The sequence below is a fragment of the Trachemys scripta genome, chromosome 5 (assembly GCF_013100865.1).
Source record: "Trachemys scripta elegans isolate TJP31775 chromosome 5, CAS_Tse_1.0, whole genome shotgun sequence".
Taxonomy (NCBI): Eukaryota; Metazoa; Chordata; order Testudines; family Emydidae; genus Trachemys; species Trachemys scripta.
Window position 1 is genome coordinate 26,132,660 of NC_048302.1, and position 72,089 is coordinate 26,204,748.

General features: G+C 42.5%; 1 protein-coding gene and 1 pseudogene across 2 annotated transcripts; both read right to left on the reverse strand.

The window, feature by feature from the left end:
- Positions 1-9,035: 9,035 nt before the first annotated feature.
- Positions 9,036-9,708, reverse strand: LOC117877847 (annotated as a pseudogene).
- Positions 9,709-15,940: 6,232 nt separating this feature from the next.
- Positions 15,941-58,934, reverse strand: EIF4E (eukaryotic translation initiation factor 4E). Of its 2 annotated transcripts, none has more exons than XM_034771833.1 (7): positions 58,829-58,934; positions 45,004-45,110; positions 38,342-38,437; positions 31,753-31,816; positions 29,731-29,844; positions 23,589-23,728; positions 15,941-17,201 (listed from the first exon to the last, which is right to left on the reverse strand). In XM_034771833.1, exons 1-7 carry the CDS (start codon positions 58,844-58,846, stop codon positions 17,087-17,089), a joined length of 654 nt encoding a protein of 217 aa, XP_034627724.1. In that variant the 5' UTR covers positions 58,847-58,934; the 3' UTR covers positions 15,941-17,086. The 2 variants fall into 2 exon arrangements, with proteins under 2 accessions (XP_034627724.1, XP_034627723.1); XM_034771832.1 differs by lacking the exon at positions 58,829-58,934 and adding an exon at positions 58,344-58,456.
- Between the last annotated feature and the right edge of the window lie 13,155 nt (positions 58,935-72,089).

The window sequence follows — 72,089 nt, forward strand, 5'->3', positions numbered from 1 at the left end:
TTAGAAGCGAAGGGAGGGAGGGGGGAGGAGCCAGGACACAGCGTGCAAAGTAAAGGGGGAGAAGGTGGGGGGGAGAAGAGGCGGGTCAAGGGTGGAGGTTTAGGGGAAGGGGTGGAGTGGGTGGGCTGAGGGTTTAGCCCCCCCGCCCCTGGTGCTTGCAGAGTAGGGGAAGCTGCCCTGGAACCTAACCCCCCCCCATTTACATTAATTCTTATGGGGAAATTGGATTCGCTTAAGATGGTTTCACTTAAAGTAGCATTTTTCAGGAACATAACTATAACGTTAAGTGAGGAGTTACTGTATTTTAAAATAATTGACTATGCACATAGTCCCATTGAGATGAGTTAGACTACCTTCAGAGCAAGGTACTACTCAATGTGAATAAGAGTGGCAGAATTTGGACTCTAATGAGAAGCCAATTTGGACACCACTAGCTATTAATATAACCCTACTACTTTAACTTCTAAGGTCTAGAAACCTTCAGAACTTGGAGAGTTCTAACAGAGTTGAGACCTAGGAATTAGAATTCTGCACAGATGGTATCATTAGGAAATAAAATATTTTCATAAATTAAATTTGGTAAATAGTTTTACATTATTATGAACTAACAAGGCTGCAGGATTGAAACAAGAAAGAAAGAAATATGAGGGAAATTAAACATGAGAGCAGTTTAAACCTTGGAGATTAGTTAGTTATCTTCATATAGGTATGGTAAGAACATTCAGTAAAACTGATGGTATCAAATGATACTTGTATAGCTGTAATCAGCAGCATCTGTCCTGTGCATCATCTCTCTGTTTGAGCAATTCCCTTGCTTTAAAACCACTTACAGAATTTCTACTGCAGTAGCAAGTGCCAGATGGATGCAATATTATTAGCAAAGCAGATTAGCGTGGGGGAGAGAAGTTAACACTACAGATATGTATAGAAAGTGTTAAATGATATAGGAGCTGTTCTCTCCCCATTGCATCTTGTATAATAGACTAGGGTTATCACGTTTTGAGTGTCCAAAAAGAGGACACTCCACGGGGCCCCGGCCCCGCCCCAACTCCACCCCTTCCCCTGCTTCCCGCGAACATTTGATTCGCGGGAAGCCTGAAGCAGGCAGCAGGTAAGCTGGGGGTGGGGTGGGGTGGGGGTAGGAGGCGCAGCCCAATCTGGCACCCCCGGCCCCGCGCCGCCGGCCCTCGGCCCCGCACCCCCGGCCCCACATGTCCCTATTTTCCTGGACATGTTCGGCTTTTTGGGATTTCCCCCTGGACGGGGATTTGAGGCCCAAAAAGCCGGACATGTCCGGGAAAATCCGGACGTATGGTAACACTATAATAGACCAAACATGCAGACCAAACTAGTTTTTCTGTCAAAGAGCCAATAATTGCATGCATCTTTGCAGATGGAACTGGCCTGTAAAATTACATGAGTTTCTTTAAAATCCCTTTTGCAACTACCTTAAAATGTAGCATAATCTCATGCATACAATAGCACTCAGAAGTGTGCAATCTTTTGAAATAAGATTTCATAATCAGCTACCTCATCTTATCAGGTGGGTATTCAAACTGCATAATTGCATTAGCAGTAGACAAGCCCTAACAAGGCAGAGTTATGAAAAAAAAATTGAAAGGGAGGATGAGTTAAAGGATTTGCAATTCACGGCTCCACTCTTGCAAGCCCTCTTCACATTGAGCTTACTAGGAGTTTGATGCAGGGAGGGCTTGCAGAATAAGGGACAATTAGAAGGCCATTCTTTCAGAACCAAATCCAAAATCTTTCAATAGAATATTGCTTTCCCGTCTATTCTTCCTAAGACCACTCTCCCTCCTCCCATCTCCAATAAATTGTCAACTAAGCCCCATGTGGAATGAAAAGTGAAAAGAAAAATAGGGAATGAAAATATTGACAAGAAGGCATATCAATTACTTTCATCAACAAATAGAGTTAGTTTACTCCAAGCCTGTAAGGCAGGGGTCCCCAAGGCGGTGCCCGCGGGTGCCATGGCGTCTAAGTGCGCCTGCGTACTGGCTGGCGGATGAATATCCGCCAAAATGCTACTGAGAAACAGCGTCATCCAGAGGCGTCGCCGCCGAAATGCCGCCGATTTTCAGTGGTGATGCCTCTGGATGACGCTGCTTGTCGGCGGCGACGCCTATTGACATTGCCACTTGTCAGTGGCATTTCGGCGGATGCTCGTCCGCTGCCACGGTCCTCCATGGCGCCAGACGAAAAAGGTTGGGGACCACTGCTATAAGGACATGCAGGTGTTTCCGGAAGAGGCTTTAATAACGTTAAGCATTGGTTATAATGTCTTCTCAAAGGACTTCAGAAATTCCCCACTATTTACTATCTGAATCATAACTAGCACTGAAAATGTGAATTACTGACCTTCCGGATGAACAGTGGTGCAATGTCACCAGTAAACAAGCCAAGCTAAAGAAACCAGATTTGGCCACAATGGGGAAATGTTTCAACATTTTTCATTCAGGTTTAATTTAACTTTAAAATTTTTAAATGTAGGTCTTAGGGAAAGGATAGAAATCAGGGTTTTCAGGTTTAACCCTAAAACCAGATCCCTTAGTTTCAGAACTAGTCCTCCACATAAAGTATGTAAGGTTATAGCACCTAGAGCTGTGAAGAACATTTACGTACTTTAATATATTTAAAAGTGTCCATTTACTAACCAGAGAAAAAACAACTACTTAGTATTGCAATTCAAGAAAATCATGTGTCATTATGTTCACAGCAAGTGCAATATTATCTGGGCTCCTTATAAATATGCGAACACAAAAAGATCATGATTTCCTGCAAGAAATACTTATTCCAACGGAAGGAAGCTGAATAAATGGCTCCCCAGGAGCAATTAAATGGTGGAAGTTAATTGCTCTTGAGATTAAAAATCAGAACTGGCCTGAAATTCATCCCTTCACCTGTTTAAGTCAAGCCTTTAAAATTCAGCTGTCCTCTCTCACCCAGGAAGAGGATCCAAGAAAATATAAATCACCCACTTCCATACATGATTCATTCTCCTTTACTCCCATACAGTTGCTTTTCCCTTCCCATTGGATATCTAGTGCCAGCTGCCCGAGTCCACCATCATCACTGCTTAGAGCCTCTCCAAGGAGACCTTAGATCACCTCTGTGTGTGTAATGCAAGTAAGTGCAGCCTCCTGGTGCTCAGTCACGCAAAGCAAATAAAGAAGCTGAGTAGAGAAAAGCAAAGGTAAGCGGAAGTAGACTAAAAACAGTGTCATCGCTTTCGCCACTCACTAAAATAAAATATCCATTTTGAGGTCATAAAATGAACACATCCTCTGTGGAGATAAACAAAACAGTCTATTTCCCTGAGAAAAGTGATGAGTCCTCCATTATGCCCTACAGATAGACTTCTGTTTCTGTGTGACCAGTGGGGGGAAGAAAACCAAAGAGTAGATAGTTCTACACTGAGAACATTTAGATCACGAGGCTCAAGTGCCCTAAGTGATCTCAACTGACATGGCTGTTTAGAGTCTTAGGTAACCAGAACCCAAACCATATAGGCCTTAATAGATCAACATTACTGATCTGAATAGAAGGGCTTTTCAATCTTGCTGGCGAAGGCATAACGAGATCCAATAGATAGAAGATGAAGTTAAGACAAATTTAACCTTGCAATAAAAAGCAGCTTCTAGTAGCGAGGGCAATTAAACATTTAAACAGTTTACCAGGGGAGGTGGTGGACTCACCATCACTTGGCGTCTTTAAAATGAGACTAGACACCTTTCCATCCAGCTTCAAAAAGAAATGCTACAGCCTGGGAGAGCAGAGGTCAGGCTGAATGGTCCTAGTGGTCTCTTCTGGCCCTGGAATCTGTGAAGGAAGTGGGGGATTCATGTGCCACAGGGAGAACGGGATTGCTTGCATTGCCCTCAACATATTAATAAACAACTGCATCTCTGCATTAAGACATTTACGACAAGCATATCTCGTGTTCAGAGCTTTAACTAGTTGCCTGCAGGAGTCAGGAAGAAAACCATCTGCCTCCCCACCCCTTCCAATGCACAATTGGCAAAATATATTGTGGGTTTGTTTTTTTCAACCTTCCTCTGAAGCATCAGATAGTGGCCACAGCTGGAGATGGGACATCAGGAGATGAATATGTGAACAAGTCAGGCATCTAAGAAAGATGTGTACTTCCTCAGATCACTGGTCCACTGTGGACCAGTGATCTGAGGAAGTACACATCTTTCTTAGGGTAGGTCTACCCTACCCACCAGATTGGCGGGCAGCAATCAATCCAGCGGGGATTGATTTATCGCGTCTAGTCTAGACACAATAAATCGACCCCCGAGCACTCTCCCGTCGATTCCTGTACTCCACCGCCGCAAGAGGCAGGGCTGGTGCTACCATTAAGGTGAACTAGGTGGTTGCCTAGGGCGCCAAAAAGTGGTGCCCCCAATTTCTTTTTTTTTTTTTTTTTTTTTTTTTTTACAGCATTCCTCCCCGAGCACGCGGTCACCGCTCCACTTCTCCCACCTCCCAGGCTTGCAGCTCCAATCAGCTTTTTGGCGCCACAAGCCTGGGAGGAGAATTAGAGGGGGGCCACGTGCTCAGGGAGGAGGCAGAGCAGAGGTGAGCTGGGGTGGGAAGCTGCCACACTGCTCCCGGGGGGGGGGGGGGAGCTGCTGCGGGGGCGCGCGCAAGGTGGAAGTTTCGCCTAGGGCGCGAAACTTCCTTGCACTGGCCCTGGTGAGAGGTATAGCCAGAATCGAAGGGGGAGTGGCAGCAGTCGACTCACTGTAGTGAAGACACTGCGGTGAGTAGGTCTAAGTACAATCAACTTCAGCTACATTATTCATGTAGGTGAAGTTGTGTAACTTAGATCGATCTCCAGTGTAGACCAGGCCTAAGATGCCTGACTTGCTCACATACTCCGGGTCAAACTGATGTCCAGATTTGGGATTAGGAAGGAATTTTTCCTTAGATCACACTGGCAGGGACCTTGTTTTTTCTTCATCATCCTCTGCAGTGTAAGGCATGAATTGCCTAGGATTACCTGGACATATTTTACCTAATCAATTCCCAGTCATTGCAATGGCCTGTGGCACCTTGGTCTCCCTGTTCTCTGCCTATGGCAAACAGAGGTTCATAATCTCCTAAGGACTGAAATGCTTTAATCAAATCAGTCATTGGGTTTAACAGAGGGGGTATCTGGATGACATGTAATGGCCTGTGATATACAGCAAGTCAGAATAGGTTATCTAAGGGCAGGACCGGCTCCAGACACCAACTTACCAAGCAGGTGCTTGGGGCGGCCACACCAGAGAGGGGCGGCACATCCGGCTCTTCGGCGGCAATTTGGCAGTGGGTCCCTCACTCCCGCTCGGGGCGAAGGACCTCCTGCCGAAGTGCCACAGATTGTGATCGCGGCTTTTTTGTTTGTTTGGCGAGGGGAGGAGGGGGTAGCTGCATGGGGCGGAAAAAACCCTGGAGCCGGCCCTATCTAAGGGTCCTTCTAGCCTTCAAGGCTATGAAAGTATGCATTGCACTTAACAAGGAAACAGGTGTTGAAGGCCTGGGGTAGTATGCTCCATGCAGCTGGATTCTACACAAACTAATTTCCAAATGGTCTCTTAAAAAAAAAACAAAAAAAAAAAACTACTCCTGCATCATAGAGTCCACTTCAGTAATTAAATTTAAAGGTGTCTCTTACACGCCCCCACCCTCTTTAGCAAGGTCAGATCTGAAGAAAGATTACAGTCATCTGCTAGGTTCTAAAAGGGGTGAGGGAAAGACAGTGCTTTTGGTAACCACTGTCACCTGAGAATCCAGGAACAAATCACAACTCCAAAAGCTCCCCTTCCCCCCCCCCACACACACATACACTGCAAACCTCAAAGGTAACACTGCACTGAAGGCCATGCATCTGCTCTGCATATCTCAGACTCTACAATGTTTTTGAGAAACACCGTAGAAGTTGCTTGTGAACTGGAAGAGTGCTATAATCCTTTGGGGAGGCAAAGCACCAGCTGCATTATAGCAAGCAGTAATACACCCAGCGATCCATCTCAACAATCTCTGTGAAGAGACTGTGGACCCCTTTAATCTTTCTGTGATAGAGACAGAGTCTAGGTGATTTTTGAAATTGCTTGTTCCTATCCACATAGAAGGTCAATGCCGTCATACATCAAACATATGAAGCAAAGTCCCCCACAGCGATTTATGTGGTTTAGGAAAGAATACCAGTAGATGAATAGACTAGTTAAGATGCAAATCTGATAGCACCTTAGGTAAAAAACTTGGGTTCGCGGGCATCGGGAGATCTTGTCCTTGAAAAGCATTGTAAATAGGAGGTCTGCCATCAATGCTCCAATTTCTAATAGTGATAGCTATTAGAAAGGATGCCTTAATAGATCAGTGAAAGAGCAGGTTGCCATAGGTTCAAATGGAGGTGCCATAAGGCATCTAAGTACCAGGTTGAAATGCCAAATTGCAGCAGAATCCTTTATCCCCAAGATAAGATTCCACAGATCCTTAATAAATCTTGAGGGCACAGGGTGTGCAAAACAGAACCCCTCCCCCCCCCAGTAGGGAATGAAAAGCTGATATCACAGGAAGATGAGCCTTAATGGAGCTAAATTAATACACCCCTTTTTTTAATCCAGCAGTTAATCCAAGATGGCTGACAGCAGAAAAGATTCAGGCACAAGGTGCTGCCAGTGACACCAGTGGTTGAACCTCTTCACAATTTCTGAAGGTAAGTAATTCAAATTGACTCTTTTTTACTGTCTAATATTACCTGTGCTCCTGTCGAGTAGGTGGATTCTAATTCTGTGAATGATCCAGGAGCCATGTTTAGAAATGTAGGACGCCTAGGTTGAGGTGAAGCACACCACTTGCATCCTGGGAGAGGAGATGAGGGATAGTTGGAGGCTTGAGCACTGGTTAGGAACACATTACTCTCCTTAATGTCTGGGAAGTGTTATTTATGCTCCTGTAAAAGATGTTCAATAAAGGATGCAAACTTGTAAATCATGTAGTCATACTTGACCATGATCATGTGATAGTTTACAATCTGAAATTGGGAGGGTCACAGATGAGTAGGCCTTCTCTCCTAAAAGATCTAACCTTGTCATAAGGAGCAGACCTGGAGTAATGTTGTCTACCCTGCTCCTTTATGGCATCCACCAACAGGGATGTAGGTTGGGGTGATCATTGCATAAACAGACAAAAAAGATTCGTAACACTTGTTGCCATTTTCACACACATTTGTATGCTAGCTTCTCCAGCAAGAACTCTAACTACACCTTGTTTCTCAAATACATTGGCCTGCCATCTAAAACTATGCTCTCGCTTTGAACCTGATACATGATCAATGCAAGCACAATATTTTGGTCAGATCTGATTTGCTTTTAACTTAATGTAACAGGGTGGGGGAACCCCATCCAGTGAGGAGTGAGTATACCCTGTCCTCCGAGCCATCCTCTACCTCAGGGCAGCGAGGCCAAATGGCTAGAGTCTATATAATTGCCTTCACCTCTGGGAGGATATGGCCTAGTGGTCAGAATCGATACAGATGCCCTGTCCCTCAGGGCTGTGTGGCCCAACAGCCAGAGGCAACAGGACTGCCGTGCCACTTCGAGTCAGCAGAGTTGCCCCTATCCGCAGAGCAGTAAGGTCTTGCAGCCAGAGCCAACGGGGTTGCCCTTATCTCCAGAGCAGTGAGGACTTGCGGCCTGAGCCAATGGACTGTCACCTTGGGTGAGGGATGGCAGCTGCAGTAGGGTACCCAAGCCCATTCTACTCCACCAAGTCCCAGCCCAGAGCTTTAACACCCTATCACTGAGTCAGCAGGGCTCCAACTGAAACACGTCCACTACCCACAGGACCATAGCTAGCTCCCCCCAAGACCACTTCCTACCATGTCTCTCGGAGCAATAGTTGGGGTGTCATCTGGGTCTCGGGGCGTGTGCGGTTCCCGGTGACTCCGATCCCTCTTGGGTGTCTGTAGGTACCTGAGCGTCTGTCTGGGTCTCAGCACCTCTGGCTTCCACAGTCAGGTGTTCCAGCTGCTCCCAGGCTGGGCCAGTGAGGTGCATCCTTCCTCCTTGGCGGTCAACTTGGACTGAGTTGGGCTGCTCCTTTTTATACTAGTGCTACACTTGCAGCGTGTCCTGTAGGGGTGTGGCTTCTTCAGCCCACAACAAGGAGTTAACCTTTCCCCATCCAGTGTGGGGTGAGTGCACCTGGTTACACTCCATCAATAAGTACGCTCAAAACTAGTTCATTAAATTAGGAAATTATTGCTTACAGAGCTTTTTTGATTCAAGGGGGGGGGGGAAGTCTCTTCACTCCACACCTGACATCAAAGCAGCAAAGTCCCTAACTATTTTGTGTGGCTGAGAAAAATAGGCAATATTTTATGGATAGTGCTTGTTAGTGTACTTTCATTAATTACTCAAAGTTACACATTCAGAGGACAGTAATGTAATCAAACTATGTTTTGTCTCTGAAATATTCAGGTGAACTGCTAGCACCAAAAAGAATGATAGAGCCGGTATCCATATCTTTTTCCAAATTATTGTTTGCTTGGAAATGTTGATATATTTCATTTTTAAATTCCAACTTCACGAAAGTGCCTGCAGATGAGAGATATAACACACTATTTCAAAACCTACAATTGAATCCTGAATTGGGATGCTATGGGCACACGTTATAAACACATTCAAAGCATTCATTTGGCTGGCTGCCTGGAAGAATGCCAGTATAATCCAGATTAAAGTTCATCTTAAAAAAAAAAAAAAAGGATGAAACATGTGCTGCACAAGAGATCATGCATTCTTCAACATGAAGGGACGCTGTTCTGGTCAGCGACAGAAAGTGACGCAGCAGCCCATGCTCTGGATTTTATCAAGAGCCTTGTGCAAACTTTTTCCCCTCACCAACTCCAGAGACTGCAAATAAGATTAAACCATATTATATTCTCCTGTAGGCAAAGCGGCCAGCCTGCTTTAAGATTGGGCACCAGACTTAGGCGAGAGTCAGATGGGTCCAAGTGGCAGAAATTATCTCCAACTAAGAAATCTCAGCAATAAGCCTCTTGGCTCATTTTGGGTGGATCTCAGGACAGCTCTTAATTCAAAGTTACAGCAAGTCAAAGCGGATACTTTCCCCCAGTCCTAGTACCGGGGACGCCACATTGTTTACAAGTGTGTTCTGTCTTGCCTTGCTGATCAAATGACATGCTAAGTACACAGAGTTTTTCCACATTACCTAATTTTTTTAGCAGAGGTTATTAGATAGTGTATGTTTTGGGCCTCTGGAAATCCTTCAGTTCTTTGTGGGGAGACTCCTCTTTTTTCAGCTAAATCAACCATTTACCCACTAGCAGTTATGATTTTATTGCTGGCATTCTGTTCTATTTCTTTCAGCCATTCAGGAAGGCATTGGAAGGATTCTTCACAGGTTATGTTATAGGGCAATATTAATGTATTAGTTCAGCGACAGTAACTCTGCGTAATGGACCAAAATCTCTCCTATCCTGCTGTGTCCTAGATCTGCAGCTTCACTTTTCCACCATTTATCTTCACAGTCTTAATCATAAAGTGAACCCTGATAGCGTCTCCTTGACCTGGTGGGAAAAGTGAAAGCGAATTGTCAGACTAAGCAGGTTTCCCCCATGCCAGTGTTGCCAATTAAAACAATTTTGAACAGAAAATCATGATCTTCAGTACTCATTTACACAGCTGGATTTAGGATTTTTTTCCTCATGCCTTGCAAGACCATAAAACAAGACAACATAGGAATCAATCACCTACACACTTTATTTTCAAGATTTACTGACAGCTTTTTTAAATGTTAATACAAAAAGCCAGTCAACACCTTCAGCAAATAATACATTATATCGAGTTGATTAATGCTAATTACCATGCATCATAGCCACAAAGTTAAAAATTAACTCTGGGAAAACAAAAAAATCTGAGTTGATGGACTGGAACATAATATTTTTAATTCACTTGTTTATAAAAAGTTGGTCATGCAATGGCAGGAGTTGGCCTAAGTGTCTTTGCTGGATCCAGGAGCACTTGATTAATGGTTAGCGTAACCCTGGTGGGTGTCACCAACTGCAAGGAGTTTGTGATGAGCCTTTAACCTCCTCAAGAGGTATCTGGAGGACGTCTGCCACCTTCTTCATAAGGTCCTGGAATTGACAAAAATAGTCGACCACCGATAGTGGTGGAGGCATGACTGCCTAGTGGGAGGCAAAAATGAAATAGAGGTTAGAGGGGGTAGCCTCTTTGTCTGCCCTATCCTCCAGTTCCTCAAAGGTCTCCTTGAGGTGGGGGTTGGTGGAGGAGACTGTGTGACCCTAGTTTCCTTGTGCAGTTAAGCTGGAGATCTAGCAAAATTGCTGCAGATAACGCCACCTAATGACCCCAGGATGGCCATTGGAGACACCCATATGGAAGATGGAGTGGTACCCAGGACTGACCCCACCAACCCTTATGTGGGTGAGGTCTATCAAAGTATGGGTTTGTGTAATGATGTGAAGGGGGACCCCACACTGATGAGGAGACTGACTGTCTCCTTCATCCACCTTCTCAGTGTGCTCCAAATGAGGCAGCACCAGTAGAAAAGGGCAGAGAATCCTGTCGTACCAGAAAGCAATAGTAGTCTGGAGACTGTTGTCTTAGTACTGAGGGTGTTGTTTGGCTGATTTAACACTGACAAGTCCCTCGAATAATGGAATTCCTGTGGTACACCAAGCAAGATAGTATTGACGCAGCAATTGACTTCAGTGGTACCACTGGTTTGGGGCATGTAGGCACCAATGCCAAAGGTGTGTGCTTCAAATTTTGTTGGTAAGTCTTAAGTAGACTGTGTCCATCTGGATGCGCAAAATACTGTTGCTCTGCTGGCTCAGTGTTTCTCCAAAGTGCTTGGCGATCTCCCTGCTCTGTTGGTACTGGAGGAAGAGTGTCACCTCTTTGGTATTGAGTGAAGAGGTTGAGGTCTCAGACACTGTAGACCTAGCAGGAGATTGGGTCTTCTTGGGAGCTAGCTCCTTGTGATTGGAGACTAAGCTCTTCTTCAGAGCCTTCCCTTTCTTAGGTGAGACCTTAGCCAAAGTTGAAGGGATGTGGGCTCTATCTGGAGACAGACGTACAGTGGGGGAGTTTCTTGCCGTGACTTGGAAGTGGGTCGAAGAGAGCACTCCATCAGCAGCAGCTTCAGTTTGGTGTCTGGATTCTTTTAAGCTCCAGATTTTAAAGCCAGGCAAAGGTTAAACTTCTGGGAGATATGTAGTTGTAAGTGGCAGTGTAGTCAAGGCCTAATTCTATACCAAAACCAAACTGAACAAGAACTACAAAACAAACTGATGCATACATGAGGTGAACATACTAGAGCTCTGTCTCAGGCTGAAGTGTTAGAGAAGGAACTGAGTGCAGTTCGCCTGTACAGCCCTATATATTCTCAAAGTGTGGCATGAGGCCGTATAGAGTCCATGCACAGGCCAAACTGACACTGCTAATGGAAAATCTCCAATCAATGGATTGAGAAGCACATGCGCAATTGAAGTGGAACACCCATAGGGAACTAGACTGCACAGATGAGTGGCAAAAGCTCATGGCTTAGAATTTTAGAATCTGCAACTCAGTGGTTTTCGTTACAGACACCCATACCTTTTTTCCATATAGTTTCTTTGTCACAGGGCATCTATACATCAAGTTTGATCTTGAAGGAGGCAGTGATACTGGGCCTCTCTAACCCCAGCTCATAGAGCACTGCTCAACTTTCTCAGCTGCTAATTTGACTGCAGAATTGGCACAGCCATTATAGCTTGGTTCAATATTTAGGACTTCCATGGAATGATGCAAAAATCTATCTGCAAAGAATTCCTCTTTCCTTTGATAAGTCAGAAGACCTTCTCCCTTTCCCTTCCTGAAATTGACAGGATCCACAAGCTGAAAATCTCACCCATTCATCATATCTATCATCCTCACTCCCCATGCCAATGAGAACAGGAAAGCCTTTCACAACATGATGAAAATCTTAGGATTTAGGAATGTCTGGACAGTTGATTTCTTATCCACACCTTGAGGTTCAACCATGTCAGAACATCTTTTAAAATGACTCTTTTCAATATTGATAAGCAGAGACGCCTACACAAGTGTTAGACATATTTAACAATTCACAAAAGCAAATACATGCTCCAGGGAGACTGCAATAAATACCACATATCAATGAGCAATCAGAAAGAACAGAGACCACCTTTTTTGCAGCACATATTAAGGCTTAGCTGTCAAATGCTGACATTAGCAAATAGCCTCTTTTGAAGGGACATGAGGAAGAGAGTTTTAGAATCTCTTCCAAACTAACATACACTTTCAGATGTAGTTCCTCAAACAATCCCGACATTTGGTGATGAGGGACAATTTTACTGTTTACTTTAAGCAAGCTATTTTCAGTGAGTTGAATGTTCTTGATACTTTCATATACTGAATGTTTTTCCAACATAATTGAGCGCACATTTTAGACAAACAGAAGTTATGTCATACAGGTAAGGCAGAGTCCAAGTTATGGAACTGGATTTTCTCTTCGCATAGAATAGGATGGACGCTTTTTAAGACTAAGTCATTCAGCTCTGTAAGGTAGATAATGAAAATTCAACATTCCCATCATGCACCTTACCTCTCCCCTTCTCTTTTAAATGAGACCGCCAAGCACCATGTGTCCTCCTGTGATTCTGTCTCCCTCCCCTGCCCCACATGCCCACTTTTTAGGTCATCTTAATCATCTCTCCCCATCAATGCAATCTTTTCTATGGAGACACTCACTTTATGTTGTGATCAGTTTTCCCAGGTAAAAGTTGCAATCCCCAAAATTATTTTCTCTCAAAAGATTCCATGATGGGAGATGGAAGACTGAAGAGGTTGCTTTTTTTTAAGTGACATTTTTCAGAAGCCTATAATGAAGGAAGTAATGTTTAAATACAGTTTTTTTAAAAAACATTTTAGAAGCACTCTACCACTCTTAAAGAAGATGGTGCAAAGCTAGAATAGTAGGTATTGCTAGTCTTAAATTACAATTTTGGAAATTAAGTAAGTGACAGACAGCAACATTTTTCATTGCTAGTAGTTTAAAAGTAATTTTTTTTTCAAGTGAGTTAAAATCAGATTTACTTTACAATGAAAGGTGACTAAGTTTTTAATTACTCACACCTTTTGGTTCACAAAACACCAGGATATTTGACAAACTTGGCATGTTACAGAAATACTTAAAATAAAAAATTGTTATTGCAGAATGGCTCAGTTAAATATTCAGACTAAATTCCTCGTGGCAGGGACTGCTCCTGTATGTCTGGAAAGCATGTACCATATCACAGGTATTAACAGGAATACAAGGAAGAATTTTACATTTCCAGTTGGAGATAAGGTTCATGGTCACTTGTTTCTTCTGGCAGCAAGTTCAACTCATAGAACAGTTGAGGGGAAAAAACCCGTTTCTTGCATTCCTAAGTTTCATTCTTGAGGAGGAAGTTCCATTGCTCCAGATGAATTTAACAGTTGTGCAAGGTTATGGTCACAGAGTGAAGTAGAGCCTTAGAATGCCATGAAAATTCCACTGAGGGTTTCACAGACTATGATGGAAATCTTAACTTGACTACTCAACCTGCTAGAACAATGCTGGAGGCATGGCACATAAAAACTGCTGGTAATATTTAAGACCCAAACATTTTCAGTGAGGACTTATAATTAAATTTTGGGCCTAACCTATCTGATTTACTGACTAATCCTAACCAACATTAAGGATTGATGAGATAGTTATTGCTCAACTATTGCAGAAGCAGCATAGATATTTATGCATCTTATTTAGAAAGGTATGCTTTACTATCCTTTAAGAAATCTTGAGATTCCCACAGTAATACACTACACACTGCTACAGCGATACAATCTTTCAGTACTCCCCAGTCCCTTTCCCTATTCAACATACAAATCCAAACACCAAATTGGGAATTTTTACAGTCTACTTTGAATATAAACAGTAAATTGTCACACTGTCCTAGGGTTCGTGCACCATAACATCACAAGTTTTAGTTTAGAAGGTTTTAAAACATTTAAAAACAAGTAATACTACCCAATTCTTGTACAGCACTTATCAGTAGACCTCAAAGGGCTCTACAAAGGCAGTACAGATTATCTACACTTTCGCATTTACCTTCCTCCCTTTAGTAAATCCGGCTCTGATACCTCACACTTAACGGCACGTTTTCCAAAATAAAATCCAATACTGTATATTTCTACCTAGGGAAGGGTACACTGGGGTGGAGAGCTTTTAAGTTAGAACTATTCCTAAGTATAAGATTTACTAGATACAGGGTGAATATTTAGATGACAAAGCACCTTTAGTAGAAAGCTCAATGAACCATCTATGACAGTTTATGGTCAAATTAGCATTAAACAGCATCCATCTTGAATATAAATAAAGGAATCAAAGGAGCAGCAAACTAATAAGCAGACCTGAATAACTGAGCAGAGAAATTGAATATGAAGCAGCATGTACTATAATAAAACATTGTCAACGGAATGACAATTTAAATGCAACTAGTTCCACAAAAGAGGGCTATTAGACCCCCCCCCCTTAACATTTGTCCTATAAAATCAAATTACAAATGTGTAGTCACACTACAGTCCTGCACAAATGTGAGGGGATAGTCCTCCCCACTTAAGACAGACATCGCCCCTACTTAGTGACATTACAGGTAGATTGTCACTACATTGACAGTTCATAATTTCATTAGAGATGTGTCTGCTCTGTTAAAGGTACATTAGTTTTTATTGCCATAACACTAAAATAAATCAAGCTATGTCCAGACATTATTGATTTTAATACAAGTAGTAATTCTATAATTTCCATTTAAGAGGATAATGGTCCAGATTATGAAGACGACCCCATTTCTTGTAAATTATGTAGAGTTTGAGTTCACCCTAACTAGTGCTATACTGGTGAAATGCGAGTGTAGGTAAGCATTGTTCCCCATTCTAATAGCATTTTGCCAGGAGGCAGATTTCAGTCTTAATGTAATGAGTTCCACAATGAGACGAAAATGCAGAGAACCCTTAGTGAGAATGTGAAACAAACTGCAGAATAAGTTTGCCTCATTTTCAATTTTCTTACCAAGACCACATACATAGCTCTGCAGGATCTTCACATACCATTTAATAAAGGCTAAGAATTTAAGAGACTAGTCTAACTGCACACCACTCATTAACCTTAAGGTATTGCTGTATTTTGGGAATGATGAAAAGAAGTCTGTTAGGAAGTACTCCTTTAAATGGTTGTACAACTTTATATACTAGCCGCCTCTAAGATTTTCTCTCCCTGGCCCTATGAAGTCAGTTCAACCTCCAGCACCCCTGCCCATCTGCATCAATTGCCCCAGCCAGAAGGAAATGTCATTGGTATGGAAGACATGATAGCAGATTGTTACATTTTATCCCCTTATACCATTTTTCTTTAAATGGGTTTTATTGATACTTCTCATACAGTAGCTACATGATTTTACATAGAATCATTCACTTCAGTGCTTGAGACGCACAACATGGCCTAATAGATAGGTCTCCAGAGTCCCACTGATTCTAGAACACCAGTCCCACTCTGGTGTTCTAGAATCTATTCTTGGCTCTGCACTGGCCTGTTGAGTGGCTGTGGACAAGTTCCCCACCCCAATCTGTAAAATGTGGAGAATACCACCATCCTCTGGTAATGTGCTCTGAGATCTACTGATGAAAAGTGCTATACCAGAGGTAGGTATGTTGCTGTAGCTGCCACCTGAATCCAGATGGCTTTTGCCCTGCGTCCCTTGCAACTTTTCCCTTGAATTCTGTGTACGCTGACCAAGAAGCTGCACAACACACTATGATCAGTTAGACTGACCATTTTAAGAAAAACAATAGCCAAATCAGTGTAATTCCACTTTGGAAGATGGTGCTATCTATCAGATTTATTAAAAATGTTTAATAACCATAGTAATAAACTATAGTTCCAGATTAGTCTCTCTTGGAAGACACACTACAATTGAAGCCACAGTAGAGACTGCCTTGTCACAAGTACAAATATTTGCTGTAAAGATGGAGGAAATAAAAAGGACAAATCTAGTTGTCTAAAAGACAATTAACTGTACACATTTTATTTACAGTTTTGTACACTGTCTTAATATGAATGGGACTGCTTGTCTACTTGAGCCATTTTTAACCAAAGAATATAACCTAAGTAATACAAAGTGTTAAAATACAGCATAAGATACAAAAACAGACATACTATTTCTAGTAAGGAATGTAAATTATGGTGTTACATTTAAAAAAATCCACAATTATGTTTAGGAAATCACACAAACATAGATCACTGATTTGACTGAAATGCATAAGTCTGTAGCAAAGCTTTGATGTTACAAAAAACAAAAAGTTACCAAAGAATGCACAAAATTAATGTTTATTCCACCTTTGTCATATTCCCAGATCCTTCACCAATGTTACATGAGCAAGAACAACTGAAATCAGAGTATCACTAATGTTATCAATTAGGGAAACAAATAAATTAAGTCTAGCAGCCATCAGCATAGGTTACAGCAAAGACAATGCTGTATTAAGAAAATTGCTAGAAAATTCTATGCACCATACTTTTTTTCCAAACCAGCAAAATATGTTACTGCATACAATGCAAATATAAAACAGAAGTAAATTTTTCTGTAAGGTATAGAGATGCATTTTCTTTTCTGAATATTGTGGATAAACAAATGTTTTTGTAATAGTAATGTCCTACTAAGCTATTACAGAGTGGGCCAGGAAAACCTTTATGAATTCTGGGGGTAATGTGTACTGAAATCCTTTGATTGAATAATGGTTACTTCAGCCAAAATAGAAAAAAAAAAAAAAAATTGAACACAGAAGTACAAGACAAAGGCGAATGAGACTTCTCACAAATCTTAGCAACATTTAGATGGAAATCAAATTTAAACGCAGTCCACTCTGCTTTTGAAGAGGCTTTGGTTCAGCTCCCAAATCTCGATTGCTTGACGCAGTCTCCTATGAAAGAATATGCAGAAGGTGTCTTCTTAAACAACAAACCTATTTTTAGTGGTGGAGCCGCTCTTAGTAGCTGTGTCTGCATGGGACTGATAGCCAAGCACTATCTTTGGAGGAAGTCCTAATCTTTCCTTGTATACTCTCCTGAAGAAACAAAAAGACAAAAAACACCGAAAGTTTTTAAGTAACTCTCTTTAGAAGGGGATAGTATATCAAGTTATTTCCTTTCAGACCTGCTAACATCTTAATGCACAAAGACAAATTTCTATTTAGAAAACAATTCTGCTTAAATATTTCTGTACATATGTATACTTTTTAAAACAATATCCTGATTTTGTACAAAGTTCAACTGCTCCTGCTACTTCTATTTCTCATTTCAAGTCTAAATTATATAATTTATTGCAGAGATAAGTTATCTTCGCCAGGATAAGGAGGACTTGGAAAAATAAGCAGCAGGCCCAGATACATTTCAGAGATCAAAGATCCACCCTATCATGCTGATATACTGGCAAAAATATACATAAACAGTTTTTTTTTTTTAAGTTTAAGATTACCATGAAGCATGCATCAGAATTTCTTTTACTAGTTTCAGAATGGGTAGATGATATCATCTGAAATTAATGAAAATATTGAACAAAATGTGATCAAAAGCTCAAGAAATAAATTGTATCAACTTAGTCACTGCCACAGGAACTTTATGTATTTTCCTTTGAACAGTTTTCTAAAAGCTATAATGTTATGGCAAAACTAGCCAATGAGCCCACTGACAACAGTTTTGGGGGCACAAGGGAAGACATTGATCCTAGAACTTTGGTTCAGTTCTAGCTAAGAGGGACGACTACTACCTAAATACACTCTCCTAAATGTTCCTTGATAGGAAGTATCCAATTCAAATACTAATTGCCTTTAACTTGTGAGCTCTGACCAGATCATAGAACAAAGTGATAGAACTGCAGGCTATTATTAGAAACTATATGAAATTCTATTGGTACAAATTGCAACTTCAACTGATATTTAGAGTAAGTGATTAATGGAATATAACTAGACAATTTTATTCTGACTTCTTTAAACTTGAGAGTTAAATACATTTTCAGTGGCAGCAATACGTTAGACTGTTACTGGATGGGAAATACAGGCAATATAAATGAAGTCACGTAAAATCATTGGGGTACTTTGTGCCATCTTCACTGCTACCTTGTGGCTAGTTTTCCATTTTGGTGATCTTAAACATTTTTAAGTTTAACTTAGGCCCTGTCTACCCTGGCAAGTTTCTGTGCAGTAAAGCAGCTTTCTGCATTGTAACTTCGAGGTGTACACACTGCGAAGCAACTTAGTGTGCAGAAACTGCGCAGTTGCAGCACTGCTAAAAAAACAAAACCCCCAAAACAAACCACCCTGACAAGAGGCATACAGCGCCCCAGTGCCAGTGCAGACACCCTGGTCGATTACAACACTGACTAGCTTCCGGGAGGTGTCCCACACTGCCTGTTCTTGCCTCTCGTCGTCAGTTTGACCTCTACTGCCCTGCTCTCAGGTGACCAACCGTCATACCCACCCTATAAATTCCTTTGGAATTTTGAAAGTCCACTTCCTGTTTGCTTGGTGATGCATGCAGTGGTTTCAGCACATCTTTCCAGGTGGACATGCCTGCTCCACACACCAGGCGATCCCCCACCTAGAGCAATACCAAGCTGCTGGACTTCCTCAGCATTTGGGAAGAGGAGGTGGTCCAGTCCCAGCTGCGCTCCAGCTGTAGGAATTATGCCGCCTACAGACAGATTTCACGATGCATGACAGAAAGGGGCCATGACCGGGACACACTGCAGTGCAGGGTCAAAGTGAAGGAGCTGTGGAATGCCTACCACAAGGCATGGGAAGCAAACAAGCAGCCGATTCTACGAAGTGCGGGATGCGATACTTGTTGGCGACCCCACCTCCACTGTGAAGGCCACTGTGGATACTTCGGTGGCTCGTGTGCCAGTCGAGAGTGAACCGAGCCAGGAGGAGAAAATTTTGGACGAGGATGTGGAGGGGGACCCAGAGGCAGAGGAGGACTCGGAGGTCAGAGATGCATGCAGCCAGGAGGTCTTTTCTACCCCTGGAGGAGGCTAGCCAGTCACAGCTGTTGGATCTTGGCGAAGCTCAAACAGGAGAGGAGGCCCTTGGTAAGTGGATTTGATTTTGGAAATTGCTGAAGCGAGTTGTTGGGGGCAGTAGGGTTGCAGAAAGCAGGCTTGTGTCTGTATGATGCGCGTACCACCACATGCCTAGTCTGAGCGGCGGAACAGGCTGTTGATTTACTCCCTCACTTCACAGGTATCTCCCTCAGAGATTTCCAGGAAACTCTCATGGAGATTCTGGGCAATCCTCTGCTGCAAGTTCTTTGGCAGAGGTGCTTTTTTTCTTGCCCCATTAACTGTAACTTTCCCGAGCCACTCTGCCATCACTGGGTGTGGTGGCGCATTGCTGCACACAGGTGAGCCGCATAGGGGCCAGGGCGAAAACCACAGGCTTGGAGAAGACCCTCCCTTGATTCCCTGCTCACCCTCAGCCACGAGATATCTTCCATAATGAACACAGCCTGAAGAAAATATGGGGTCAGGAATGATTACCAGCCCTCTCTGCCACAGTGCTGGCTCTCCCCAGTGTACCATAGGGTCCGGGAACATGGATTTACCCTGCCTCTGCGCTACTCACCATTTTGGTGGTCTTGTGACTCATGTGTGCTTGCCTGGGGTCAGCCAGTTAGTGGCAGGTGTGTTTTAAATCACTTAATCAGTGTTCTGTGTGTTGCAAACACTGTTTCTGTAAAATATTGAGTTTTAGCTTCACAGAGTTGACCTTGGGAATCCAGCCTCCCTCTGTTATTATTGCCGGCTGAACAGCTGTGCAGAATTAGAAAGCAGCCAAGAACCAAGGAGGACTTTCTGCTTGATGTTATGATGCACTCTGCGGCTGAAAAACAGGAACTGAAGGAGTGGCGGGACAGCGAGAAGAGGGACTGAAAGGAGAACGCGGCACGCCAGAATGAAGCCACGGAGCAGCTCTTAAACTTTATGGCACGCCAGGCGATACTAGCACTGCAAACTGATCAGCTCCATGCCTGCCCTCCCCTGCAGCTGCTGTCGCAAAACTCTTTCCCATGTGCCCCCAGACACCGCCAACACACACTTATCAACTTCCTGGCTCCAGTCTGTACCCATGGCATTCCACTCCTCCCCCGTCACAGTCCAGCACTGCGGACTCCTACTACCACTGCACTCAACACACATCCCCCAGCAGTTTGGTCCCGCTGAAGTACAGTGCTCGCTGCACTGTACTCCAAAGGAGAATGCTGACATTATTCCTGGACATACACAAATCTTTAACCGTCCCGAGACCCCACCTCCTCCTGGGACCTTCCCTTCCCCCAACACCTTCAGTGCTGATGTGGTTTTTTTTGTTTGACTCTCTTCTCCGGTTGTTGGTTTTAAATAAAAGAATTGTGTTGGTTTGAAAGCAATTTTTATTCTATTAATTGAAAGCAAACAGAGCCTTGCAAAGCAACAATTATCTTAAACCTTCATATTGCATCGTCTGCACCAATCACAATCACTAGCATTACAAGCACTCAGTAACGACTCCTGAGCATAGCAACAAATATTAGTGGTTTTCAGCTTCAAATTGCTGCCTCAAGGCATCCCTGATCCTTATGGCTCTGCGCTGCACCCCTCTAATAGCCCTTGTCTCTGGCTGTTCAAATTCAGCCTCCAGGTGCTGAGCATCAGCGGTCCATCCCTGAGTGAAGCTTTCACCCTTCCCTTCACAAATATGGAGCATACACACGGCTATAAGCATAGGAATACTGTCAACGGCCAGGTCCAGCTTCCCATAGAGGCAGCGCCAGTGGGCTTTTAAACGGCCAAAAGCACACTCAACAGTCATTCTGCACTTGTTTAGCCTGTTGCTGCTATCTAAGTGCCCCATGTGTGGCTTCATAAGTCACAGCATTAAGGGGTAAGCGGGGTCTCCCAGGATCACAATGGGCATTTTGATTTCCCTACGTGATCTTCTGGTCCGGAAAGAAAGTCCCTGCTTGCAGCTTCCTGAACAGGCCAGTGTTCTGAAAGATGCGTGCATCATGCACCTTTCTGGACCAGCCTGTGTTAATGTCTGTGAAATGCCCACGGTGATTTGTGCAAAGCCATCCAATGTCACACACACATTGCCCAGAGTCATGGTCTTTCTGAGCAGGGTGCAATTAACGGCCCTTCACACTTCCGTCAACATGAGTCCAATGGTTGACTTTCCCACTCCGAACTGGTTAGCGACCAACAGGTACCAGTCTGGAGTAGCCAGCTTCCACAATGCAATCGCCACGCACTTCTCCAACAGCAGAGCAGCTCTCATTCTCACGTCCTTGCGCCACAGGGTTGGGGCGAGCTCACCACACAGTCCCATGAATGTGGCTTTCCTCATGCGAAAGTTCTGCAGCCACTGCTCGTTATCCCAGATGTGCATGACTATGTGATCCCACCACTCAGTGCTCGTTTCCCGATCCCAAAAGCGGCGATCCACTGTGGTCAGCACCTCCGTGAATGCCACAAGCAACCTCGTGTTGTAGATAATATGCATGGTGAGATCAATTTGGCACTCCTCTTGCCCTCATAGTTTAAGGAATAACTCCACTGCCACTTGTGACATGTTAGTCAGAGCGAGCAGCATAGCGATCAACAGTTCGGGATCCATTCCTGCAACCTGAAGAGGCAGAGCATGCAGTACATAAACCATTGAAAGATGGCACCAAATGTGGACAGAAGCACAGGGATTGCTGGGATGCGAAGCAATGCATCACGGGGCATTGGGACAGGACCCAGGATGCCCCATGGCCCCCTCCACTGTGGCAGAAGAGGAAAAGATGCTCTGTGGGATAGCTGCCCAGAGCGCACTGCTCCGAATACTGCTGCAAGTGCCGCAAGTGTGAACATGCTATTGCGCAGGCAGCTGATAGTGTGAAGACAACAATGGTTTCCCTTCAGTGCTCTCTGAGTGGTGCTGTAACTGTCGGTGCTGTAACTCTGCTAGTGTAGACATACCCTTAGTGTTGTTAATACCATTCTGATGCATACTTGGGATGGTGTCCTGGAGTACCAAAACATCTGTACCAAAGTTCACTAACTCACTGTGTCTATCACTGAAGACTTGCCCCCAACATTAATGAAAGAGATGGCATAGTAGTGAAGTGACTGCTACATGTAAGGCAGATCTCACTGGACTTAATATGGTAAACTGTTCTGCTGGTCACAGAACAGGCAGTCAGAATGCAAAACTGACCATAAGTCAACATGCACCATTTGTAGTTATAAAAATCTAGCCAAGAAAAAAACTGCTTGTCCATCAAGGCAACAAACGTAGACCACGGAAATATTCAAGTAGCCTCATTTATTTTGACTTCAACAACAAAAGAGTCAGTTCTGTTATTCTAAGATCATCACTCCATTTGAATTTTCTTGAGTCCACTAAAGAAAAAAAGAGTATCTAACCAGGCTGGAAAGATATGCAATTTCCTTTTCTGGAAATACTGCAATTAGTTTTCTTTCAGAAGAGAAGACAATTTTAATCAAGTCTAGTTTTTTTTAAGCTGACCAGTAATACAAACAATTTGTACTTTAAATTTAAACTGCAAGAAGTTAAGAATTCCACCAATATTTGCTAATAAGATGAGGCAACATTCAGCACATTACCTAAAAGTCAACTCTGAGCTCCAGGATATTTATTCCTGCCATGATTTTAGCTCCCAGCCTGCTGTTATGTCCCTTGCCCAGAATGATGCAAGGTAGATGACATTACTGAAACACACAGCTAGCTACTCTTTTGAGGTTATGTAAAAGGGTGAGAGGATGAGAAAGCAGCTTTAAAGTAATAGAATACATACAGTTTTTCAGAGAGTGTTTTTTAAAAAAAAGCACACACCCCCACCAGACATAATCAGATAGGTTTATACTTGTTTTATTGAAAGTGATCCTTAGATAACCGGCTTCAATACAGGCTTACTCCATGCTCTGTGATGGCCGGGACATCATCAGCCTAGTGCATGCTGGTGTATTGCAGTGGAGCTTGAGTTAGCTAGCTACAATGCCCCACTCAGAAGAGCCAATGAAGCTTTCACCATGGATCTGCTTCCCATGTATTCGTGTTTTATTTCCAAAAGGTACAAGGAGGGACACTCAAGTAGTTCAGACAACCTACTGTAGGTCTATCCTTCAAATCCAGGCAAGATTCAGTCTGTAAGTGCATGTGACAATGTGTGCATAACTTATTTTGTACTTTAAAAAAAAGAAACTTAAGACATTTATCAGTAGGCCATACTACAGAAGACTTTCCTTTTCCCCAAAAATACATTTTCCAGAGTGTACCCACTGATCTCAAAATGAAGAAGATCAGCATTAGCATGATATCTGACTGAATTACCCAAATTTAAAAGGTATTTAGTATTAAAGAATACAGTCATGTGTATCAAGTCTAAGGCACTGAATAGCAAACATAACTTACCCTATATGCGTAACAGCATCCCTGTTTTCACATTCAGTTGTCCATATTGCTATTTTATCACCCTTAGCTCTAACATTAACAACAGCTCCACATACATCATCGCTGTAGTCATCAAAGGACTCCCCGATAAGGCACAGCAGCTACAAAATAAAGACCAACTATTAAAGGGAGGTAAACAACCTGAAATAAAATTGTGTTTTATAGTGGAATCTTCCATTTTTATAAAGCAGTTTTATATTAGACATTATTGTACTAAATTTTTGGTGTACTGAAAACCTCTTACACATGGAGACAAACCATTTCCATTCTGAATAATCAAAACACTAAATATCAATGACTAAATGTATGTTAAAATTAGCGTAAGAAAGGTTTAGTTGCATAGCAGTGGAGTTCCTTTATTTCTTTTTAGGTGGGATGTTTTGTTTGAGGTTTTCCATCTATCTACAGGCTTCATAGCTGAAACCTTTATAGTACAATCTCTTTCATTAAAAGATGTTCTCTCCTCTGCCAAGCCCTCCACACATGCCACAGTCATGCCCTCCATCTCCTCCCAAATCTCCAGAACTGTTTCTCTACATAGCCTGTCATCTTGAAATTCCCATCATCCTCCCAAATGCTCTTTCTGCTTCTTCTCTATACATCTTTTCAGGTATTTGGAGGATCCCTTTTGCGCCATGCAGCCCCACCAACTATACATTTTAGAAGTGTTTTGGCTGAGGATTCATGTGCGGTTGCTACGGAGATATGCAACATATATTCTTTCCCCAGGGGCTGAGCGTACCACCTTTGCTGCACACTCAGCTTCAATGCATGAGGAGCAATGGATCAAGCTTGGATCAAACTCCAAGGCACTGCAAACAGCTTACTGCGCCAACCTATGTTGTGACTGTACCCTGAAACACGAGTGCACATGATAATGCTCCCTGTGCACAATATTTACACAAATGCAGGTACTGCACAGAGATGTTTACTTGCTATGATGGACCAACGTGGAGACCCCTCAGAGTTGGAATGGAAAGGTTAAATCTCTTCTCTTGGCGTAGGAAGAGGAAGCTGCTAGTAATGAATATAAAATCAGAAGCTAGGAATTGTAGAAAACTAATAAGAAGCAAAGGGACATAAGAAAAAAAATCTATGACCAGCAGAGTTAAGGACAATAAAGAGTTTCCTTTAGTACACTAGGAACAAAGAATCCTGACAATGGTATTGGTCCTTTACTAGATGGAAATGGTACAATTATCAATAATAATGTAGAAAAGACAGAAGTGTTTAATATTTCTGTTCTGTATTGGGGGGGAGGAGGGAGAACAGATGAAGTAATCTCATGATATGGGATAAGGCTTTCCACTAGGATCCCTGGAAGATGTTAAAACAGCTACTAAAATTAGACATTTTAAATCAGCGATAAGTAACTCAGAGGACAGGTCACTGATTTAGACTGATCTGGATTGTTTGGTAAGCTGGGCTCAAGCAAACAATATGAACTTTAATATTGCTAAATGTAAACGTGTACATCTAGGAACAAAAAAGTAGGCCATACTTACAGGATGGGGGACTCTCTCTGAAACAGACACTGAAAAAGATTTGGTGGTCATGGTGGATAATCAACTAAACATGAGCTCTTAGTGAGATGCTATGGCCAAAAGGGCTGAAGCTATCCTTGGATGTTTAAATATGAGAATGAAGGAGTAGAGAGGTTATTTCACCTCTGTATTTGGCACTGAAGCAGCCACTGCTGGAATACTACGTCTAGTTCTGCCATAATTAAAAAAGGGCAATGAAAAATTGGAGAGAGTTCAGAGAAGAGCCACAAGAATGATTAAAGGATTAGAAAACATGCTTTATAGTTACAGAATCAAGGAGCTCAATATATTTAGCTCAACAAAAAGAAGGTTAAGGGGTGACTTGGTTACAGACTGTAAGTACATACATGGGGAACAAATGTTTAATAATGGGCTCTTCAATCTAGCATAGAAAGGTATAACATGACCCAATGGCTGGAAGTTAAAGCTAGCCAAGTTCAGACTGGAAATAATGCATACATTTTTAACAGTGAGCACAATTAACTATTGAAACAATTTACTAATAGTCATGGTTATTCTCCTTCATTGAGAATTTTAAAATCAAGATTGGATGTTTTTCTGAAAGGTAAATTCTAGGAATTATTTTGGGGGAAGTTCTATGGCCTGTGTTATATTACAAAATGGGCTGGAGAAGTTCATCTGTGCAGATGAACGTAGCCCATCAATGGAAGTTTGTTTGCTTCATTTGCATCTTAGACATTATGTACTGATCATTATCTTGAATAAAAAATTTCAAAATCACTCAAAAGTTTTAGACTTAAAAACACTGTTCAAAGCAGTGTGAGAACTAAACCAATTCTTAAAGATTAATTGGCAACTGCAACGGAAATCTAATGGCCATAACGTGCTAGTAAATAAATCAAACATAACCCCCCCACACACACATTTTATAGAAGCTGCACACAACTGCAAAGGGAACACATTATATTCACTTGAGTAGTAGAAGCTCTAAACTTTTAGGCTCATGCCACACAAAACATCTGAAGTATTATTTAACCAACAGCATGGTCTCTTAGTATTTGGCCATAAAATGCTACCAAGGACAGATAAGATGTGACAAGTATACTATTTATAGACATGTTATTTCTATTAGACAAGGGAAAAAATTAAATGCTGTTGTATCTCTATCTTAAGTAAAATAGTTTGTAGTTTTATTCCAAACTTGGCCAACCTAACAGAAGTTTGTGTAATATGTTGACAAATCAAGAGGACAGAAGGAAAAGGAAAGGGTTCTGATTTTGTTTTGATTGACCTAGTTGTGAAAAAATATTGAAACGATTAATGGAGCTGCTCCCTGATGTGTGACTGCATAATCATGCGTCTATCTTCCTGTGTGCTTAGGACATGTGCAATCAGTTACAAGCAACTGAACAGTTCACTTTCCTAATCTTTGTTTTCATGTTGAAACAGAAAAATTAAATTTTCTGTTTATAAAATGTATGAAAGCAATGCCATGTTGCTTGGATTTTTCATAATGTTTAGGTAGCAGAGAAGTAAAACAAGTGTCGTTTAGGTTGATCAGGATGGTGTGATTACATTACATCGAGAAACAGTATACTTAAAATATTTACAGTATACAGTAAAAATTAAAATTAATTAATTACCTCCCTGTAGTTTTTAAACTACAACTCTTGGGACTTGAAAGTTCTCTTATGCAATATTTATTATGGCGTATGAGAAATAGCAATTAGTCTGAAGATACTCATCTTGTGACTCTGCAACTGTATTACGTCTTTGGGACACATCACAAGGCTCTTATGGTGCCCATGGATCTGATATATGCAACACCCTCTCCACCAACACTCTGAGTTTCACTCAAAGTTTCATGTGAAATGGAGTATATGCACCAAAGCCACTTGGATCGTTTCGTGTCCTTCCAGGCAGAAAGAAGAAGTGACAGCAACAGATTCTGGGGTGCAGCGAGGCTGCCTTGTGTCAGCAGCAGTATCACACCCTAAAGCGGAAGTAGTCAATAGGCAGACTGTGGGCCAAATCCAGACCACCAGAGGCTTTTGAATGGACTGTGAACTTTTTATTTACTTATCATTGTTATTTTTGTATTATTTTCTCTGGAGTCTGGACTTTGATCAAAAAATCTGGACCTTGACAAAAAATAATTGATTGCCCCCTCTAAAGCCAAAGCTGGTCACCAGATCCCAGTGTAGGACAGTCCAGCAGAAGAGCTGGTATAACAATTCTTATGCAACCCCCTGCTTTGCTGCTGGCGTATAGCCAGGGCTCCCCTCTGGTCCATCTTATGCCAAGCAGCCATAGCATTCCTTGAGCTATAGGCAATCAGCATAATTTAGCCTTTAGATTGCCCTAAATTATACTGGACACTGGCTCCTCACCAAATTGCATTGTGCTCTCCTCAGCTGTGGCAGAAAATATGGGCCAATATTATATTTTCAATCACAAAATAATTCTGACATGTCACTTTGGTGTTGTATTAAGATTTACTGTTATATGATTGCTTATGCAGGGTGACAGTTTTGCAATGTATTAACCACAATTTAATATCAGGACATTCTGTCAAACACCTGACTCCACTAGATGCTGAAGAATCTATTCAGTTCTTAGGAGAAAGTAAACTTTAGCTTTTTCCATGTGATACATTTTGTGAACATACATACATTATCCTACGATTTTCTAGGAGTATTTGGCAGCTACAGCTTTTTGCATTTAATATTCTAAAATAGTCTACAAAACAACAGGAGAACCTGGAAAGAGGAAAATGGAATCTTGTGTAATGCACTAGACAATTGTACTATCCCAGCACCGTTTTTGAACGCATAATATTCAGTATCCACTACATGAAATGAAAGAAGGTAAGTATAAAGGGATCTTATTGACAATGCTTACGTCAATTCCACTGTATGTATGAACTACTAAGAAAATAAAATGTAAATAAAAAATAGATACTCTTAAACATAACGTTAGAGACAACATGCAAATAATTAAACTTCACCAGTAGCTGAAACGTATGACTAATACTCTACATCATTAGGGTAAGAGGGCTAATCAGTTGTGTGCAGAATTACTTCTATCAGGGGCATTGAACAGACAACTACCAGTTGGATTTTTAACAAACATTTGCAAGTCACCTTTAAACTAGGGCTGTCAATTAATTGCAGTTAACTCACACAATTAACTGTTAAACAATAAAATACCACTTGAATTTTATTAAATATTTTTTGGGGGGGATGTTTTTCTACATTTTCAAATATATTGATTTCAGTTACACAGTATACAAAGTTGACAGTGCTCACATTATTTTTCATTACAAACATCTGCACTGTAAAAATGGCAAACAAAAGAAATAGTATTTTTCAATTCACCTCACATAATACTGCACTCTCTTTAACGTGTAAGTGCAAATCACAAATGTAGATTTTTTTTTGGTTACATAACTGCACTCAAAAACAAGATAATGTAAAACTTTAGAGCCTACACGTCCATTCAGTCCTACTTCTTGTTCAGCCAGTCGCTAAGACAAACAAGTTTGTTTACATTTACAGGAGATAATGCTGCCCACCTTCTTATTTACAACAACATCTGAAAGTGAGAACAGGTGTTCGCATGGCACTTTTGTGGCTAGCATTGCAAGGTATCTACATGCCAGTTATGCTAAAAATTCATATGCCCCTTTATGCTTCGGCCACCATTCCAGAAGACATGCTTCCATGTTGATGATGCTCGTTAAAAAATAATGCATTAATTAAATTTGTGACTGAACTCCTTGGAGGAGAATTGTATGTTTCATACTTTGTTTTACCCACATTATGCCACATATTTCATGTTATAGCAGTCTCAGATGATGACCCAGCACACGCTGCTCATTTTAAGAACACTTTCACTGCAGATTTGACAAAACACAAAGATGATACCAATGTGAGATTTCTACAGAATGCCTGTTCTCACCTTTCAGGTGATATTGTAAACAAGAAGCAGGCAGCATTATCTCCTGCAAATGTGCACCAACTTGTTTGTCTGAGTGATTGGCTGAACAAGACGTAGCACTGAGTGGACCAGTAGGCTCCAAAGTTTCACATTGTTTTATTTTTGAATGCAGGTTTTTTGTACACAACTCTACATTTGTAAGTTTAAATTTCATGATAAAGAGATTGCACTATAGTACGCTCATTAGGTGAATTGAAAAACTTTTTTTTTACAGTGCAAATATTTGTAATAAAAAAGGAAGTGAGAACTGTACACTTTGTATTCTGTGTTGTAACTGAAATCAATACATTTGAAAATGTAGAAAATATCCAAAACACTTTAAATAAATGGCATTCTATTATTGTTTAACACTGCTATTAATTTTTTTAATCGCTTGACAGCCCTACTTTAAATGTAATATGTAGCCTAATATTTGTATGCTTGTCTTACTTCAAATGATATGTCTGAGCATCATTAGGGTACCTCGTGTTTCACGACAATCTATTTTTGTAAGGAAAAAGTCATGAAAGATTTTAGTATTGCCAAATAGAAAAGCCCTTTGTAGTTAGATATTCAATGTAAGAATCTTAAGTTATAATATGCAATGTCAGAGAGCTTACTGTCTCTAGCCAGAAGCGATCAAGATCATTTCGTCTCTGCTGTTTAGTTAGTGTAATTAGCCATCGTCCTCCTCGCTTATTTTTCTCATCTTCCCACATAGGTTCAATCCCATCCTACAAAATGTACAGTAAGACAGTAAATGGCAAAATATCTCATTTGTATTTTATTATACAACATAAAAGGGGAAGTAACATTTAAATCTCAACACAAGAACAGAATTTACAGTTTAAGAATAGTAATGATTTTTCCCCACAGAGTACCTTATTCTAGGGTAGGAACACTGAATACTAAGAGCAACACCAGTCTCAAGCTAAATAGTAAGGGAGAAATTTAGGAACTAAAAATTTAATATTTCTCAGACAGCTGAATTCTTATTTGTATAGCAAAGTCACGAATAAGTAACTTGAAGTCTGCTACAGAATGCTCTATGTAAACTGGTTCAAATACAGCCCAGGTGAGACATTTGTTTAGTCCTGTATGAAACTGGGCAACATAACCAGTAATTAAAACAAGGGGGTATGCCTACACTGCAAGCTAAAACCTGTGGCACTGAGTTTCAGATCCAGGTCAACTGACTACAGCTTGCAGGGGTGGGGGTGGGCTACAGAGCTAAAAATAGTAGTGTATATATTTGGGTTTGGACTGGAGTCTAGACTCTGAAACCTGGCAAAGAAAGAGGCTACTGTGACCAGCCCCCAGCCCAAGGAGGAACATGCACACAGTTATTTTTAGCCCCACAGTCCAAGCCTGAGTCAACTGACCCCCAAGATCTCAGACTTACTACCACAGCCTTTTCTTTTTACCAAGGACTCCTGAGTTATAGTCTTCAGTTTGACCACCAAGATTGTGTGATTTTGGCCAGGTTACTGAATCTTTGTGCTACGGTTTACTCAGGTGCGAAGTGGGAAAGTTGCTTACAGTCAAAGAGTGACTTAGTCAAAGTGGCATCATGGCACTCACTGTTTACTGCCTCAATGAATTCCAGAGCAAAATATGCAGGGTTTACAAATTTTTTTAAAACTGCTATCCTTTCAAAAAAAGTCAACCTATCATTTAAAAGGAAAACTGTGTTTTCTGATTCACGCATTGCCAGCAATGAAGGCTTTGCAATAGAAACTTACTTAACACTTGCTGCACTAGTCAGAAAAGAACCCAGCTCCCACTCCCATAGTGCTGTTAACATTGCAGTGTTTGATACTATTGAAGATATTCTTTTATATAAGTTTTCAGAGAAGAGCTACAATTAAATATCTGTGCTTCACAGAACTTTGGATGAAAGTGGAAAGGTAGTTAATGATGTTAGGTCACTTTCCCACGTTTGGCACTCTTATTGGTAGCCACAGAGAGATTAAACTACTTCATTGCCCTGAGAAACAATTCCTCTAGGTCAAGATATAAGGCCACTGGCAGGATTACCTGGGAAAACTTATAAAGCTGTTGCCAATGATGTGCCTGTTGCCAGCAAGCATGAAAACCTCTATAAAACTTGCTTTGTTTGATAACTTTCATAAACACTACGTTCACTTAAAACACGGGAAGTTTTATTATGTATAAAGTACTAGTTAAACAGTCATGTGACCCCCTTTGTTGCATCCCAAAAAAAAAATCACATGATATAAAGTAATGAATGGAAGATCTTTTGCACTATTAAAAACAACTTTGAAACGTGATCATATCAAGTACTTGGGCTCATATCTTGTAAAATTCTTACAATGCAGGCACAAACAAGATACAGGGTGATGAAAACCAATGCATCAGTAGGGTCATGGGACTGAATTTTCAAAGCAACTAGTGATTCTGAGTGCCCAACTTTAGTCATTTTCAAAGAGTCTGATTTTTCAGAGGGCAGGTGCTCAGCACTTTCTGAAAGTTAGGCCCCTTTAACACATCTCCACCAGCTAAGCTCCCAATATCACTAGTCACTTAAAAATTTTTGATCATGGTATCTTTACTTATTCAAGAAAACAGTTATATAAGATTGTGATTTACATTAATAATTTTGAAAAGCTTACTGGGCATACCTTAAAAAGTGAGTAGTCACAGCCAGGCATTAAATTACTAGAGAGCTGGATATGGTTGTATAAACTATTTGAAAACAAAGAAAAACACATAATTGTAAGAAATACATTTAAAAAGTCCAGCAGCTTGTGAAGGTACAATATTGTTCTTGAAAGGCTTAAGAAAGCCGAATCCATACACCTCGGAGTTTGACTGACAAAACATGCTTAAAACAAACTGAACGGTACATTAAAATCAAGTTATTTAAACTTTTTTGAAGCTATCCCAACTTCAGCAGTATAGAAACCCAATATAAAAATGCATATCAATTTATATTCTGATGTCAAACCAGTTTTTAGTAGAGATGTTACTTATTTAGCTCTTTAAAAAGTACTGAGTTCTATCAAACAGGACAGAAACTGGTTTACATTCTCTCACTGGGATCCATGCTACCAACTATCATTTTTCAAAAATATTGCCATTTTCACCACCTAAACCCAAGTCTTGAATTAAGATAACGTGAGTTAATATTTCATACAAGTTTATCACATTAACATTCGGGACAACTCACTGAACAAAATTAATTTGTTTTGTATATTGTAATAGGAAGATAAAGGCTTAGGCTTCTGTGGCTCTTCTATCCAGAAGATGTGTTCATATTCTACCTCATGAACATCTATTACATTACTCCAAGGGTGGAGACCTGTAGGCAGAATATTTGACAACCAAATAAGGATGAAAAAGAGACAAGCATGCAAGACTCAGAAGTGAAGTGTATACTGAGCCAAAAGGAAGTGCTCTCCACCAAGCAATGCACAGGAAAAAACAAATTTTGAAAATGGAGTGGCGAGGGGCTTAATGCACAAAATTGGAGGAGTGTGAGGAGGAAAGGATGCTGTTGTAACAGATATTGCAATCACACGCAATATCTTTGGGGATCATAAATATATAAATCGTTTATGTATGACTGATTTACTCCATGGTGGAGAGTTACCACAGCTCCTGTAGGAACTGAAAAGAGTGGAGAAGGGAAGGGGGAGGGGGTTATTCAGGCAAATCACGCTAGGCAAGTAACATACCCTGGAGCGGTTGGGCATATACTGATTCAAGCTGGGTTTTCCAGAGACTGAGAGACAAAGAAAGGGCTTTTGGTATAAAAGGATGAACTTAACTGACACAGGGTCCTTTTTCTGATCCAGCAAATGGAAAGAACCTTCTGTCCAATGGGGGCACCAATCATTGCAGAAGGATTTGAAAGACTTTGGCTTACTAGGGCCTCATAAGACTGACAGGTGACCTCTAGTCAGCTTTTAGCATACATGGATGAAAAATTGGCTGCTAACCTCTTGTAACTGTTGTTCTTCAAGATGTGTTGCTCATGTCCATTCCATTATAGGTGTGTGCACTCGCAATATGCACCAGTGCTGGAAGTTTTCACTGTGTGGTATCCATAGGGGACCAACTCTGGCGCCCTCTGGAGTGGTGCGTGTATGTGCTGATGTAAGGGGCGCCACCAGCATCCCCCTCCCTCAGTTCCTTCTTGCCAGAATTCCAGCAGAGGGGAAGGAGGGTGGGTCATGGAATGGACATGAGCCACATATCTTGAAGAGCAACCATTATGAAAGGTTAGTAACCGTTTTTTCCTTCAAGTGCTTGCTCATGTCCATTCCATTGTTGGTAACTCCCAAGCAATACCTCCGGAATCGGGTAGGAGTTCATGGACACATTGATTGCAACACAGCTCTGCCAAAACCATCATCATCTCTGGCTTGCTGAGTGATAGCATAATGTGTTGTGAACGTGTATACCGAAGACCATATTACATACCATGTTTCATTTAACTATTTTAGTTAAAAACAATTTTAACCCCCCCCCCCGATTTTAAAAAACTTGAATTTTAACTAAATTCAAAAATTCATATGCTTGTTTTGTTAAAATATTATGTTTGCTGTTCAAGAAAAAAAAAATCCAGAATACATAACTTTGTTGTTTTAGTTAAATAAAACAATTTAAATGTCTGTCTGGGTGATGTTCTCCTCCCAATACAGCATGGCAAGAAAATCCTCCACATATTAATGATTAACCTGTTGAATTGGAGATATTTATGAAGTCATTGGGAGGTGAACTATCGGCTTCAATTACCTTTGGTAAATGAAATAACCAAACAATCATTCATTTTCTGATATAGCTGTAAAACTAATCTGAAAACTTTTCAAAATAAATCACTTTAAAGATGTATAGTGTGTACCTTCTAAAAATGAAACCTATATCTCTGAGATGTGAAGAAAATGTATTAAGGTCATAACAATCCAGAAGAATGCACTTTTATGTAGAAATCCATGATTAAAATTGAGTCTTCCTGCCTAGTGATTTAAATCATGATTTAAATCAAATCCACCCTGGTACATTAGGTCTCCTGACCAAGACAGGAGACAAGCATCAGAAAGCGAGCCTTTGCAGAGACCTTGCAGAGAGCAGAACCAATGACATTTTCTGTTCTGTCTGGTGGTGAACAGGTCCATCTGGGGAGCTCCCCACTTCTGGAAGAGCATCTTGATCACCTCCAAATGGAGGGACCACTTGTGGTGAAAGAAGAACCTGCAACCAGACACCAAGGAGATGCAAGGCTTTCAGGTGGATTTCATGCTGGATGCAGAAGTCCCACGGACGAAGGGCTTCCTGGGACAGAGCCGACAAATGAGCTCCCCCTTGCAAGCTGACATAGAACATGGAGAAACATGTTTTGTCAGTCAACACCTGCACCACCCAACTGGATAGGTGGGGAAGGAACAATGCGCAAGCCAGACAGATGACTCTAAGCTCCCTGATGTTTATATGTAGCGCGAGCTCCTCTCATGACCATAACCCCTGTGTTTGCAGCATAGCGAGATGTTGCAGTGCTTGGAGCAGAGTCCGATGGGGCTGGCTCCAAGGGCTGACTCCATAAGGAGCGCTCTAAGTCAAATGTCCCGCTCCTTTTTGGTTTGAGGCTCAAAACTCTTAAAAATGTGACACTTGTTGCTCATGTGGGTTCCCCCCCCACCCAAGCACTTCAGACCGTTTTGATGGGGATCACTGACTGGCATAGGGTTTTTTTGCAGCAGTAACAAGGCTTGAAGCCCACGATCAGGGCATGCCCCATCCCTAGGCTAAATCCCGTAGGGGACTAGCTATTACCATCTTATGCACTAAGGGAACTAAAACTATACAAACTTTATAAGAACTATATACACAAGAGATTCACAACTAGGCACAAAAAAGGTAAGCTTGCCGAGGCAAGGAAACATTCCAGCACTGTCACTGGTGGTAAGAAGGAACTGAGGGAGAGGAGCTGGCGGTGCCCTGTATACTGGTGCATATGTGTGCCACTCAAGATGGCACCAGAGCTAGTCCCCGACGGATATCACAGAAGGAAAAACTTCCAGCACTGGCACATGTGGCAAGCACACACCCCTACAATGGAGTTGACATGAGCAAGCACTTGAAGAATTTTTATTGTTTTGAACATGTTTTCTCTGTAAAGCTTTTACCTTAATAAAGGTGCTTGCTTAGAAAGAGCTGTGGGGTAACTTAACTGCTCGCAATACACTGGTCATAGCCCCTAGAGAAAGGAAGAAACACGCTGGCCTTTACGCAGACTGGTTTGCTGAGGATATCACAGTGTAAGGCAGGCAGCTGTGTAGCCTTAAAAGCCCTGGTTCCTATCCAGAGACAGGTGATGGTTGGAGACCGGACTGGGAACTCCTGAGTGCAGCTTGGGGGAGAAATCCCTGAAACTGTGACAGCTGTCTCCACATTCTCTACTGTTGGGACCAGTGCAAAGGTTAGAACAAGGAATGAAGACTTCACTAATTTGTGGTCCATGACTACCTGGTTAGGTTCATCACCAGAAAGCACTGCTAGATTGCACTCTCCACCTGCTGCTTCAACTGGACCTTTATTTTAGTAGCTGCTCTCAAACTACCACTGAGTTTGAGCAGGTTCATACAGTAGATGAAGAGCGCAAAATATCTTTCAGTTTAATACCCTGTAATTCAGAGATGGGCAAACTACGGCCCGCGGGACCGTCCTGCCTGGCCCCTGAGCTCCTGGCCCGGGAGGCTAGCCACTGGCCCCTCCCCTGCAGGCTCAGCTCGCTCGCTCCGCTGCTGGCACAATGCTCTGGGCAGTGGGGCTGTGAGCTCCAGGTCTGACCCAGTGCTCTGTGCCGTGTGGTGGCAGCGTGGCCTGGCTCCAGTGCTGCCAGCCACCGGTGCTCCAGGCAGCACGGTAAGAGGGCAGGGAGCGGGGGGGGAGGGGGAGGAGGAAGGGGTTGGATAAAGGACAGGGGAGTTCAGGGTGGTGGGCGGGGGGGAGCAGGGGGAGCTGTCAGGAAGGAGGAGGGTTGGATGGGGCAGCAAGGGGCAGGGGTTCCGGGGACAGTCAGGGGACAGTGAGAAGGGGTGGTTGGATGGGGCAGGGGTCCCAGAGGGGCCGTCAGGAATGAGTGTAGGGGCTGGATGGGGCTGCGGCATGTGGATGGGGCAGGGGTCCCAGAGGGGCCGTCAGGAAACAGGGGAGGTTGGATGGGGCAGGAGTCCCGGGGGGGGGGGGGGGGGGGGGGGGCAGATAGGGGGGGGGGGCCGGGCCATGACTCCCTCCCCTAACCAGCCCTCCATACAATTTATGAAACCTGATGAGGCCCTCAGGCCAAAAAGTTTGCCCACCCCTGCTGTAACTGATGCTGTAACCAACTCTGACTGGAGCCATCCAGGTTAGTAAGTATTCTGCTAGTTCATGCAACCAGGTCTTGGTAACATGCATGTCCAAACTCATCCACGATCAACTTTATTAGCATAAAACCACGCATTAACAGCACGAATCAGGACAAGGTTTATATCTGCCAAAAACTGCTTCCCCAGAAATAGCGAGACCAGTGGGATCGTTGTCTTTCCCTGCCCACCACAACAGTGCTGAGAAGCCAAAGCTCACACAACCGACCCACACCTCATCCAAGATCTCCAAGTTTCAAGCATGTTCACTCAACTTGACAACCATCCTATGATGCACCTGCCAAAGCCGATTGCCTGAACAAACCCCAGAGTAGGCCACCTGCACACACTGATTTTTCCCCCACACTATCCACACAAAAACTCTCCTGTCCAACAATCATGTTATAACACAATCCCTCTAGCATCCCAGTAACTATTATTTCCACTTGTTATTCCCATGGGTGTCCCACACCAACATAAAGAACACCTCTTCCACCTCATGTTACCACTTTGCAGTTTTCTCAGCTCTCACATCCAGAAGGCAGAAGCCAACAAAATCCTCAGGTGACCTTGCTACTCAGAAGGTGGAGAGTCAGTGTTTTAAAAAGGTTAAGCACCAATATGTCTTCCCTCCGTCAACCACATCCCACCTTCAAACACACGTACTTTTTTCCTCCATTTTCCCAATGCACTGTCCCCATTTATATCACAATATACAAGACACTTAAAGACAGCCTCTTTAATTTCAGTAAAAGCAACCCACAGGAACCAAAATCATTAAAGAGCTCATGCCTAGGGCTCAGGTGCTGCTGTTAGTGGCCGGGCTCCAACAGACATGGGGGAGAAATGATTTTCCCTTCTACCTCTTCTGAAATGCTCTGAAACTTCCTGTTTTGCTTAATTCCTATGGGACTCATAGTACCAATTATGTGACAGAATCTATATCCTTGGATAGCCAAGACAATTTCACAAGGGAGGTGAAGAGTGGGGAAGTTTTATTTGGTTTCCAAATGTCTGGTTTCCCCAGTATCTTTGAGATCTATGGTACTCTGCCCAGTATCCGTTATACAAATAAGAACTTTAATATATCTTCAATTCACCAATATCCCAGGCCCTCGTGAATACTGTACATACAACTTGCCGGGTTATTTCTACTCACTCTGCTTGATAAACAGGAAAGGTGTTTTCAAAATGTGCATAAGAAGGCCAAGATATTCAGAAGTGACTAGTGATTTTTGGGTGTCCAACCTGAGGCACCTTAAAGGGGGCCTGTTTTTCAGAAAACAAACAAGCACCTGACTTCTGAAAAACTGGCCCCTCTAAGGTTCTTCAAGTTGAGTACCAAAAGTCACTAATAATTTCTGGCTAAAGTTTTCAGATACAGGATATTGTACACAGGAAATTATTACACCAGAAGCAGAGTTCAGGCTTCAATTTAATTCTGCTTATCACCCTGAAAAAATCTAGTCTAAAATCTAGTCTACGTGTAATAAGCCATGTTTGAACCTTCAGGCCTATATACATTGCAATATCAGACTGCAAGACAGAACAATCTGTTTATTATCAATACAATTACAATTCCATCCCATTCACGCAAGCAATAAAATAATATTTGATGGATTTAAACCACCAAAAAACCCAAGAAATAGTTTATATACAAGTTTGGTTTTTTTGAAAAAGCTTCTCCTTCTGAAGATTAAGACGTCCACCCCAAACAGTTCGGACAAATTCCAATTTACACTCCAGAAACTAACTTTTAGTTAGTATCTAATGAGTACCATTTTGCTAATACAGAGAGGAATGTCAAGCTACTTCCCCAATTTTCCACAGGATTAGTATGTGGATTAAAAGTTTTACTTACGCCCAAAAATCTTCAACGGTATCAAACTTTGAGATCAGACGAAGGTTTGCTTGCCAGGTTTTGCTTTTGTCATTTTTGAAGAACCAGAGAGCCCACCTAAAGATAAAATGATGTACTGTACATTAAAAATAAATCAGAAATGAAGAGATTTGAGTACACTTATTGGATAACAAGTACCGAGAAGATGAGACACTGCTACTGAGGTAACAGCATGAAACTCAGTACCAGTTCCTGGGTGGTAGGAGAAATTCAGAAGAGAAACAGGCTTGAATTCTAATTCTGGATCTTGGGAAGGTGACAGCCTCTGAGTCTCAATATAGAGAAGTGTTAGGAGGCCTAACCAATCATTTATGTGCAGCTATTTAAAATCCTTTTTGAAAGGTTTTATATAAATGATCAGTGTTACATTCATGACTGAATGACCATTTGCTTGAGATTCACAACAAGGTTTTAGTTGTGCTTATAGGTAAACTGCAGCCTTGTACATCGAAGTGGACTCTTGGCTGTAATCTGTGAAAGACTGCTGACTGTTCATGTTAGGAGTACGCTATGTCAGTGGTTCCCGTACCACCTTCTTTTAAAACTGCCATGAAGTGATGGAATATCAAGGTCAGATATAGTTTGGGAACCTCTTCTCTGTGATTAGTCCTTTGTCCCCTTCAGCTAGGCATCTCTTTCAGATAGATTTTGTCTCGCCACACATGCCAAGAAGCACTTCCCCCATCATGTATATATTGGAATGATTAGAGATTAAAAAATGAAGCTGACATTTAAACTTATTGACGACAACAAGCTTTAATGAGAAATCTTAAAGGTAATCTGTAAATATCTGCCTTATCTTATTGTACTTAACTTCTCATTGTTTGCTCAGAATACAACTTAAAGGCACATTAATATGAAACATTTCATCACAGCTCTACTCTGATGAGTGCAATCTCACAACCAGAAAGGAGCAACACTGGTGTCTAAGCAGGACACTATGGGAAGAAGAGATAACACTCTTCAGAGTGCAGCCTCTAGGCTTCATTTCAACACCCAGGAACTGCAGGGAAAAAAAATTGCCATGGCTACAGGTCACAAAAAAGTCCGTATTCGGGAATATTTTCAAGAAATTCCTAGATCTTTGGGTAAAAACAAACACGTGCCACATGTAAAAAGTGTAACAAAGAGAAGTAGTGCCCGGTTATCAGACAAACATAAAAAATGCCCCTCAGAAGGCAATGACTTTGAACAGGATGTGGAGATGTCTGAAAAATCTGAATCAACTGGTTAGCAAACTTATTTCTGCACCATCCTTATGGACTTCCTACCATGTCTTCTTATGCTGGGAAATGACAACTTAGATTGTCAAATTTGTGTTTTGGGTAGATTACTTATGAATTTCAAAATGATTGTATTCAAAATAGAATTGGTATGTTTGTTTTGAGTATTTATCCATTACATTTTTTTAGTTACTACTGGACTACTGAATTATTATTTTTTATTGCTCAGTATAATCAAACAGCATAGGTGGAGACTTCTGGTTTAAAAGTACATTTATGAATTTTAACGTTAAAATGTTTTTCAAGCTCACTAGTATATGACTAGAGATAAGGGTTTAAATAGATTTAGATAATCCTTATAATTTGTTAATTACTTTCCCTATAAAACTGGGTTTAGAATAAATTATATAATTTAAATAGTGGTGCAAAGTGGGCTGTAATCCACGAAAGCTTGTGCTCTAATAAATTTGTTAGTCTCTAAGGTGCCACAAGTACTCCTGTTCTAGTTGCAATAGGAGTAATCTTTCATTTACAACCTCATTTTTTCAAAGCAATGCACTGCAAGTGACTTTTTTACCATTTTGTTTCAGTGTCCAACTTAGACATAAGGGGTTATGAATGTCAATCTGCAACATCTACCACTTCATAATCATATGCTGGTACCACCAGCAGTGCTGCAGCCAAATCTACGTCAGACAGTAAATTACCTGCATCAAAAAAAGATCTTCAGCATCCAGTAAAACCATGGATGAGTTCATAATCAGGACCAGCCAATTCCAGCAAGACATCATAGATGAAAAAATTACTTGGTTCATTTATGCAATACATTCCCCTTCTCGTCTTGTTCAGAACACAAATTTCATTTACATGGTTCAATCATTATGACCAAGCTAGATTCCACCCAGCAGAACAGACATTGCTGGATACAAGCTTTGAGGAGGAAATTGAACATGTGCAAAAAATATTGATAGGAAATTTGTTAACTGAGTCTTGATTGGTGGAACAATGTACACAATGATCAAGTAGAGAGAGTCTGTGTCAACAGAAGTTGGAGGTGTCTATCTTACAGAACTAATTGATACATCAGGATATACCCATACAGCAGAATACTTAAAAGTAGCAATAAAAGCTGTAACAAACTGAACAAAAATTCAAGCTTGACGCATGTAGCTATGTCACAGAAAATGCTACAAATGTAGCAAAGATGAGACGACATTTAGAAGAAAATAATTAAGGGAATCTGAAACTTATAATGGGTGCAGTGCTCATCTGATCCATCTTTTAGCTAAAGACTTAAATACAACTCCAGGAATAAAGCAAAATGTTGAAATTGCAAAATATTTTGGTAATAACTGTGACAAAGCGGGAATTTTTTTGATACTATGTTTATGAATCCTATGTGTGTCTCAGGGCAGGCTAAAAGACAGGTTTGTGTGTGCCGCCTAACTGTCTGAGTAAAATGAAGGGTTCATTAAGAAGAACTGGCCTATGCCAATCCATATCAACTGAAGACGACACTGGAAAGCCCAATCATCAGGACACTGACATCGAGCAACCAAAGAGCTGGGGGTGGGGGTGGGCGTGGGAGGGACGGAGGGAGGGGAGGGAAGAGGATTTCCCCACCTCTCAGGAGGGAAGCTGAGGAGAGACCCCATCACAAGAAGAAAGGACTGAGAAGTGAGGTGGGAGAATAAGAGTGGGCTCTCACCTGGGAACTGACTACTGTCAAGGAGACACAGAGCCTGAAAAATGGACTTCAAAGCAGTTCACCAGCCAAGCTGTAGTGAGCTGACCTCTATGCTTTAACCTTTATTTCTCTATTCTAACCTAAGGACTTCCAATACTATGTTCCAATTGACTAATAAACCACACTATTTTGAAAACGCTTTTTGAGTGTCTTTGCAAATACTGGGTGAAGTCCAATAGTCCCTGAAGAGTGTACAAGTCTCTAAACAGGAGTGTATCTCAGACTCACTGAGCAGAGATCCTAGTTTGAAGCAGGAGTGCTGCAGCCCAGAGGTTCAATCTAAGGAGAGGGTGAGGCCATATAGCCTATCATGAAAGGGAGACCAACTCCTTGGGGGTCAGGGACATTGAAGGGGTTCCTCCAAGAGGATGTTCCAAAGCTGGGCATATAGCTCCAATCCTGTAAACCGTGACAACCACTTCAATTTAGCTGCACTGCAGAGAGCAAGAGGAGCCAAACCAATTCTCCCTCAAGATGTATGATAGAAGTCAGTTGTTGAATGTTCTGGGCTATATTAAGAATTGGCCTATTCTTATAATTTGTGAAGAAAATCGTGACAAAACAGATGGAACTATCACAGCTAAAGTATTCAACATCAGACTAGGAAGAAATTTAGAATCTATGCTGAATTTACTGAAAGCTATTTCCATACCCTGGGACAAACAGCAGAAAGATTGCTGCTGCATTGCTGATGCTGCTGAAATCTGCAAAGAAGTTCAAGAGACACTGAAGAAATACCTACCACAAAGTTAAACTTCAAGCAGTAAAGAAGCAGATGGATGAAGTACTTACTCTAAACATTTTCTTGCCAATATTCTCAATCCAATGAACCGGGGTAGATGCCTAGCTTCTAAAGATGGTGCTGCTGTGATGTGGGCATCCAATAATCACCCAATCAATCATGTGATATGTGACCCACTCAAGCAGTAAATCATCAAAGTATGAAGGTGGTCACAACTGAACTGGAGGAAGTCATTAGCTAAATCCTGGGAACCAGAGTTTGTTTGACAATAGTAACCTTCTCCAAGCACAGGAGTATTTTCTTCATTTGAACTAATTCATTCAAAGTCTAGAAACTGACTGGGAACTGAAAAAGCATGAACACTTGTCTCTCTTCTAGTTCACAAATACAACAAACTCCTAACTAACAAACTCCAGTCATTTTCACTTCTGCATATTTGAAAAATTGGCCAGGCTGATCTGAAATAATCAGTTTAATTTGCTGTCTATAGTTAATCCCTCTATTGTGTTAATAAATCATTTAGTTGTAAATGTGAAACATGTTCTGATAATACAAGTTTATGTATCCAAAACATTTAATATTGTTTTCTAAAAAAAATAAAAAAATTGTATATGCTGTTTTGTGTTTCTTTAAATTCTAGTTAGCATCCTAATGCAGTCTGACACAAATCAAGAGCAAAAAGTTACTTACCTAGTAAATAAATATATCATTCACCATTTTCTAACAGTAAAATGTATAATTAATAAGAATCTGAAAATTTTAAGCTATACAATTGCTTAAATGTATGTCTATAGTTCTAGTGTATCCTCCTATGTAGCAAAAAGATAAACCAAACTTAGTGTAAATGCTCTATTTTATTGTAAATCAACATGTTTTAATGGTCATATCAACCAATGCGAATGCACCTCTCTTAAAAATAACTGTAGTACAAATGGAAAAGTTGACTAAAAATTGATGATTTAAATCAATTCCCCAAATTGATATCCTAGGTTCTGAATATTTTACTCAAAACTAACATTTTCATAAGTGGTCTTGGGAATATTGTTTTAAAATATTTAATAACTACAAACAGCATTGTAATTGTTGCTTGCAGTGCTTGAGAAATTTAGCCGAAGAAAACACCTATACAATAACTCCTCACTTTAAGTCATCCCGGTTAACGTTGTTTCGTTGCTGATCAATTAGGGAACATGCTCATTTAAAGTTGTGCAATGCTCCACTCTTACATTGTTTGGCTGCCTGCTTTCTCCACAGCTGGCAACCTCCCTACACCCCCGCCTCCCCACAGTGCCCCCCGCCCACCAGCAGACCCCATGGATCAGCGCCTTTCCCCCCCCCACGGCAATCAGCTGGCTTGTGGCATTTCGGGGGCAGGAGGGAGGGGGGAGGAGCAAGGACTCAGCGCGCAGGCTCCCCCTCCCTCCCAAACACCGCAAGCCAGCTGATTGCCCTGGGCAGGAGGCCGGGGGGAGGGAGGGGGAGCCTGCGTGCAGAGTCCTTGCTCCTCCCCCTTCCCTCCTGCCCCCTAAACACCGCAAGTCAGCTGATTGCCCCGGCAGGGGGGAGGAGCGAAGACTCGGCATGCCTTCCCCTCCCTCCTACCAGCGGCAATCAGCTGGCTTGCGGAGTTTAGGAGGGAGGGGAGAAGGAGCGAGGATGCAGCGTGGGAAGTAAAGGGGGAGGAGGTGGGGGGGAGAAGAGGCAAGTCAAGGATGGCGGCTTGGGGGAAGGGGGGGGAAGTGGGCAGGCTGAGGGTTGAGCCCCATCCCCGCCCCGGTGCTTGCAGAGTAGGGGAAGCTGCAGCTGCTGTGCAATGTGCTTCTCCTAGCCTACAGCACCTTCAGCCTCCTTGCCTGCCTCATCTCCAGTGCCAGTGGGCTGTGCCTGTGTAGGGTAAGGCAGGGGCACCTCCCAACTATAGTGCTGTACTGTATGTACAGTATGTTTGTAAACACACAGCACGTGCGCATTATTCCCCCCCACGCATAGTATTAAATTGCTTGTTTAAAAAGTATGTAATGCCTTTTGGCTGGCAAAAAAAAATTTCCCCAGGAACCTACCCACCCCCCCTTTACATTAATTCTTATGGGGAAATTGGATTAGCTTAACATCATTTCACTTAAAGTCACATTTTTCAGGAACATAACTACAACGTTTAGTGAGGAGCTACACATTTTTCTTAGAATTTTTCACCATTGCATTGCCATTTGTAATAGCAAAGTGGAAACACTAACACAAACTGGCCAGTAGAGTTTTACCAACTTGTTGTCCAACCCTGATGAAAACAGTTCCTCAGTTGGTCTACCACTACTGCTTCCATCAGTGTAGTACAACCATGAAAACTAAGAAAAATACATGAAAGATGAGGGTGTGTAACTCCCTAATATCATCTAGGGCTAACATCCCATGTGATGCCCAGATCCGTAGCACTTCGTTGCTGGGATCGAATAGTACACTATGGTTTCTATCTAAGTAGATTTCTGGACCCTGCTTGGTAGGGGCTCAATTTTTTATATCAGCCACTTTCGGATGTCTGATACATGTGAAGCTCTACCTGCCTCTGACTGATAGAAGAAAGAACTTTGCCTCTCCCCACCATCTTCAGAGCCTCCTGGCTGCAATAAGAAAATATACAGATGGAAGAGATCTCAGCTACTCTATCACTATTATTAATACAAACAAAAGGTTTCAATTACAATAGAAGATGAACTAAGAACCAGTACAATTGGGTTTTTATTTCTTCATGAGGTCACTGAAAAACTTGTTAGAATAGGCTGAAAGTTTATGAAGTGAAAAAATGAAGCTTTTCTCTGTAAAACAATAATTTGACAAAATAGCAACTATGAGAATTTTGAGGTGGCATATTTACCTGTAGAATCACAAAGCCTGGTGACAGAACAACATGGCTCACCTGTTTTGTAGTGGATGCTTAATGTACTGTTCAGGGCTGGCAACCTCCTGAGTTGGTGCTGTTTCCGTTTTCTCTTCTTCTGAAGTCTGAGGATTGGGAGTGGTTTCCTGTATAAAGAAAAGCAAAATTATTGATGTGTGTCTTCAACTGTATTCTGCAAACACTTAGCTACCACCCTCTTAAGTTTACTTCAGAAAATTAGCTTTCCCTACCTCTTTTCTGATTAGCAGTTCAGGATCACAGCATAAAAACACACATGGCCCTGCAAGTATTTGTGCTCACCTATGCAACATGCTCGTAAACGCTAGCAGGTCACAAGATATCGGACCACGAAAATTCATGTAATTTTGCTTGTTGTTGGGTTTCCCCCAGCTCCACTTTGATTTCAATGTGGTTTATACAGCTTATTTTACCAAGTACCAGAAGGCACAAAAGCCTGCTTGCGACCTTTAAGAATTGGGAGTTCCAGGAATGAGCTCTGTGCACTTTAGTTTTAGAACCATTAGCAGACAACACTGATTTCCATAATCAGTGCTTCCTGAGGAGGCAGCCATTGAATGTCAGAATTGCAAGGAGGAAGATGATAATTAGAATGATTTGATTTTAAGGTCTGGAATCTAATGAACTATCCCTGGAAAGTAGAGATTGCCAGCCTTTCAATGCATTTGCATAACTTGTTTCTAGCTCTAAGGGTTTGAGAGATACTTGACTCCAAAAACTACTGCAGCCAAGACTAAACACTACAAGTATTGAACTTCAAACAGGGTAATTTCCAATGCCTGTACTCCCAACGTAAGCAAGTATGAGCTGAAATATGTGCCCTAAATGGCAGTGTAGTGTTAACTAAAAGTAATTCTCAGATATGAAGTTTACCTTTCCCAATGAGTTTAAGTTACCCATTAGCACCTGCTACTACAATACACCTTGATTCAAAATATCATCCTACACTTGCTTTAGATAAAGTACTACAGACCTCAAATATACACAGAATTTATTACATTTAAAACAGAATATGGAGAAAACATGAGTAGAGAAGAAAGAATTCAGGATGTGTGTTGCTCTTCAAGCTTATCATTTAATTCTACAATTTCAAACATGACATTGTGGCTATTAAAGTCATTCCCTCAGAACTTTAGAAAGCATAATAAAGCATTTCCAGCAGCTACTGCCATCTCTCCATCCGACTCCAATTTGCAATCCCTGCTGTAACATTCAAGAGACACAGGGGATGAAAGACAGCTCATTCTACATTTAGGGCAAACAAAGCTGTGTACAGCTGATTCTGCAAAATAACCAGCACTTAGTTACACATCCCCCACAAAACAAAACCTACCCAAATGTAAAAATATTCTAGACACTCCTAAATCCAGTGTCACAAAAAAGGATTTAAAAACTAGGGAAAATTTTAGACTTTGCGGTCTTGATCAAAGAGAAGTCGTGCAGAAGTAGATTAAGTTCAGCCATGACAAGTCAAAAGGACTTCAGCACCTGAAGTGGGAGTTACTCACTACCAAGATCCCTGCTAAGTGTAACCCTGAAGGCACCTATAATCCCTAGGTGCCTAAACTTTCACTGTAAAAGTCCCCTATGACCCTAAATTTCTGCCTTTGGGTATGTACACAATGCATAAGTCCCAGTACAATCCCCCAAAGCATGTGAAAGTAGGTGTTCCATTCCACTGCCAACCTGTCTGTGGGGACAGACCACCATATGCGTTCTCAAAGCACACTTCACACAAAACAGCTGGAGGGTGGAGGAGGCGGCAGTAGCCTCCATTATAACCTTTAGCCCAGTGGTTAGGGTACTTACTCAGGATGAGACACACATTGGTTCAATCCCTCCACCCCACCTGAAGGGAAGTGATCTGAACATGGATTTCCCACCTCTCAAAGTTATTCACAGCCCTGCAGCTTCTGAGCTACTGGAAAACTGAGGAGAAGTGGAGTGGACCTGAAGAGATAACATGAAGATGAAGTGGCAGCATTTTGTGATGTTTAAAGTAATATGAGATTATATTAGTACCATATCTTATCTAGAATGCTCTTCAAATAACAACATGGATTACACAGAAAAACATTGTTGAGGCACTGATATTTAGGACTTCACTGCTAATTCAAATACAATACAGACAGATAGCACAGCCTCCTGCCTTAACTGCAGAAATATTTTACTAAGAAATTATTAATATACTAGTAGACTTCACTACAATATCCGAAAGTAGTATTCTATTTTAGATTCTGTTCCCAGATCTGGTTCACATGACAATTTCTTTTAAAAAAAGGGGCACTCCATTAAATCATGTCAAAATTCAAGTGTTAGTAGTTTCAGGAACTGCACCCTGCTACCTCCCATCTCCCCCCGTTAGCCTCCTGATCATTTTGTAGTTGACCAATCACATTTAAATTTTTTTTAAATTGAACTCTCCCTCCTGAAGCCATGTGAAAGACACCCGCCCCCCCCCGAGTGAAAGAAAAAAAAATCAATGAAATGGCCAACACACAAATGCTGTCAAATACACAAAGTAAACAAGCTTAAAAAAAAAATAAAATGTCCTCTCATAATCTGATATAGTCTTAGGTTTTATACTTTAGCAACAAAATCTTTTCTATCATCTAGAACTGGGGGTTGGAGGAGGTATTCATATTTTGAAATAATGCTGGCTTTTGTTCACAGTACTTCACTGCTGTTTTATTAAACACAAATAGATTATGACCACACAGAATTCTGCAAACACTAATGAAGTCTTCATCAAGACTGTTTTAATACTTAGTGTACGAATGGGAAGTTTTGAAAATTGCTGTTTTTCCTGTAGCTATTTTTATTGAGCAGCCTACTCAGATCCACTAAGTAATCAGCTCTTTAAATACTAAAGAACAACATCTAAGAATTTTTTTTTAAAATCCACTAGACTAGTCACCTACTTTTCTAGTTGTCCAGTGCAACCTAGGCTAGAAGGATGAATACAAGACTAACTAGGAATGGAATAGGAAAATGATAACAAGCAAGTGCAAGTTTTAAATAGTTTTAGAAAAATATATTAGGTATACATGTGCTAGAAATCTTTTACTTGCTTGTTGTATTTATGGATACCACATGCATGGACCAAAACTGAATAGAAAACATCCCACTCTGCCCCACAGCCCATCAAATTACATACTTCTAGTTAGAGCAATTCTGATACCAAGTAACTTACGTGAACATTTTAAAAAGTTAATTTTCAAGGTGTCATTCACAAATGTCCTAATGACTCACTCACTTCAAAGGCCCTGCAATAGCCAACTATGATCCTTTTGTCACAGGATGACATGACTCCCTCCAAAACTAATCAAGTTATGAGATAGTTATGCAATACAAGACATGCCATCAGGTCTAAGCACTGCTGTGTATGCTATCACTTGCAAAAGTTCATCTATTCCATGACACTGGAGTTTTCTGCTTCAAAACAGAGTTAAGGATAAGTTTCAGTACACAGAAGTTTAACTTTCAACTAGAGCAGTTTATGCTCAGGACAAATGCTATCAAGTTGAGCAAAACAGAGTGAGCTACTCTGGGGTAAAACAACATTTTAGTTTTTGCTTGTTAATGCTACTTGTTACAGTTTCTTTTGATCTTTCACATTCCACCCTTTAAAAAGCAACAGAGGGTCCTGTGGCACCTTTGAGACATTCTGTTAGTCTCAAAGGTGCCACAGGACCCTCTGTTGCTTTTTACAGATTCAGACTAACACGGCTACCCCTCTGATACTTGATTCCACCCTTTGCTCAGATCATCAGATCAAATGTTTACACAGTGAAACATTTCTCATTATCAAATATGCAGTGTATTAAAACCAGTTAGTAAAAGGTGCTTAAAGCTTTCAGATGGATTATTAAAGCCAGTTATTGATTAGCATAAACTCTTATAACCCCCATACTGCTAGTGCCCTAAAATATTTTATTAGTAAAATTACCATTAGCAGTAGTAGTTTTTAAAATACCATATTTAAAATGAGATTTTCTAAACATTTTACTGTTATCAATTACTAAATGCATTTCTCAAACCTGTATTTGTTTTAGGATGAGCAAGTGGGTACAAGCTTACTTTTAAAGATCTGCCTTCTCTAGTTTTGTTAGTTTTTTTCCACAGATATACAAATAGGGTAGCATAGTAAATCCAAACCTGGTTACCTGCTAAATTGGAAGCCTTTGTAGGGTCAACCCTGTTCCTCTTATATGCATTGTAGCAGATAGCTCAATGTACTCACGACATATACACCTCTACCCCAATACAACGCGACCCAATATAACACTAATTTGAATACAATGCGGTAAAACAGTGCTCGGGGGGATGGAGGGGGCGGGACTGCGCACTCCAGCGGATCAAAGCAAGTTCGATATAACGCGGTTTCACCTATAACGCCATAAGATTTTTTGGCTCCCCAAGACAGCGTTATATCGGGGAAAAGGTGCATTACAGTTTCTGAACAGACAATCAAATATAGCGACATCTCCTGGAAAACTTGGCAAAACGATCCCATTCACAGTTTTAAAAAGATATCAAGTACATATACATGGTAACAGGATTCTGTATCTTGGGAATTTCTTCTGCATCTACTACTCTTCTTAGTACAGATGTCACAGATTCGCAGGGACCACACTCTGGCAATTAAGAACACCATAGCAGGAGAAAGAAATCCACCGGATATATTCAACTGTAACTTTTATCCCAAAAGGTCATAATTACAATCCCTATTACACATCTCTGGGAATAAACAGGTGGCCTAGGAATTTCCCACATTAAGTGGATTTTCTAGTTAAGTGTACAGCATCTGATTAAACCAGGCTTTGTCTACTGGATTCAATCATCTTCATCGGGGCTGCTACCATCACAGCTACGTGCCCACACAGCCCTCTGACCCAGAGAACAGCTGCTGAGTAGCTTCCAATGTAATGACACGCATATTAGAACATAGACATCAGCAGAAGCTTTTACCGTAACAAAATGGGAAGACAAACAACCAGATTAGTAAGATAGTTTGTAAGAGTCACAATTGCCAACTCCCAAAAAGTACAGTTAAAAACTACTTAGTTCAAAATATATATATAAATATATAAATATATAAATATATATATATATTATATATATATATAAAAATATATAAATAAATGGCTAGCCCAATATTATTAATTCACTTAAACCCATGCACAGCAAAAGGCGCTATGCAGAGGTTAAAAGAACCAAGATTCAACTACGTATTCATTGGATTGGAACAGATGTCAGTACTAGATTTTTAAGTATAGGTGAGGCCTGACTAACCAGACAATGCAACATATTTAAGTTTCCATTTTAATTACTTCTTGGGGCCGTCTTTCTGGAAAAAAACAAAACAAAGCAAAACACCAAGACTGACAGACAAGAAATACAACCAATACTTTAGGCTGTCGTGTTCACAGTGTTAGAATCCTTTAAAATGAAAGGATCAGAACTTTCAGAAATGGAATTATTCTATTTTAAAGCTAGCTGTTCATTAGAATTGCTGGTTCTGATCCAATTATATTATATGACCATTCAGCAACTTTCCGTAGCTATTCATTTGGACACTAAAGCTTGAACTAATACCATCAGAGGCAAAATCTTATTAAAATGTTTAAATTAACTGGATAGTCTAGTAGTTTAACCGTGATACGCTGGAAAAAAAAAACAAGAAAGGTTGTGCAATTAATCAAGCTCTAGGAAGAAAAGAGGAAGTGACTTGAAGCTACTGAACTATGTGTACAAGGGAATGGCTATCCTAACCGTATACATTTTCTTAAACCAAAGATCTTAGGAAAGCGACTAGCAGTAACAACAGGAATATGACATTACCTGAAGCCCAAGTGAGATGTTACAAGGTTATGTAGCAAGGAAGCGCATAAACAGAAAGAAGGCTTTTAGTATACCTTCCAGGAATAAATAAAGCGTCTAAATGAAGATTAACACATTTTCCTCAAGAAGTTAAGAAACCAACTATTGTTGGTTTCCATCCAGCAACAGTTATAATCCCTTTTTAAAAAAAGCTGTTATTTCTACCTGAAAGTGAGCAGCACTTTTTCCCATGCTGAAGTTGCAATCTTCATAGGGCTAAAAGAGGCAGTTACAAAGTATTTAGAATTGTTTTAAAGTTAATACCTTTGTGGATGTTTCTAGTTGCACAAAGTGGTTGCCCTGTGATACCAAACTTCCTGCTTACATGAGACGTGCCAGCATGTGATGTGCTGGTGCCTTTAATACTGGAACATGGAATCTGCATATGGGGATAAGGCAAGTTTCTTCAATAGTCAATATGTAAGAGGGTTCCAAATGATCTTGTTGACTAGTAACAAGATCGCCACTGGTGTTTGCTGGACGTCTCAGGAGTTGGAGGACCAGGACTACGGAGGACTTCACTTTAGATATTATAGATTCAAGCCACTGCCAACATAATGGTATTTCGTGTCGTGAACTTCTGATGAGTTTCCAAATGGATGTAAATTCAATAATTTGATTAAATTATTAAAGCTAGCAATTAAACAATTAGATAATGTAACATTCCAACCAATGCCCAAATATTTCATCCATGTGTTAAATCTCTTCTTTGTTGACTCACTAATCTAAAGTTACCAAGAACAGTTACAACATTAAACTTAAAGTAAAAAGCAAGGCTCTTGAAACAGGAATTTTCAAATTGATTCTAATCATGAACATATATCATATTTCAAAATTGAGCCAACATTATAATCAGAAAATGTAGGACCCCAAGGAAGAGAGTACTATACTTAAAGCACAGGATAGTCTGTGTCACCCAGTTCATTCATGCTACATCTAAGCCGCATAATTATCTGTTTAAATCAAGTAAGGTCAGGAAAATAAAACATCTCTAATTATCATAAGGCTGAAAAATTTAAATAGAACTGATAAATGAAAGTTGATGCTACATTTTCACCACATAAAAATGAAGTCAGCACACAGTTTATTAACTAACATCATAATGTTATTAGTTTAAAGTTAAAAACAAAAACAAGCTCTGTGATTTATACATAAAAGATGTGATACAAAAAGTTTTTAAACTTTTAACATTTGAACAAATCTACCTCCTGTGCCTTAGTATGTATAGTGCAAAATTATACAATTTAAAATCTAAGACTGCAGCCATTTGTAAGTGCCTTGGAATCAGGACTATTTAACAGCTTTTAAACACTGCAAGACCTAAGAAACTTTATCAACTGTGCAGAGACCATATGGAACTTCAAGTTCTTACCAAGTTTCTTCAAAGGTAGAAACTCAAACTTAAAAACAAATAGTCCTATGCACTAGGATGTGACAAGAGATGAACAAAGCACATTTTGGATTTCTAAAACAATAACTTCTGTATTAATATGTTTAAAAAGTTGAAAGTTTCAAGAAATGAAAAAACTATTTAGAAGATTTTCCTTTCCAAGAGAGAAAATTATTCAGGGATAAAAAGAGGTTTTTGTTTAAATGTGTAAGTAGAAAACCTTAAAATAGCTAGGGCATGAAAATAAGATGATTTCTCTCTCACAATGTAATCCTCTCTACAAACACTTAAATTTCTTACAATTTTCACTACATCTCTCCTAGAACTTATGATGTTTACAGAGATCTTCATGAGCTCTGCAGAAGTTCCTATTTTTTTTAATCTAATAACTTCAAAGTTTTGCACTCAATGTTTACAATAGCACTTACATAACATGTAAAGTGCTGTTAAAACCCAACATAGATAGGTGGTCCTATGCACTGCTTCTCACTGAGGATTAATGGATATTTGAAGTTTTAGACCACGCTGTCCGGGACACCCTTTTACAAAACTCTTTAGAGGACTTAACATTAAAAACATCTCAATTCTTTCCAAGGTTCTATAACTAACTCAAATCACATGGGTGATTATCTAAAATGGACCAGAACTTTTCCTCTGGTCTAAAAGAGAAGTATGACATAGGTAAGTTTCTGACTAAACTTTTTCAGAAAGTTAGCGTGGATTTTTTTTTTTTTTTTTTTTAAGTGAGCTTATGATGGAAACTATAACATGGTTCAAAAAAGAACTAGGTAAATTCATGGAGGATAGGTGCATCAAAGGCTATTCACCAGGATGGGCAGGGATGATATCCCTAGCCTCTGTTTGCCAGAAGCTGCGAATGGGCGACAAGGGATGGATCACATGAGGATTACCTATTCTGTTCATTCCCTCTGGGACACCTGGCATTGGCCACTGTCGGAAGACAGGATTCTGGGCTAGATGGACCTTTGGTCTGACCCAATATGGTCGTTCTTATGTTCTTAAACTCCTTTACAACTATAGCATCTCTCCATTATTAAACAATTGCATTTGAGACTGATCCCCAGTTGGGAAATACCAGCAATATATTTAAGCAAAATATAATGAACAAAACTAGTGACTCTCAACCTTTCCACACTACTATACCCATTTCAGGTGTCTGATTTGTCTTGCATACCCCCAAGTTCCACTTCACTTAAAAACTACCTGCTTACAAAAATCAGACGTTAAAAAAGTGTCACAGCAGACTATTACTGAAAAATTGCTTACCTCTAATTTTTACCATATAATTATAAAATAAATCAACTGGAAGATAAATATTGTACTTACATTTCAGGGTATAGTATATAGAACAAAGTCATTGCCTGTATGAAATTTTACTATGTACTGACTTTGCTAGTGAATTTTATCTAGGCAAATATCTAGATGAGTTGATGTACCCCTAGAAAATCTGTGTTTACCCCGGTTGAGAACCACTGGCCTAATTCATCACACTATGGCTTAATACTGTGGGACTCTCCCAGTAGCGGATACGACACTAGAAATTCCTAGTCACAGAGAGATTAAGGCCAATTTCTGCCCTAAAGCAGTTCAGGTTTAAGAACAAAAGTCAAAGCTTCTTTTGCCATTTAAATTTCTTTTCCATAGAATAAAAGGAGTGTCAAAATTACAAAAAAGCTTTAAATGTATCCTTAAATTAGAAGCTGCTTTGATATCAGCATACACACTAGCAACCTCCAAGCCATAATTCAGCTGCATATTTTTTAATTTAAATAAATCATTACAAGGTCTGCCATTTCCATTAGAAAGGGCCAAGATCCTACAGACTAGTATTTAATTATGCACAGAATCAGAAGTGTAGGGCTGGAAGGAACCTCAAAAAGTCATCAAGTCCACCCCACTGAGCTGAAGTAGGACAAAATAAATTTAAACCATCCCTAGGAGATATTTGTCCAACCTGTTTTTAAAAACCTCCAATGACAGGGATTCCCCCACCTCTCTTGGGACCCTTACCAAAGCTGACTCCTAGCATGCCACTAGCCAACTTAAAAATGGCAGAACAGATAGCAGAGTTTCAGCTCAAGATAGGATCTTTTGAATGTGGAATTAGTTAGCTATACAAATGCAACTGTTAAGAAAATACATATATTTAAGAGCACTGAATAAGAACAAAATGATAAAAGCAAAATCCCACACTGAAACCTGCTTGCAATTTGGGAGATGGAAGAGTATAAGGTTACATAGTTATCTTCTTACGTTATTTATCCAAACTGTTCATAGGTTTAGCATGGCAGAATTTTATTTTTAAAGTTATTTTCTGTAGGCTGTTGTTGAAACCCCTGAAATGTTGCCAAAGCATTAACATTGGGACTTTCTTTTTCTTTAGTGTTTTGTACAAACGGTCCTTTTCTTATTAAAAAGAAGAACATTCAGATTCAGTGAGTGTCCGCAGAGCCGAATGTCCATGACCACATTATAATGTATTCCAGGCGACTAAAAGTGCCACTGGGTTATTACTGATCTGACGTAGCCAGGTTAACTACAGATGACCATGTGGCTGCCAGCAGTCCATGGCCAGGCAAGGTCAGCAGGGATCATTAAGTCGGATCTTCAGGATTTGATGTGTGTGGACTTAGTCTCCGAGGCAGGCCATATGACCACAAAGAGCCAGCCAGAGGTGACCAAGGACGACTTCAATCCTCTTGGAAGTCAAATTCTCAATAATACATCCACTATTACTCATTTAAAAAAAAAAAACAAAACCAAACTCTCTTATGCCCAACAGTAGCTGCTGGCAATGCATATGAAGTGCCTTCAGCCACCTGATGTCCTATTTAAGCAATACCCATGCTTCGGATCCATATAAGATGATCAAAAGTACATAGGTTTGATAAATTGTATCCATAAGAAAAATATGGATCTAACAGTAAGTTCCAAAACAAGACTACATTTTCTTGAGGTGCTTGAGGGACATACCAGAACAGTATTTCTACATTTCACGAGATGCAATATATTGCCCTTGTTTGATATTTAAGTTATCGCTAAATTCAATGGATTTTGGAGCAAGAAGAGCAAGGTAAATGAGAAATCGCCCATATCAGTATGAAACGAAGTACATGTGCTAGGGTTTGAATCTTCAGTACAACTCTGACTATGAACTTACAATGCCTGTAAAATGAATACAAATTCATATATGTTGACTAACCCTAAAATAAAATGTACAAGTGCACAACTCTAAAGTAAATATACTCAGTTCCATTACAAAATGTAGCTTGCACAGATGCATGCAGCTTTGAAATTATCTTTACAGTTAGCAAGAAAAGCATTTTAAGCATTGTATTAAGTTCTTTAAATATTTTCAGAGAAATCTATGTCATCCGGGTATTTGTGTTTTAATGTCTACTAGAACTGGCTGATAATTTTCAAACAAGAAGAGGCCTAAATTAAAGTTGTGTGGAAAAACTTGCTTTTTAACGCCCTTGTTTTCTTCTTTTTCTTCCCTTTTCAATAGCAAACATGGCAGGTGGAAGAGATCCTTACTGAAAAGTGATTTTCTGGAAGTTTGAAAATTTATAAACAAAAATGTTTTGGAAATTAGTTGTTTCAACACTAACATTACAGATGTTATTTCGTAGAATTATACTTGCATTGGTAACAGATGTTTTCACTGAATAAGCTTTAATGTTTTGCATTGTACCTCAAATGCTTTCAACCTGAAGAAAGGTGCCCACAGATTTTTTTATTAAACCAAATAGCAACAATTGCTTTAGCTTTGATTTGATTTTCCTTTCACACCCTTTCCCTCTATAGGGCATCACCCTTCCCACCTCACAAGGCCTTCCCTGTCTCAACTGCAGAAGACACTCAGAGGAAAGTAAGGTGGTACTGCAAGATCCATAAAATGCTTCTGAGTTACACTGGAAAGGGAGATACAGGAACTACAGAAAAATGAAGGATTTATATGCCTGTGGTCCCAGATTTTGAAACGCCAATGCCAGAAGTGCGTTCTATCTGCTCAACAAGTAGTTTCCCCTCTTTTTTAACTGTACAACAGTAAATAGTATTTTAATTCTGTACAAATAGCCAAGTATCACCCTAGAAAGTCAAGGTGGGTAAAGTAATATCTTTTAGGGGCCAACTTGTGTTGGTGAGACAAGCTTACACGAAGTTTATGCGGGCACAGACCTGAAGAAGAGCTTGAAAGCTTCTCTCTCACCAACAGAAGTTGGTCCAATAAAAGGTATTATCTCATCCACTTGTCTCCAATATCCTTGCACCAACACAGCTACAACACAACTACATACAAGTGTCACCCTAGTCATTTTATAAACTTTATGTATTATGTACAGAAATATACTGGCCAGGCTTAGCAAACAGAAAAAAATTGAGGACAGGCAGGAGATTTATGAGGAGGCATGGAACCTTTAAATTTTAAATTATCTTCAAGTTCAGTTGTAACCAAGAGTGGTTACCATTTGATAGCTATTTGGTTCCTTTAGGAAAGCATGCTTTTAGTATCAGTTCAGTCACTAGCCAACAGCTGCCCACATCACAGCAATTAGTGATCTTGGTGGCCCTCACAAAAAAGTGAATGAACATGGAGACACTGATCCTCTCACCCTAGAAATGGTTGCTCCCAAACTCAAGTCAGGAAGAAACTGTGTGAACAACAAGGGGAAACTGACGCTGTTGCTGCTTAGTCTGTTCCTGTTCTTTGGCTAAGTCAATGACATCATTTACTAGGGCTGTTAAACACTGTTTAAAAACATCAAATTCACTCATCTTTTGCTTATATTTTAAGTAATTTGGGTCTTTGCAGAGAGACATTAATTGGAAATGGATGTCTATAATGTTTTCAGCTACATTTACTTCACCATAAAACAGTAAGAAAACTTCAGCGAATTGTTGTACGCAGTAGTATTTCTGTTTCTCTATGAAAATCAGTTTATTTACAATTAGGTCAAATGAGACAAACTGATTGTTGTACTTTAAAACATTTATTTGATTTTTAAGAGATAATAGGTAAGTTTAGCAACTTTCAAATTATATTTTCAATACTTAATAGAATAAATCACAAATCTCAAAAAAAAAAACAAAAAAAAAAAACAAGACTTATTTACCTCTTCCCCACCACCTTTTCCAGACCCCAATACCCAATCTTGCAGATGACCATCCCCTGAGATACATCAGCATGTATATCAAAGAAGGCATCACATGAATCATGGAGAATGGCTGGAGGTGGCACACAGAAATAAAGAAAAGGCAGGCTGAAAGAATATCTAAGAAATAATATTCCGTAAAGTTCTGCTACTTCAAATTGAAACAAGGACATCAAAAATATGTGCAAAGCCACAGGATGTCGCAAGAGTTGTGAATTTACCCCAGTAATGTGGCAACAGCTTGGTAAGTGAAATGTACGTGCCAGGGTTTGCTTGGGATGCTTCAAACCCGAAAGGGAACAGTGATCACTTTACAAGAGTAACTTCAATGCGGCGGATGGCTCAGCACTCTCTCCCTACCCGACATTTGAATGTAGGCTGCCATGCTGTCAATCCAGGACTAAACTGCCCAGATGTCAGAGCAGTTTGGTAGAGACAGAGAAATCGATAGAGGAAGTAGGGAGCCTGTTGGTCCCGCACCTCAGTGGCCAGGAAATGTATTTCCTACCTGGCCTCACCAGGGTGGTCAGCAGTACGGACATTTCACCAGACAGTACCTCCCCCACCGCCGCCAGCGGCTAGTCCGGCCGGCCACAGTCATGGTGGCACTAGGCTCTTCTGTGGGTCACATTCCGGCGCCGCGGCGCTCCGGCCCTCCCTCGACTACGAGAGCGCAGACCAGGAGAGGGTCGCCAAGGTCACTCGCAAGGGGCGCGCCAGAAGCTCCCGGTCCTGTCCGGGCGCATCACGACCCCGCCGGGAGACAGGAAGGTTGGCTCCCAGCGGGGTGCGGCGGCCAAGCGCGCGCGCCCGGGGGTCTCTCCGTTTCCCCTGTGTCAGTCGGGGCGGAAGCACACGTGGGAGACGCGCCTGGCCTCCCCCGCACGCACCGTGCAGCTGCTGGCACAATAGGAACCACAGGCACCCGGTGTCTGGCCCCAGCACAGCAGCTTCTCCGCCCCAAGCCCAGGCCGCGTGCGCCCCCTCTTCATCACGCGCCGGCTTCCCCCTCTTCCCTCCCACCTCACGCACGCGCCGCCCCTCGCGTCCGTTCCCCCCTCCCCCCACACACACACTTTCCAGGCCTCGCTCCGGGCGGGCCCCAGGTGGTGACGGCACAATCCCCACCACGCGCCTAACTCACGGGCTCGGAATCCACCCATCCCCTCCCCCATCCAGGCCGGCTCGTCCCCCTCCACGCGCGTGCGCTACCCAAAGCTTTGCCGATCCACTCTCACCCCATCCCGCCCCAGCGGGGATCACCCCTCTCCGCCACCCCCGGGGGAGCGCTTCCTCCTTCCCCACCGTCTCCTTCTCTGCCCGGGCTCAGGGGAGCGGGGATCAGGGCGCGAGGGAGAGGGAATGAAACACTCACCGGTTCCACAGTCGCCATCTTAGATCGATCTGATCGCACACAAGCGCTGCGGGGAGGGGAGGGGGCGGATAAAAAATCAGATTCAAACCCGATTGGCTACCAGCGGGTCACGTGAGGCTCACGGCCGTTTGAAGGGCCTCGGCGCCTGCGCAAGGCGGCGAAAGGTGAGAGAGCGGTGCCTTCTGGGAACTGTAGTCGCTGGGGTGGGGGATGAGAGTGGAGGAGGCCGGTGCCCTTCCCCCTCCCTGCCTTCCTCTCACAGGAGAGAGACAGTCACGTGGGGGAGGGGGAGGCAGACAGGGGCGTGCCAGGCTGTGTCCGAAGGGAAGGGACCCCTCGCGGCCAGACACAGGCACTGCAGGAGCTTGGACGCCTCCTCTGTCTGAATCCCCGTTAGGCACTGCGGTGCTGTCTGGCCTGACACTGCCCCCTGTCAGGGGGATGTCTGCACTCACAATGCGTGATGCAAGCCGCCCCCCTGCACGACAGGCACCCTCAGTCAAGGGGAGACTGAGACTCCCTTCTCAATGGGCACTTGGTCTGTCTGTCTTACACACACAGTCTGTCTAAGCCAGGGGTAGGCAAAGGCAGCACACAAGCATTTTCAGTGGCACTCACACTGCCTGGGTCCTGGTCACTGGTCCGGGTGACTTTGCATTTTAATTTAATTTTAAATGCAGCTTCTTAAACATTTAAAAAACCTTATTTACTTTACGTACAACAATAATTTAGTTATATATTATAGATTTATAGAAAGAGACCTTCTAAAAACTTTAAAATGTATTACTGGCATGCAAAACCTTAAATTAGAATGAATAAATGAAGACTCGGCACAACACTTCTGAAAGGTTCATAGACTCATAGACTCATAGACTTTAAGGTCAGAAGGGACCATTATGATCATCTGGTCTGACCCCCTGCATGCTGCAGGCCATAAAACCGTCCCTACCCCTTCCCTGGACTCTGCTGTTGAAGTCCCCAATCCTGTTTTAGGTGACTTCAATTGGCAGAAACCCTCCTGCTAGAGATCCCTGCCCCATGCTGCGGAGGAAGGCGAAAAACCTCCAGAGGCTCAGCCAATCTGCCCTGGAGGAAAATTCCTTCCCGACCCCAAATATGGCGATCAGTAAGACCCCGAGCATATAGGCAAGAGTCTCCAGCCTGACCCCTGTCAGCCATTATACAATTTACCTACCATTTCTTGGTTTTCCTCGACTACTATGTTTTACCATTAAACCATTCCCTCCATAAATTTATCTAACTTAATCTTAAAACCAGACAGGTCCGTCGCCCCCACCGTTTCCCTCGGAAGGCCGTTCCAATATTTCACCCCTCTGACGGTCAGAAACCTTCGTCTAATTTCAAGCCTGAACCTCCCCACGGCCAGTTTATATCCATTCGTTCTCGTATCCACATTAGTACTAAGCTGGAATAATTCTTCTCCCTCCCTCGTATTAATCCCTCTAATATAGTTAAAGATAGCAATCATATCCCCCCTCAGCCTTCGCTTTGTCAGACTAAAGAACCCAAGCTCCTCTAGTCTCTTTTCATACGACAGGTTTTCCATTCCTCTGATCATCCTAGTGGCCCTTCTCTGCACCCGTTCCAGTTTAAGTTCATCTTTTTTAAACATGGGAGACCAGAACTGCACACAGTACTCCAAATGAGGTCTCACCAGCGCCTTGTACAACGGAAGCAGGACCTCCTTATCCCTACTAGATATACCTCGCCTAATGCATCCCAAGACAGCATTGGCTTTTTTCACCGCCACGTCGCATTGTCGACTCATAGTCATCCTGCGGTCTACCAGGACCCCTAGGTCCTTCTCCTCTTCCGTTACTTCTAACCAATGCGTCCCCATCTTGTAACTAAAATTTTTATTAGTCATCCCCAAATGCATCACCTTACACTTTTTACTATTAAATTTCATCCTATTCCTGATACTCCAATTCACAAGCTCATTCAAGTCTCCCTGCAGGATATCCCTATCCTCCTCCGAATTTACAACGCCTCCCACCTTCGTATCATCCGCAAACTTTATCAGCCCACTCCTGCAATCGGTCCCGAGGTCAGTTATAAATAAATTAAATAAAATGGGTCCCAAAACCGAACCTTGAGGCACTCCACTAGTAACCTCCCTCCAACCCGACAGTTCACCCTTTAATACGACCCGCTGCATTCTCCCCATTAACCAATTCCTTATCCACCTCTGGATTTTCATATCGATCCTCATGTTTTTCAGTTTAACCAATAATTCCTCATGGGGTACAGTATCAAACGCTTTACTGAAATCCAGGTATATTAGGTCCACCGCATTTCCCTTATCTAATAAATCCGTTACTTTCTCAAAGAAGGAGATCAGATTCGTTTGGCACGATCTGCCCTTCGTAAAACCATGTTGTAATTTATCGCAATTGCCACTAACCTCCAGGTCCTCAACTAGTTTCTCTTTCAGAATTTTCTCTAACACCTTGCACACTACAGATGTTAAACTAACAGGCCTGTAGTTACCCGGATCACTTTTTTTCCCTTTCTTGAAAATAGGAACCACATTAGCTATTCTCCAGTCTAACGGGACCACCCCCGAGTTTACAGATTCATTAAATATTATCGCTAACGGGCCTGCTATTTCCCGTGCCAATTCCTTCAATATTCTCGGATGAAAATCGTCCGGTCCTCCTGACTTAGCCCCATTAAGGCATTCAAGTTTTGTTTCTACCTCGGATACGGTAATCCCCCATCCTGAATGCCCCTCTGTAGTGGTGCTAGTATCCCTAATACCTTCATTGGCCTCATTAAACACCGATGCAAAATATTCATTGAGATATTGCGCCATGCCTAGATTGTCTTTAATCTCCTCTCCGGCAATAGTCTTCAGCGGTCCCACTTCTTCTTTCTTTGCTTTCTTCCTATTTATGTGGCTGTAAAACCTCTTACTATTGCTTTTAATTCCCCTCGCTAGGTCCAACTCTACACGGCCTTTGGCCTTTCTCACTCTATTTCTACATTCTCTGACTTCGCTAAGGTAAGTTTCTTTACTAATCCCTCCCCTCTTCCACTCTTTGTACGCTTTCTGTTTCTTCCTAATCGCCCCTTTGAGTCGGTCGCTCATCCAGCTCGGTCTAAATCTCCTGCTTTGTAATCTTTTTCCCTTTTTTGGAATGCAGGCCTCCGACAGCTCATGCATCTTTAACTTGAAGTAATCCCAGGCTTCTTCTGCCTTTAGATCCATTAATACGTTTGCCCAATCCACTTCCCTTACCAGTCCCCTTAATTTGTTAAAATTGGCCTTTTTAAAATTATAAACCCTAGTCTTTGACTTAATTCTGTTACTCCTCCCATGTATTTTAAACCGAATTAGCTCATGATCACTGGAGCCCAAATTGTCCCCCACTACCACTTCCTCAACGAGGTCCTCACTACTTACCAGAATCAAATCTAAAATGGCCTCCCCCCTCGTCGGTTCAGCTACCACTTGATGAAGGAATTGATCAGCAAGCACATCTAGGAACATCTGAGCCCTATTATTACTACTAGCGTTTGTGCCCCAATTTATATCTGGGAAGTTAAAGTCCCCCATAATTACACAGTTTCTATTAGTAATTACTTCTCTAAACACATTAAATAGTTCCTTATCCATATCTTGGGTCGATCCCGGCGGTCTATAGCACACTCCAAGCACTATCCCCGGAGAGGCTCTAGTAGTCCTATTACCCAGTGTGAGTATTGCCCAGACGGACTCTGTGTTATCTAATCCATCAACTATTATTTCTTTACAGCTTATTTCACTATTGACATACAATGCCACCCCCCCACCTTTACCTTTATTCCGGTCTTTCCTAAACAGCGCATACCCCTCCATACCTGCGTTCCAGTCGTGACTGCCATTCCACCACGTTTCTGTTATTCCTACGATATCTGGTTTCAGCTCTTGGACCAAGAGCTCCAATTCCTCCATTTTATTACCTAGGCTTCTGGCATTGGTGTATAAACACCCTAATGTATGTCGTTTAGCCTGTCTCCCATTAGTAGCACTATAAGTTGCGGGCCTCCTTGCGTCCGTCCCCCCTGTCCTTCCTATGTCCAATCTCATCTCCCCGGCTATGTCTCCTCTCATTTACTCACCTTTTCCATAGTGGAATCTGGCGTGGAGATTAACTGTGCATCTCCCAACCTTCTCCCCAAACTTCCTAGTTTAAAGCTCTTTTGATAAGATGAGCCAGCCTCCCTCCCAGAAGTCTATTTCCTTCCCTACTCAGGTGAAGCCCATCCCGCGAGAACAGGTGTCTGTCCCCGAAAGCCTCCCAGTGGCCATACATCCCAAAGCCCTCCTTATAGCACCACTCTCTTAGCCAACTATTTATTCTCACAATCCTATCAGCCCTTTGCTGCCCTTCCCTCGGAACGGGCAGAATCCCACTAAAGATAATCTGAGCCTCTATCTCCTTGAGCGTCTTCCCCAGCCTGGCATAATCTCCCTTGATTCTCTCTAACGAGAACCTAGCCGTGTCATTCGTTCCTACATGAAGGATTATCAAGGGGTTCTTACCTGCTCCTTTTAGGATCCTTTTCAACCGCAGGTCCACATCGCGTATCTTTGCCCCCGGTAGACAGCACACCCTTCTGTTCTCCGGGTCCGCCCTGGTCACAGGCCTGTCCAATCTCCTCAGTAAAGAGTCTCCAATTACATACACCTGCCTTCGCCTGGCAACAGTGCGATCTAGTAATCTAGTCTCTAGTCCCTCTAGTCCTGACCTGTGCCTGTTCCTATCTTCCCTTATGCTCCCCCTTATGCCTTCCTGATTCCTCCCGGGGCCCAGAATTGGTGCTGTCTCCATCAACTCCTCCCCTCTCTCTCTCGGACTAGCTGCTCTTCTCTTCTTCCTCACTCTCCCACCTTCAGCCGCCACCTGCTGCCCCTCCACCTCGCTATCCAAACACTCGAACCTATTCCTGAGTTCTATTCCCCCCTCGCTGGCCCTTCTTTTCCTTGGCCTGCTTCTCACAGTCACATGCTTCCACCTCCCATGTTCTCCCCCTTCCATTCCCCTCTCACCGTCCTCTGCCTCTACCTGCGCTGCAGGACACTCTCCTTCAGCCCCTCCTTGCCTGTCCTCCATCAGCTGCTCAAACCCCCGCCTAAACTCCACCAGGGTATCTACCTGCATCTCCAGCCCCTTAATCTTTTCCTCCAGTAACACTATCAGGCGACACTTCATACACACATACCTGTGTTCCAGCTCCCCTGCTAGGACCATATACATACCACAGCTTCCACATGCAGCCATCTGCATTCTGTCTGCTCCTGCTGCTTGGCTCATGCCTGCTGCACTCCCTGCCCGCAGCACCTGTGGAAGCAGAGCACACACCGAACCCCGCCCTCCTGCCTCCCCCTTTACCTCCCCCTCTCAAACTCCCCTGTTAGCCGCCCTGTTTGCTGCCTCCGGTGCCGCTGCTCGCAGCTGTGCCGCTGCCTGGCTGGGCGGCCGCTTTTATGGGCCCCCTAATCAGCCAAGCCCCGCCCCCTACTCAGGGCTCGGCGTCCTTCCCAGCACCCAGCCCCTGCAGGCCCCTACAAACACACAAGAACACCACAAGAACACCAAGGACAGACACAAATACAGGTACCTTCTCCTCCAATGAGAACTCCCTCTCAAACTCCCCTGTTAGCCGCCCTGTTTGCTGCCTCCGGTGCCGCTGCTCGCAGCTGTGCCGCTGCCTGGCTGGGCGGCCGCTTTTATGGGCCCCCTAATCAGCCAACCCCTGGTCTAAGCTAACACTCTGCGTGCCAGGTTAGGCCTGGTCTGCATTAGAAAATAAAGTCAGATTAACTGTGTTGCTCAGGGGTGTGAAAAATCTCAGGGAGGGGGGATTACCTGTGCTGAGGGAGAACCCCTCCCATTGGTGTGGGTCGTGTTTGTACTGAAGCGCTGCAGCAGCACTGCTGTAGCGTTTTAAGTGTAGATGTACCCTTAGAGAGACACGGTGGGTCAGGTAATATCTTTTACTGCAGCAACTGTTGGTGAGAGAGACAAACTGTTGAGCCACACAGAGCTCTTCTTCAGGTCTGGAGAGGCTACTCCTAGCATCACAACAAAAGGCAAGTGGAACAGATTGTTTAGCATAAATAGTTGTAAGGGACCATTCCTAGCCCTGACTCTCTCACCAAAAGAAGTTGGTCCAATAAAAGATATTACCTCGTCCACCTTGTCTCTCTCATATCCTGGGACTGACATGGCTACAATTGTATTGCATACCCTTAGACCGACAGTCTATCTAACCCAGTGGCTCTCAACCTTTCCAGACTACTGTACTCCTTTCTGGAATCTGACTTGTCTTGCGTACTCCCAGGTTTCACCTCACTTAAAAACTACTTGTTTACAAAATCAGACATAAAAATACAAAAGTGTCACAGCACACTATTACTGAAAAATTGCTCACTTTATTATTTTTACCATGTAATAATAAAATAAATCAATTGGAATATAAATATTGTACTTACATTTCAGTGTATAGTATATAGAGCAGTTTAAACAAGTCATGGTCTGTATGAAATTTTAGTTTGTACTGACTTCACTAGTGCTTTTTATGTAGCCTGTTGTAAAACTAGGCAAATATCTAGATGAGTTGATGGACCCACAGAAGACCTCCCTTGGTTGAGAACCACTGATTTAATCTATTTGTGTAAAATCAGATAGACAATCTATGTAAATTTAGACAGTCTGTCTATCATATCTGTCTGTCTCACTTTCTGTCTATCCAACTATGATATTACTTATCACCAATAGAAGGGAATAATCTCTTCTCAGTATGTTAGTTTCTCTTTTCTCTGGGATGGGGAAGGATTTTGCTTTCTGTGCTTCACTGGGAAATACTTAGAAGCTAACTCAGAATTTGATTTTTTAAATCTCTTCACATATATATTGTTGCTGTGGTTAGTGATGCTGCATCCCCGCCCCATACAAAATCCCTATTTTCAAGGATTACATAGTGGCTGTCTGTGTAAGAATTTGGTTGAGGCTAAACCATCACCCTTTATGTCTCAAAGTTTTCTGCATTTCCCTCATCATCCCCTAACTAGACCTGTGAAGATTTTGGTAAAACATTGTGCTATTGAGCTCCTCCTCAGAATGGAGAGGGGTAACTAGTGGTGTTCCCCAAGGGTCAGTCCTCGGACCAATCCTATTCAATTTATTCATAAATGATTTGGAGAAAGGGGTAAACAGTGAGGTGGCAAAGTTTGCAGATGATACTAACCTGCTCAAGATAGTTAAGACCAAAGCAGACTGTGAAGAACTTCAAAAAGATCTCACAAAACTTAAGTGATTGGGCAACAAAATGGCAAACGAAATTTAATATGGATAAATGTAAAGTAATGCACATTGGAAAAAATAACCCCAACCATATATACAATATGATGGGGGCTAATTTAGCTACAACGAGTCAGGAAAAAGATCTTGGAGTCATTGTGGATAGTTCTCTGAAGATGTCCACACAGTGTGCAGAGGCAGTCAAAAAAGCAAACAGGATGTTAGGAATCATTAAAAAGGGGATAGAGAATAAGACTGAAAATATATTATTGCCTTTATATAAATCAATGGTCCGCCCACATCTCGAATACTGCATACAGATGTGGTCTCCTCATCTCAAAAAAGATATACTGGCACTAGAAAAGGTTCAGAAAAGGGCAACTAAAATGATTAGGGGTTAGGAACGGGTCCCATATGAGGAGAGATTAAAGAGGCTAGGACTCTTCAGCTTGGAAAAGAGGAGACTAAGGGGGGATATGATAGAGGTATATAAAATCATGAGTGATGTGGAGAAAGTGGATAAGGAAAAGTTATTTACTTATTCCCATAATACAAGAACTAGGGGTTACCAAATGAAATTAATAGGCAGCAGGTTTAAAACAAATACAAGGAAGTTCTTCTTCACGCAGCGCACAGTCAACTTGTGGAACTCCTTACCTGAGGAGGTTGTGAAGGCTAGGACTATAACAGCGTTTAAAAGAGAATTGGATAAATTCATGTTGGTTAAGTCCATTAATGGCTATTAGCCTGAGGCCTGGTCTACACTACGGGTTTAGGTCGGCTTTAGCAGCGTTAAACCGAATTAAGCCTGGACACGTCCACACAACGAGGTCCTTTCTTTCGACTTAAAGGGCCCTTTAAACCGGTTTCTTTACACCACCTCCGACGAGGGGATTAGCGATAAAACCGGCCTTTGCGGGTCGGAATTGGGGTAGTGTGGACGGAATTCGATGTTATTGGCCTCCGGGAGCTATCCCACAGTGCTTCATTGTGACCGCTCTGGACAGCGCTCTCAACTCAGATGCACTGACCAGGTAGACAGGAAAAGACCCGCGAAGGTTTGAATTTCATTTCCTGTTTGCCCAGCGTGGAGAGCACAGGTGACCACGCAGAGCTCATCAGCACAGGTAACCGTGATGGAGTCCTCCCAGGATCGCAAAAGAGCTCCAGCATGGACCGAACGGGAGGTACGAGATCTGCTCGCCATATGGGGAGATGAAGCAGTGATAGCTGAACTCCGTAGCAGTAAAAGAAATGGAAAAGTATTAGAAAAGATCTCCAAGGCCATGAAGGACCGAGGCCATAACAGGGACACACAGCAGTGCCGCGTGAAAATTAAGGAGCTACGGCAAGCCTACCACAAAGCCAGAGAAGCAAACGGAAGGTCCGGGGCAGAGCCGCAAACTTGCCGCTACTACGCGGAGCTGCATGCGATCCTAGGGGGTGCAGCCACCACTACCCCAACCGTGTGCTATGACTCTCTCACTGGAGAAACACACAGGGAAGACGGTTCGGGGAACGAGGAAGATGACGATGGAGGTACTGTAGGTAGCTCACAGCAGCAAGGAAGCGGAGAAACCGGTTTCCCCAACAGCCAGGATATGTTTGTGACCCTGGACCTGGAACCAGTAACCCCCGAACTCACCCAAGACCCTCAGGGCACACAGGAGACCTCTGGTGAGTGTAACTTTGTAAATATTTGTAAACATTACAAAAAAAAAAGCAAGCAAGTCTGTTAACGTGTATGGGGATGGAGCGGAAATCCTCCAGGGACATCTCCAGAAAGCTCTCCTGGTTGAAATGGGGTGATTTTATTAAGGGGGACATTCAGAGGCGCCCGTTCCTGCTATTCTGACCAGAAATGTTCCCCGCTGTTAACCACGCGGTGGGGGGGAGGGGTGAAGTGATCATCCCAGAGAATCGTGTGTGTGTGGGGGGGGTGGTTTACTTGTGTTTGTGCCGCATGTTAACCGGGAAACCGCAGCCCCCTCCTTTCACATTGAAACCCCATTTTAAATGGACAACCCAATTCATCCTTGATATGGGAAATGCGCTGCTGTTTGCTACCTTTCCCACATGTTAAGAAGGTTAAAAAAGCCAAAACACTGTGGCCTACGATGGCTGCCTGCAAGCCGAAATATGCGACCTTGTAATGAAAGAGTGTACCCATTGTTCCCTAAAATGTGTCTTTTTTAACCACCTCTCCCTTCTCCTCCACCAGCTGCAAATGTTTCTCCTTCGCAGAGGCTCGTGAACATTAGAAAGAGAAAACGTAAGACGAGGGACGAGATGTTCACGGAGCTGCAGATGTCCGCCCAGGCTGATAGAGCACAGCAGAATGTGTGGAGGCAGTCAATGTCGGAGATGAGAAAAGCCCAACATGAACGAGAGGAGAGGTGGCGGGCTGAAGATGATAGGTGGCGTCAGCTTGCAGACAGACGGCAAGAGGCAATGCTCCGTCTGCTGGAGCATCAAAGTGATATGCTCGAGCGTATGGTTGAGCTGCAGGAAAGGCAGCAGGAGCAGAGACCGCCGCTACAGCCCCTGTGTAACCAACAGCCCTCCTCCCCAAGTTCCATAGCTTCCTCACCCAGACGCCCAAGAACACGGTGGGGGGGCCTCCAGCCACCCAGTCACTCCACCCCAGATGATCGCCCAAGCATCAGAAGGCTGGGCTTCAATAAGAGTTAAAGTTTTAAAATGCAGTGTGTCCTTTTCCATCCCTCCTCCCCCACCCATCCCAGCTACCTTGGCAATTATCCCCCTACCTCTGTAAGGAACTAATAAAGAATGCATGAATGTGAAAAAACAATGACTTTATTGCCTCTGCAAGCGGGAGGGGAGGGGAGGGTGGGGTGGGGTGGTTGGTTTACAGGGAAGTAGAGTGAACCGGGTCGGGGGGGGAGGGTTGGAGGGTTCATCAAGGAGAAACAAACAGAAGTTTCACACAGTAGCCTGGCCAGTCACAAAACTCGTTTTCAAAGCTTCTCTGATGCGCACTGCGCCCTGCTGTGCTCCTCTAACCGCCCTGGTGTCTGGCTGCGCGTAATCAGCGGCCAGGCGAGTTGCCTCAACCTCCCACCCCGCCATAAAGGTCTCCCCCTTACTCTCACAGATATTGTGGAGCGCACAGCAAGCAGCAATAACAATGGGGATATTCTTTTCGCTGAGGTCTGAGCGAGTCAGTAAGCTGCGCCAGCGCGCTTTTAAACGTCCAAATGCACATTCCACCACCATTCGGCACTTGCTCAGCCTGTAGTTGAACAGGTCCTGACTCCTGTCCAGGCTGCCTGTGTACGGCTTCATGAGCCATGGCATTAAGGGGTAGGCTGGGTCCCCAAGGATCACGATAGGCATTTCAACATCCCCAATGGTCACTTTCTGGTCCGGGAAGAAAGTCCCTTCCTCCAGCTTTCGAAACAGAGCAGAGTTCCTGAAGACGCGAGCATCATGTACCTTTCCCGGCCATCCCACGTTGATGTTGGTGAAACGTCCCTTGTGATCCACCAGGGCTTGCAGCACCATTGAAAAGTACCCCTTGCGGTTTACGTAGTCGGTGGCTTGGTGCTCCGGTGACAAGATAGGGATATGGGTTCCGTCTATGGCCCCGCCACAGTTTGGGAATCCCATTTCAGCAAAACCATCCACTATTGACTGCACGTTGCCCAGAGTCACTACCCTTGCTATCACCAGGTCTTTCATTGCCCTGGCAAATTGGATCACAGCAGCCCCCACCGTAGATTTGCCCACTCCAAATTGATTCCCGACTGACCGGTAGCTGTCTGGCGTTGCAAGCTTCCACAGGGCTATCGCCACGCGCTTCTCAACTGTGAGGGCTGCTCTCATCTTGGTATCCTGGCGTTTCAGGGCAGGGGAAAGCAAGTCACAAAGTTCCATGAAAGTGCCCTTACGCATGCGAAAGTTTCGCAGCCACTGGGAATCGTCCCAGACCTGCAGCACGATGCGGTCCCACCAGTCTGTGCTTGTTTCCCGGGCCCAGAATCGGCGTTCCACGGTATCAACCTGCCCCAGTGACACCATGATTTCCACATTGCTGGGGCCTGTGCCTTGTGAGAGGTCTATGGCCATGTCAATTTCCTCATCACTCTCGTCGCCGTGCTGCAATCGCCTCCTCGCCTGGTCCGGGTTTCGCCTTGGCATGTTCTGGCTCTGCATATACTCCAGGACAATGCGCGTGGTGTTCATAGTGCTCATAATTGCCGCGGTGATCTGAGCGGGCTCCATGATCCCAGTGCTAGCTATGGCGCCTGGTCAGAAAAAAGGCGCGAAAGTAGTATCTGATGGACCAGGAGAAGGAGGGCGGGAGGGAGGGAGGGCCGAGTGACGACATGGCGTACAGGTACAGGAACAGGGAGAAACACAAACAACTGTCACACAGAATGGTCCCCCCAAAGATTAAACTGGAAACCCTGGGCTTAGCAGGCCATTGATTTCACGGAGGAAGGGGAAGCAAATGAACACAGAACAAATCTATTTTTTACATCTTAAGGTGGCAGCCGACGGTGCAGCATGAGTGATAGCCTCTCCAGTACGATGATGACGGATACCAATCATAAAATACCATCATCTGCCAAAAGGCAAGGGGCTGCTGCTGTGTAGCAATGCAGCCCCACGTCTGCCAGCCCCACGTCCGCCAGCACCCAGCATCGCCCTCGGCCTCTTCTGGGTGCTTAGCGGACAATATTGGGCAATTGGCAGAAAATAGTATATTATGACTGGTAACCGTCATCATCGAAACAGTAGCATGTCTGCCCAGGTGGCCATGATTGACAGCCATACCAGTACGACGACGATGGGTACCAGTCATAATATACCATTGCCTGCAAGGGGCTGGTGCAATGCAGCCCTACGGCTGCCAGCCCCACGGCTATCACTCATGCTACACCGTCTACCGCCAAAAGGCAGTTAGCAGCTGCTGCTGTGTAGCAATGCAGTCCCACGTCTGCCGGCACCCAGAGGACATATGGTGACGGTGAGCTCAGCTGTGCTGAGCGGGCTCCATGTTGTCTGCACAGGTAACCCAGGTAACCCAGGTAAAAAGGCGCGAATCTATTGTCTGCCGTTGCTGTGACGGGGGAGGGAGGGGCCTGACGACACGTACCCAGAACCGCCCGCGACACTGTTTTGCATCATCCGGGCATTGGGATCTCAACCCAGAATTCCAAGGGCGGCAGAGACTGCGGGAACTGTGGGATAGCTCTGGGATAGCTACCCATAGTGCAATGCTCCGGAAGTCGACACTAGCCTCGTACTGTGGACGCGGTCCGCCGACTAGAGCACCTAGAGCATTGTATTGTGTGGACACACACAATCGGCTGTATACAACCGATTTCAATAAAACCGGCTTCTATAAATTCGAACTAATTTCGTAGTGTAGACATACCCTGAGTGGGTAAGGAATAGTGTCCCTAGCCTCTGTTTGTCAGAGGGTGGAGATGGATGACAGGAGAGAGATCACTTGATCATTGCCTGTTAGGTTCACTCCCTCTCGGGTACCTGGCATTGGCCACTGTCAGGGTAGACAGGATACTGGGCTAGATGGACCTTTGGTCTGACCCGGTACGGCCGTTCTTATGTTCTTATGTTATGTTCCTGAAGGGGTGTATCTGGGACCAGCAGCAGGTAGAGGAACATCAGACAGCATGGCTTCTGTGGATGAAGCTGGAGGGTGGGGGCATGCTGGTACAGAGCTCGGAAGAGCCTGGAGGAAGTGGGGATAGGAGACACTGTTGCGGCATAGAAAATCCTGGCTTCTGACAAATGTGTGGATTTTGGGGCAGAATCTCCTTGTTATTTCACAGATGGACAAACCCCACCTTCTTCAAACAGATAATCTAGTGGAAACTCAACAAGGAGAATGCTTTTGTGGTTTTCCAGAGGATGAGGCCTTATTAAATCATATAGTACACTGTTTTGAAGTATTTCAGATT

Coding starts and splice junctions, on each gene's coding strand:
- EIF4E (XM_034771832.1), bottom strand. CDS start 58,445: ATGAAGAGGGGGCGCACGCGGCCTGGGCTTGGGGCGGAGAAGCTGCTG. Junction 31,817..38,341: donor ACCGTTGAAGATTTTTGGGC/GTAAGTAAAACT, acceptor GTTTTCAAATAG/TTTATACAACCATATCCAGC. Junction 23,729..29,730: donor ATCGCTTCTGGCTAGAGACA/GTAAGCTCTCTG, acceptor TTTATTTTGTAG/CTGCTGTGCCTTATCGGGGA.